Here is a 72089-nt window from a genome sequence, read left to right as displayed (position 1 = left end):
ATGTACTGAATGCTGGCAGAAGAACTCAGACTTCCCAAAAGGCAAGAAAATCCCCACGTACTTGGGTAGGGCAAAAGAAAAAAAAAAAAAAAAAAAAACAGAGATAATCAAGGTAGATGGAATTCAATCAGGGTAGATGGAATCCCTTGGGAGCCAGAAATCAAAATGTGATAAATGCTGTCCACTTCTCTTAAATGTCAGGACATTTCTGATGTCCTGACCACAGCAACTTGGTGTAACCATTTGCCTGAGGTCTGTTTCTTGCTATCCCATCACTGAAGGACAGTGGAGTTTAGCAGATTCACTAGGTGGAAGGAGGGTCTCCCAACAACGCTTGATTACTGGAAAGTTTCAGACCAGATAGTTTCAGGTTCATTGGTTAATATGTTATCATTATTATCCACATGGAAAATGGTGACATGATTCTAAATCTTTGAGCCAGAAGAACAAAATAATGTTCTCAGAGGGACAGTCAGAAGCCTAGGGCAGATGATTTAAAGTGGGAGAATAATGTGTTGCCATGAAGCCAGGCTTTACCCATTTGTCATCACAGAGGGGAAGAGCTTCTCTAAGACCATACCAGGCCCCTTAAACACCAGTTTCTTTCTCTTGTGTTGAAGCTGAAAGATTATACAGACTGATAGCACTCTTGTATGTTATTAATGAATCAATTGACTTATTCAATGACATAAAAACTATGTTTTAAAAAACCAAAATTCATCAAGCTCTAGGTGATAGGTATGCAAGTAAGACTAAAATAAATTCTTCACTCTGAAATAACACCATTTTTGTTGGGATATTGATATGTTATATAAAACTATACTTTCCCTTATAATGTATGAACAAATTAAAAGAATATAAATTTTGAGATTATTAATATTAAATATAAAATTTAAAGAGAAATCCCCATATGAATAATAAAATATTAAATATTAAGGAAGATGATTAGTGCATCTGGTGGTGCTGGTGCTAGCAAGATTTTAAATTAATCCAGCAGGGAACACATGAGGTCAATGTTACATGCAAATCTGGTGCATAGTTGAGCTTGTTTCTTTTCTTCTTTTTTTTTTTTTTTTTTGCGGTACGCGGGCCCCTCACTGTTGTGTCCTCTCCCGTTGCGGAGCACAGCTCCAGACGCGCAGGCTCAGCAGCCATGGCTCACGGGCCTAGCCGCTCCACGGCATGTGGGATCTTCCCGGACCAGGGCACGAACCCGTGTCCCCTGCATCGGCAGGCAGACTCTCAACCACTGCGCCACCAGGGAAGCCCTCTTCTTTTTCAGTGAAGTCAAAGTGTACATGTCTACACTGTAGCTAATGTAAATATTTTGTGTGAATAGTAATAATAGCAACCCATTTCAATACTTGCTATTATATTGTACTCATTCTATTCCATTATCTTCTATTCTATGATATTCTATTTCATTTTTAAAAATTCTGGTCATGGCACACAGTCAATTTAATAACCCAGTAGCATGTCACAATTTGTACAACTTTAGAATGTATTATCTGTATCTTCTATTTGACAAAACATTATTCTTCTGTCACAGCTTCATTTACACAATTCCAAGAAATCTCTGGAAAATGTCATTGATTTTACAGGAAATGTAACAGATTGGAGAGGATCAGATGCTGACATCCCCTTTAAGATCTTCTTCTCTTAGAGTGCTAACCATAAACTAAAACTCCCTAAGGGTCATGAGCAGAGGTTATAGTGGAGACAGTGAAGGGAGGTGGCAACCTAGAAGCAAAAGCTGAGTTTTATCAACTAGCAAGCAAACACACACTACTGTAAACAGTGTCATGTCATTATGAGGATTTATCTAATAATCATTCAGCTCTGAGAAGGTGCTCTGCATTTTTATTATATAATATGTTTTTATTGAACACCTATACACCTAAAGTGTAGCATAGCCCTGCCTCAGATGATCTATTAGAACCTAACTTATCTACTCCTAGTAGGCTACAGTAGACTTCCCTATAACTCCAAACAATTACAAAAACATTATGTCATAATATTTACGGAATTGTGCTTTATTATTTGTTTCTTAACATTTAATGTCCTTACCTATGCTATCCTAATTACATGTTAATTTCTTTAAGGGTAAGAAATTTACCTATAACTCCTCTCCTACTACACTGCTGTTCACACAGTAGATGCTCCAAACATATTTAATGGCTTATCGAGCAACATCAAATCATGCTCTTCCACCAAACTGATAACATATCTAAGTAACAAGCTGCAATTAATAAGATGCAGGATTCTCTATCTTTATTCGTATTATTCTCACTTTTCCAGAAAGATATAATCAATTAGTCACTTAGTATCTCCTTTTGGATATATTAATGTTATCCTAAATTCATTATTTATGAAATGAAATGCATCATCTTCCTTTCTGTCTCATCTCTATTCCTGTTCCCAATCTCAGAAAAGAGATTTATCATATATCCAGTTGTGCAAACCAAAAAACCTGGGAACCATCCCTGTCATTTCCCTTCCTTTCAAAGTCATCTCTTCTCTTCATCTCTACAAATGTCACTCTATTCCAGGCTAATGTTATTTTTGCTTAGATTGCTCTTTAAACATCTATCTTGCCCACTAGCCTTTACTTTAGTCCTCTTCTAAACTGTTTCTAACTCCACAGTCAGTGCCATTATCAAAACACACACCTGACCATGATTATCTCATGCTTAAAACCCTTTCCACAGTTCTTGGGATGAAAGCCACAAGTCCTTAACATTATCTGTGTGGTGATTTTTAATCATGGCCACTAAATCTTTCACTCTCCTCCTACCAAGATTTGGAGTCAATATTTCCTCCACTTGTACCTGGGAATCTTCACCCAATAAAGTACATTAGAAGTGACATTATATGGCTTCCAAGACTAGATCATATAAGGTCATGCAGCATTCTCTCTGGTAGAACACTTATTTCTAGAGTACTAAGCTGGACAACCCTAAGACTGACATGCTGGAGAGGCCACATGTAGACACCATTTGTCAGCCCCAGCCATGTCAGTCTTCAGGTATCCAAGTTCAGATGCTAGATATGGGGATAAAAAAACAATCTTGGAAGTGGATCTTTCAGACAGAACCATTTCAGCCTCCATCCATTCAGGTCACCCCAGAAACCAGGTAAGAGAAGAGGGCCATTCTCACTGTGCTCTCTCCCTGTTACTGATAGACACTATCTTTGAGCATAATAATATGGTTATTGATTTATGCTACTAAGTTATGGAGTTGTTTGTTATGCTGTAGTAAGTAACTGAAACAAAATGAAAGTCCCTGCAAGGTCTCTTTTATCAAGCTATCCTCTCTCATCTAACACCATGTTCCTCTTCATTCTCTCCTCTCTAGACATAAACATAATCTCTCTGGCTCTTCAACTTGGAATGCTCCCTTTCACTATATGGCCATTGAACAGGCTGCTGCCTCTGTTTTATTCTTTTCCCATTCACATTGCCAAACCTTCACAACATTCAAGTCTCAAGTGAAAAAGAGCACATCTTCATCAAAACGTTTCCTTACCTCTCTCACTAGGTCATATCTCAAAATTATAGTCTTTAATAGGCCTTGAACCTCTTTTCCGAATTAAAATTTTATATTTGTGTGTATGGTTTCTGGATTAATGTTTATTTCCCTCTTCAATACTTAGCTTCAAAAAGAAAGAAATTGTGTCTGTGCTAAACATTGGATACTCATTGTTCAAAATCATAACCCCTGCAACTATTACAGAGCCAGGGACATGTTAGGTACTCAGTAAAGATTTAATGCCTGGTATGAAAAGTGTTAAGCAATTTTCAGAGAAAACTATATATTTGTCACTTCTAAGAGGGAAATCTGGAAAGGAAAAGAGAATAGAGCAAGTGTGAGTTTTTGCTCCTATTTATCAGATTTATTCTACCAGGCAAACAGGGTGTTTGGAAAGCAAACATCCTACAGTTGGAGAATAAAGGAACACTAATGATTATTCTTTTCCAATTCTAATCACTTTCACTTTTTAAGACAATGAGCTGTTTCTGATGTTCAAGGAATCAAAACTGAAAATTATAGTCATTGGATTCTCACTTGCTGCCATCTCAAGCAATACCTTAATCAGCCTCCCAAAGGGATTATACTTATCTTACAGACGAGTAAACAGACTCAAAAAAATAGATAGCCTGACCATTGTAATCTGACCAAGTGGTAGAGCTAAAATCTTTTCAACAGCCAGTTTCTTTCTGTTACAGTATATTAGCTCCAAATCAACAGGCTGGCAAAGAAGAGGAGAGGAAGAGTGTTTTCCTGAAATTTGGAGAAATGTGCATGGGACATTTGTCCCAGAACTAGTGAGCTATTCTCTTATCCCATAGCTCTGTAACAAAGTCAGCAAAAGATTGTTGGGAAACAATGAAGCTAATAATGGTATTCACTGATTATAAAATGAACAAAATACTGAAAACTGATATTTATACAACACCGGATACTTCCTTAAGTAAATCTACGAATACCACCATTTTATGAACACAGTTGCAGTAAAGAAAAAGTGGCCTTAAATTTGAGTGCTGTTAAATGAAAAATGGTGTCACTGATACATGTACATCACATAAGAAATTATCTACAAATAAGGTTAAAAGTTAATTCTAACTGCAATACAATTGCAAATAATCAAAACAAAAACAAAATCTGATCAATAAGGGTTAATTAATTCATTGTTTTGGTATAAAGTGGCTTGTAGATACCAGTGAATAATTTCTTAACTTTCAACTAAAATGCTTAGAAACAGAGACAAAGAAGAAGATTCAAATTTAAGGTGAAAACTAGAAATAACAGTGAACGTGATTTCAGAGCCCAAGAAGAGCATCATTAACCAGAAGGTCAAAGGAACTGATTGGACAACTCAGTCTGTGGCCACCTCATCAGAGAGGAAGGAAAGCCAGCAATTAGATGGCACATGGCAAGAATTTGGATGATTTCCCATATGTATGAACACTGGTTGAGAAACCCCAAATATCCAACAATAATATTACTACTCTATCCCATGGCATTGCTGTTGATTTTTGAGGCAAAAATTATGTTCTTTACTCCATTAATATCTCTTTTTATAAACAAGTGGACAGAAAATAAAGGAGAAGATTGACAATGGTAGAGTCCCAACAATTAAAAGTCTGCAGGCACTAAAGAACAGCAACAACAAAAAAAGAGTAAGAGTGAAACTAAGTTTTTGTTTTGTTTTGTTTTGTTTTGGGGGAGGTGTTTGCTTTTATTAATGTACTTTAACTGCTAAGAGTGCCATATAAATGAGAAAGTGATAAAGAGACGATTTCATCTTGGGTCACTAAGACTACACTAGATGAAAGTCTGACAGACTCTGCTTTTTCCTGGAAACTGGGAACTGGCAGAGACATGTGCCTACATCTAGCTTTTTCTGGCTTAATTCTGGGAAGAGGATGAGAATATCATCAAATGCAAAGATAGAGAAGCTACGAGCAAGCCACAAAATTTATTTTGGCGACTATAGTGTCTACATAGATTTCTCATTCTCTCTCTCTCATCTCTATCTCTCTCCCTTGCAGAAAGACTACATTACAAGAGAAAGAAGATTAATTCTGAAGGTTAAGAGAAAGAGTAGCTCTAAATATGATTATAAAGAACTTTAGAGAACACTTTAATATTGTCCACAGAATGCAAGAACATACAGTCTTAATGATACGGGAACAAGAGTAAATTTTTAAAAATTGTATTAAAATAAAACAAAACAAGAAAGCTGGGTAAAGATTTTTCATTTATTTATTGACCATTTGTATTCCTCTTATGGTGAATTATCAAAGCAAAACAACTTTTCATTTTCTTCTATAATAGTATTTTAATTGTTTTCTTTCCTTGTTATTAATAATATTTATTTATTTTTGTTGCTAAACTCTTTTTATATTACTCTAATATAGAGTACAAAAATAAAAATGGGAATCTATTATAAACCCATTTAGTAAAGAAAACCACTGTTAATTTTTGTGGCTGTATTTTCAGGGCTTGTATAATGATGATGTTTAGGGGAGTACTAGTGAGACAGATTTTAATTGTGTGACCTTTGGCAAGTCATTGAACTGTGAGGCATTGGTTTCATTGCTTGAAAAATAAGGAAAACAATATAACCCAATTAGAAAATGTTGCATGTATTAAATGAAATAATGCATTTAACATTCTCTGATAGCTAGCAAGATTCAGTAGCAGGAGCTATTACAACAACCAAAATATTTCTTACATAAATACTTATATTTTTTCCAGCTTTACTGAGATACAATAGACATAATATTGCATAAGTTTAAGGTATACAACATGATGACAACATACATATATGTGGTAAAATGATTACTACAGTAGGATTAGTTAACACATTCATCACCTCACAAAATTACAGTTTTTTGTGTGTAGTGAAAACATTTAAGATCTACTGTCTTAGCAATTTTCATGTATTCAATATTGTATTAAATATTAAAATAAGTATTTGAATATTTCAAGTATTGAAATAAATTTAAAGTATAGTATTGTTAACTATAGTCACTATTGCTGTACCCTAGATCCCCAGAACTTATTTATTGTATCACTGGAAGTTTGTACCCTGTGATCAATTCCCCATTCCCCCTAACCTCAGCCCCTTGTAACCACCATTCTAGCTAACATTGCTATGGGGTTTTTGTTTGTTTGTTTGTTTGTTTTTGTTTTTCTAGATCTTACATATAGGCAAGATCCTATGGTATTATTTTTCTCTGTCTGACTTATTTCACTTAGCATAATACCCTCAAGGTCCATCCATGTTGCCACAAATAGTAGGATTTCCATCTTTTTATCTTTTTATGATATTCCATTGTATAATGTATAACACGTTCTTTATCCAAGTGTCAATGAACACTTAAGTTATTTCCATGTCTTGCTTGTTGTGAATAATGCTGCAAAGAACATGGGGATACAGATATCTCTTGGAGATAGTGACTTCATCTCCTTTGGATATATACCCAGAAGTGGAATTGCTGGATCATATGGTAGTTCTACTTTTACTTTTTTGAGGAAATTTCATACTGTTTTCCATAGTGGCTACACCAATCCACATTCCCACCAACAGTGCACTAGAGTTCCCTTTTCTGTACATCCTGGCCAACACTTGTTATCTTTGCCCTTTTGGCAATAGCCATTTTAACATGTAAGAGGTGATATCTCATTGTGGTTTATATTTGCATTTCCTTGATGATTATTGATGTTGAACATCTTTATGGGTACCTGTTGGCCATTTTTATGTCTTCTTCAGAAAAAAGTCTATTCAGGAAATTTCCCCATTTTAAAAATAATATTATTGAACATTTTTTTTCTTTTTTGTTATTGAGTTCTATGAATTCCTTATATATTTTGAATATTAACCCTTTATCTGATTTACAGCTTGCAAATATTTTACCCTATTCTGTGGGTTTCCTCCTCATTCTGTTGATTGTTTCTTTTCCTGTGCAGAAGATTTAGATTGATGTAGTCTCATTCATTTATTTTTGCTTTTGTTGCCTGTTCTTATGATATCATATCCAAAATATCATTGCCGAGACCAATGTCAAGAAGCTTTTCCCTGTTTCCTTTAGGAGATTTATGTTTTCAATCTTTCACTTAAGCTTTTAATTCATTTCAAGTTAATTTTATGAGTGGTGAATGGCAGTGGATATACACATACAAAAATTTAAAATTTTTGTATGTGTATATATATTTTCTCCACCAATTATAAGAAATGCTATCTTCTATCCATTGAGTATTCTTGACTCCCTTGTCAAATATTAGTCAACTATTTAAACATGAGTTTATTTATGGGCTTGTTATTTTATCCTATTGGTGTGTGTGTCTGATTTTATGCCAGTATCATACTCTTTTCATTACTATAGCTTTGTAGTATAGTTTGAAGTCAGAAGTGTGATGTCTCCAGCTTTGTTCTTCTTTCTCATGATTGCTTTGGCCATTTAGTTTTTTTCAGTTCCATACAAACTTTAGAATTGCTTTTCCTATTACAGTGAAAAATGCCATTGGGATTTTGATAGGGATTACATGAACTGTATAGATGGTTTGGGGTAATATGGGTATTTTAACAATATTAATTCTTTTGATCCACAAACATGGAATATCTGTCCATTTATTTGTGACTTCAATTTATTTCATTAATATCTTCTAGTTTTCAATGTATAGAACTTCACTTCCTTGGTTAAGTTTATTCTAAGTATTTTATTAATGTTGATGCTATTGTAAGTGGTATTGTTTTCTTTATTTCTTTTTCAGATATTTCACTGTTAGTGTGTAGATGTGCAACTGATTTTTGTATGGTGACTTGACTTTATATCCTGCAACTGTACTGAATTCATTTATAATTCTTACAATTGTGTGGTAGAGTCTTTATGATTTTCTATATATAAGATCCTGCTATCACAGAGGTAATTTTAGTTCTTCCTTTCCAATGTGGATGCCTTTTATTTATTTCTTTGCCTAATTGCTCTGGCTAGAATTTCCAGTATTATGAAGGCGAGAAGTGGTGAGAGTGGGTGACCTTGTTTTGTTTCTGATATTAGAGGAAAAAATTTTATCTTTCACTGTTGACTATAATTTTAGCAAAAGTTGTCTTGCCACATATGGCATTTATTATGTTGAGATGTGTCCCTTCTGTAACTAATAAATTGAGAGCTTTCATCATGAACAAATGTTGAATTTTGTCAAATACTTTTATTCATTAATTGAGAGGATTATAAGATTTATATCTTTAATTCTATTATTGTGATGTATCACATTTATTGATTTGCTTATGTTAAACCATCCTTGCATCCCTGGAATAAATCCCAGCTTATCACAGTGTATGATCCTTTTAATGTGCCCTTGAATTCAGTTTGTTAGAATTTTTCTGAGAATTTTTGCCTCTATATTTATCAGGGATATTGTCTTGTCATTTTCTCTCTCTTTTTTTTTTTAAAGTTCCTTTTCTGAATTTAGTACCAGGGTAATGCTGGCCTCAAAAAGTGAGTTTTGGAGTGTTTCCTCCGTTTAAATTTTTGGAAGAGCTTGAGAAGAATTGGTATTAATACTTTTTTAAAGGTATGATAGAATTCACCAGCTGCAGTTATCTGTTTCTTGACTTTTCTTTTTTGGAAGTTTTTCATTATACTTTCAATCTCCTTGCTTGTTATTGGTCTGTTCAGATTTTCTACTTTTTCATGATTCACTCTTCATAAGTGGTATGTTTTTAGGTCATCCAATTTGTTGATGTATAAATGTTTGTAGTAGCCTCCCATAATCCTTTGTATTTCTGTGGTGTCAGATGTAATGTCCCTTCCTTCATTTATAATTTTGTTTGAATCCTCTCTCTTTTTTTTTTCTTAGTTAGTCTAGATAAAGATTTGTCAATTTTGTTTGTCTTTTCAAAACCAACTACTAGGTGCATTGATTTTTTTCTATTTTCTTTCTAGTCTTTATTTTATTTATTTCCCCTCTAATATTTAATTTCCTTTCTTTTGTTAACTTTGGGCTTAGTTTATTTTTATTTTTCTAATTTCTTGAGGTGTAAAGTTAGGTTGTTTATTTTAGATCTTTCTTGTTTCTTAATGGAGACATTTATCCATATAAACTTTCCTCAGAACTTTTTGCTGTATCCCATGCATTTTGGTATGTTGGGTTTTCATTTTAATTTGTCTCAAGATATTTTCTAATTTTCCTTTTGATTTCTTCTTTGACCCATTGGTTATTCAGGCATGTGTAGTTTAATTTTCATGTAGTTGTAAATTATTTAGATTTCCTTCTGTTATATGTTTTAATTTTCATACAATTGTGGTCAGAAAAGATATCAGATATGATTTCATTCTTCTTGAATTTTCTAAAGCTCACTTGTGATCCAATATACAACCTCTTCTGGACAATCCTTCATTCGTTTTGAGAAGTGTGTGTATTCTGGTGCTGTTTGGATAGAACTTTCTGTATAAGTCTGCTAGGTACATTTGATCTATAGTATTGTTCAGATTGGCTGTTTCCTTATTAATTTTCTATCTGGATGAGATATTCAATATTGAATGTGGCGTATTAAAATCTTTCACTATTATTGTATTGTTGTCTTTTTTTCCAATCACTTCTGTTAATATTTGCTTTGAATATTTAGGTGCTCCCAAGTTAGGTGCATATATTTTTACAACTGTTATATGCTGTTGAAGAAATGACCTCATTATCACTACATAGTGACCTTCGTCACTATTCTTGTGATCGATTCTGACTATTTTATTATATCTAAGTATAGCCACTCCTGCTCTTGTTTGGTTACCATTTTCATGGATTTTTTTTTTCTTTCCCTTCATTTTTAACCTATGTGTGTCCAAAAAGCTAAAGTGAATCTCCTATAGGCAAAATATTGTTGGATCTTATCTTTTAATGAATTCAGCCACTGTGTATCTTTTGACTGGGGAATTTAGTCCATTTACATTTAATGTAATTATTGATTGGCAAGGACTTAATATTGTCAATTTATTAATTGTTTTCTGACTTTCTGTATTTTTTCTTTTTCTATGATTGTCTTCTTTGGATTTTTTTTTTTTTTTTTTTTTTTTTTTGGTGGTATGCTTTAATTCTCTTCTCTCTTTCCTTTGTATAACTGCAATAGGTTTTTTCTTTGAGATTACCATGAGGCTTACATGAAGAAACTTGTAGACATAACAGTCTGTTTTAAGCTGATAACAACTTACCTTCAATCTCATACAAAAACTCTACACTTTTACTTCTTGTCCACATTTTATGTTATTGATGTCATACATGTTTTTATATTGTGCATCCATCAACAAACTGTTATAGGTATTTCTACTTTTTTAAACCAGGGTTTGCAATTTTTTTTAGTTTTGGAGGATTGTTTAAAAATATTAAATAAAACATACATATATTTTTAAAATTTAGATTATCTGTAGGGTATAGTACCAGGATGTGTTGACTTGCCATCAAAGTGGGAAACTACTCTTTATTGTATTTAAATTTTAGTACTTCAAAGATTTCTTTTGTAGTACAGAGAGTATTGACAGATAGAGATGTACAAATGCCATTTAAGAACACTTGCCTCCTTCCACAATTGATATAAATCTAGCGATTTTCTTTGTTTGTTTTTTTCAATGAATTCAACAAGCTTTATTTATTTTTTGGAGAACAGTTTTGCAGTCACTTTATTTTTTAAAATTTTTTTATTAGCGTATAATTGATTTACTATGTTTTGTTAGTTTAAGGTGTACAGAAAAGAGAAGCAGTTATACATATAGCCACTCTTTTCTTTTTACATTATGTGGTATACAGCAGGTTCTTATTAATTATCTATTTTATATATAGTAGTGTGTATATGTCAGTCCCAATCTTCCAATTTATCTCTCCCCCCTTTATCTCCTGGTAACCATAAGTTTGTTTTCTATACCCATGACTCTACTTCTGTTTTGTAAATAAGTTCATTTTTATATATTTTTGTAGATTTCACATAAAAGCGATATCATATGCTATTTGTTTTTCTGTGTCTGACTTACAAAACCAGAAATATAGATCAATGTAACAGGATAGAAATCCCAGAGATAAACCCATGCACTAATCTATGACAAAGGAGGCAAGAATATACAATGGAGAAAAGACACTCTCTTCAATAAATGGTGCTGGGAAAATTGGACAGTGACATGTAAAAGAATGAAATTAGACACTCCCTAAGGCCATACACAAAAATAAACTCAAAATGGATTAAAGATCTAAATGTAAGGTGGACACTGTAAAACTCTTAGAGAAAAACATAGGCAGAACACTCTTTGACATATATCACAAGATCTTTTTTGACCCCCTCCTACAGTAATGAAAATAGAAACAATAATAAACAAATGTGATCTAATTAAACTTAAAAGCTTTTGCACAGCAAAAGAAGCCATAAACAAAATGAAAAGACAACCCTAAGAATGAGAAAATATTTGCAAATGAAGCAACTGACAAGGGATTAATCTCCAAAATATGTCAATACAGAAAGCTCATGCAGCTCAGTATCAAAAAAAACCAAACAACCCAATCCAAAAATGGGCAGAAGACCTAAATAGACATTTCTCCAAAGAAGATATACAGATTGCCAACAAACACATGAAAGGATGCTCAACATCACTAATCATTAGAGAAATGCAAACCAATACTACAATGAGGTGTCACTTCACATTTTTCAGAATGGCCATCATCAAAAATTCTACAAATAATAAATGCTGGCAAAGGTGAGGAGAAAAGAGAACCCTCCTACACTGTTGGTGGGACTGTAACTTGGTACAGCCACTCAGGAGAACGTATGGAGATTCCTTAAAAAAACAAAAGTAGAAGTACCATATGATCCTGTAGAGTTTATTTAAAGTTATTGTTTTTGAACTTTTATACTAAAGACAAAAGTGATTTACACACCATTAGATGTTAGGAATACATATTCTGTACTTTTACTAGTTTCATACTTTTATATGTTTTCATGTTGTTACATAGTATCTTTTCATTCTAACTTGATGAAATCCCTTTAGCATCTCTTTTAAGGCAGGTCTGGGGGGTGGATTTTCTTAGCTTTTACCTTGAAATATCTAGAAACATCTGTCTTTCATTTTTGGAAATATCTCTATCTCTCATTTCTTTCTAATTTTTGTTATAAATTTATTTATTTTATTTATTTTTATTTTTGTCTGCATTGTGTTTCCATTGTCATGCATGGGCTTTTTCTAGTTGTGGCAAGTGGGGGCTCACGGTGCATGGCTTCTCATTGCAGTGGCTTCTCTTGTTGTGGAGCATGGGCTGTAGGCTCATGGGCTTCAGTAGTTGTGGCTCACAGGCTCCAAAGCACAGGCTCTGTAGTTGTGGCTCACTGGCTTAGTTGCTCCATGGCATGTGGGATCTTCCCAGACCAGGGCTCGAACCCGTGTCCCCTGCATTGGCAGGTGGATTGTTAACCACTGTGCTACCAGGGAAGCCCTATCTCTCATTTCTTGAGGAAAATTTTGCTGAGTATAATATTCTTGGTTAGCAGTGTTTTTTGTTTTTGTTTTTTTTCTTTTCTCTTTCTCAGCCCTTTGAATATATCATCCTATTCTCTCATAGCTTGTAAAACTTTGCAGAAAAATCTGTTGATAGGCTTGTGGGGGTTCCATTGTACATGATTAGTCATTTTACTCTTATTTCTTTCAAAATTCTCTCCTTGTCCTTGATTTTAACATTCTAATTATAGTATACTTTGGAGTAATCTTTGGTTTGATCATGTCCTGTACCTGATTGTTCATAACTCTCACTAAATTTAGGAAGATTTCAAATATTATTTCTTCAAATAATTTTTCTGCTCCTTTCTCTCTCTCTCTCTCTCTTCTCCATCTGTGAGTCCCATGGTGTGAATGTCCATTTGCTTGATTCACATAAACCTTTTTCATTCTTTTTCATTCTTTTTTTTCTTTGATTCTCTCTAACTGGCTCATTTCAAATGATCTTTCTTCAGGTTTGCTGATCCTTTCTTTTGTATGATCAAGTTGGTTGTTGAAGCTCTGTATTGAATTTCCTAGTTCTGTCATTGTATCCTTCAGTTCCAGGATTTCTGGTGTTTTGTTTTTTTTTTTTTTTTTTTTTTTTTTTTTTTTTTTACAGTTTCTATGTCTTTATTAAACTTCTCATTTTGTTTATGCATTGTTTTTCTAATTTTGTTTAGCTGTTTATCTGTGTTCTCTTGCATTTCATTGAACTGCTTTAAGATGATTATTTGGAATTCTTTGTCAAGAAATTTGTAGCTCTCCATTCCTTTGGGGCAGTCACTGGAACTTAGTTTCCTTTGAAGGTGTCATTTTTGCCCAATTCTTCATAAACAATGTAGCTTTGCATTTATGTTTATGCATTTGAAGGAGTAAACTCTTATTCTAGTCTTAAGACTGGCCTTAGCAGGTAAAGAGCTCCTTCTGTCTGCTTCTTAGGATTTCATCCAGAATTGCATTTGTGCTAGGCTGAAGCTAGTTTGAGGCTGATATTGGGTTTGAAGCAGGGTTTATGGTTGGTCGGCTTCTTACCAGGGACATGGGAAGGTGTGAATTCTCTCAGGTCCCTGGGTGGATGGGACCATTTCCAGTACCTTGTTCAGTAGGGTGGTGCTGGGACAAGAGTCTGTTTCACTGTCCACTATTGAATACTTAGACAGCAAGGCTGTTAATAGGTGTATGGGAAGTGTGGCTTCTGCCACATATCTGTGAGGGCTGCTGCCTTATCACTGAAAGTGTTTCTGGGTGGGCAGGACTGGCCCTAGACTGACTGAGACAGTCAGACTAGAATTAAGCACCAGGGCAGTTTTGTGTTACACAGCCAAGTTGGCTCTGGAGGTGCAAATGGGCATGTCTCCCACTACCTCTCTGGTCAGGCTAGACTTGTCCCTGACCATGATTGGAAGGGTTGAAGTCAAGTATAGGACCATTTCAGAGTCTTCTTAGATGCCTCCCACTACTTCCCTGGTCCACCAGTATTCTTGTGGACTGTGGCTGGAAAGACCTGGAACCAATTATAGGGCCCTTTCAGGATCTCCAGTGTCATAGACAGGAGTGTGTCCTACTGGATCCTTGTGCTGGCAGGTCTATTGGCTGAATGTAGCTGTGAGGTGTTTGGAGCTGAGTTCCTGGTCCTTCAAGATCTATGGGAGTGCAGCTGCATGTAACTCCTTCCGTGTTCCTTTACCAATAGGACTGTTCATAGACTATGGTGTGGAGGAGCTCAGCACAATGTAGATCCTTTCAGAATTTCTATGGGGTTGTATATGGGAATGTCCCCCACTGATACCCTGTATACCCTTAGGGTTCCTGGTAGATTGTGGCTATGAGGTGCTTGGAGTCAAGTGTAGGGCTCTTTCACGATCTCCAGGGCCATCAATAGAGTATATCCCACTGGGACACCAGACCCTCTGTATTGCTGTCAGACTAGAAGACTGTGGCTGTTTGGAAGTCTGAGCTGCATATAGGGCCTTTTAGGATCTCTGTGGATGCATATGGGAGTTTCTCCTAGTGGGTCCCAGAGCCAGCCTAACTTATCAGATTGTGTCTGGGATAGGCTACAGACCAGTTAAAGGACCCTTTCAGAATCTACAGTCTGACTGAGTTTTATGGTCCAAGGGCTCTTGGACCACAGCCAAGAGGGGCTGGAGCTCATTCACAGCCACATCAGGATCCACAGCCAGGACAAGTCCTATATGTCTATTGCTCAATGCACAATTGGGAATGACTCTTCCCAGGTCCCTTGGGGTGCTGGTGACAGGATGGTTACAAACGGGGCTACAGCTAAGTGTTCAGGGGTACAGAGCTGTTTCCAAGTCTATAGCTGGGACCACAGTCAGTGAGTCAGTCACCTGGGTATGAGCCTGCCTTCTCAAAATAGCTCTTAGACTGTGTTAGATGCTCACAATCTCCTACCTGAACTCCAAAGCTTCCATGAAGTCACTTTTGTTCATGAATGGATGTAAAGTCATTGGGTTCTTTGGGGGTGATACATGCAAGGGACATATTATACAGCCATTTTTCATTTTTTTATCAAACTAATTTTACTTAAATATTATATTTTTAAATTAGCACTTTTTATTATTTTTAAGCAATCTAATTACTTTAAAAAAGTATTAGTGTATAGTTAATTTACAATGTTGTGTTAGTTTCTGCTGTACAGCAAAATGAATCAGTTACACACAAACATATATCCACTCTTTTTTAGATTATTTTCCTATATAAGTCACTACAGAGTGCTGAGAAGAGTTTCCTGTGCTGTACCGTAGACCCTTATTAGTTACCTATTTTATATATAGTAGCGTGTATATGTCAATCCCAATTTCCCAATTTATCCCCCCCCCCCGGCTTTCTTGGATTGTTTTTGTATAATTAGGTATTCTTCAGTAATATCATTTGTTATAGTTGTTTCATATCTTATTGAACATATGTTCATTATTACTTACTCAATTAATTTAAACCTTATTTATTGAGTGGCTACTATGATTCAGGCAATTTTATTGACATGAAATATAGCAGGAGACCAGGAATTCAAACAAAATAGCCTTGTCCTTATAGAGTTTACATATAACCATAAAGAGTTAACTCATTATAAGTAAAAAAGTGATATGTTATGGAGAAAAATAAAAGAGTAATGAAAATAAGTAGTAAGAGAAAATGGTGTGGAGTTGATATTTTGTAGGGAAGACCTCATTGATAAGATAATGTTTATGGTGAGATCTAAAGAAAGTAATGGAGTTAATTCAAAAAGATACATGCACCCTAATGTTCATTACAGCACTATTTACAATAGCCAAGACATGGAAACAACCTAAATGTCAATAAACAGATGAATGGATAAAGAAGATGTACCACACACACACACACACACACACACACACACACACACACACAATAAAATACTACTCAGCCATAAAAAAGAATGAAATAATGCATCTCTAGCAACATGGATAGACCTAGAGATTATCACATTAAGTGAAATAAGTCAGACAGAAAAAGACAAGTATCATATGATATGATTCCACTTACATGTGGAATCTAAAAAGTGATACAAATAAAGTTATTCAAAAAACAAAAACAGACTCACAGATATAAAAAACAAACTTATCATTACCAAAGGGGAAAGGTTAGGGAGGGAAGGGATAAATTAGGAATTTGGGAGTAACATATACACACTACTAAATATAAAATAGTTTAAAAAAACAAGGACCAACTGTATAGCACAGGGAACTATACTCAATATTTTGTAATAACCTATATGGGAATAGAATTTTTTTCAGTAAAAAATTTAAATTCATAAAATAAAGTAAAAAGTGATAGAGTGCACCATGTGGATATCTTTCATGAAACAATTTCAAACAAATGGAGGTTCTTAAGCTGGAAATGTCCTAAGCAAATTGGCCATAATCTGTAAAGACATGTGAGTAAGGAGTAGAGTGATAGAAAATGAGTTCACAGAGATAGAAGTAGGGTATACTATGTAGACTTTTGTAAAAATGTTGTAAAGTAAAACAACTGGAGGCAATTAAGCATGGGGGTGATATGATTTGATGTGTTTCAAAATAAATTGCTAGATTGAAAATAAATTTGAGGAAGACAGAAACAAAAATAAATAAATAAAAGGGCCGTTAAGATACGAATACCATAATCCAGGTAACATATCATGGTAATTTAGACAATGGGAGTAGGTATAGAATAGTAAAATTTGGAATCTATTTTGAAGGTAGACCCAACAGAATATGCTGAGTGCTTGAAGATGGGGTGTGAGAGGAATCAAGGATGAAGAAAAATGAGACAGGACTAGGTTTGGAGGGTATATAAATTTTATTACAGACTACAGTGTGAGAATAAAGACACCAAATAAACAGTAGTTTAAGAGAAAAGCTTATTTCTGTCTCACAAAACATACCAGCAGAAAGCCATACAAAGCTGGAAAGATGGTTCTGCTCAGGAGTCATTTTGAGACCCAGGCTCTTTCTAAGCTCATTGCTGCACAATTTTCCAGGGGGCTGTCTTTTTGCTCATAAATAGAGATGGCAAGCTTCCATATCTCAAATGCAGCTCAGTAAAGGGAAAAGTATATTCCAGGACATCATTAAGATGACTTAGAGGTTGAACACAGCACTTCCATTGACATTCTAGAGGCCTTAGTTTTGTCCTACAGCAACAATTAGCTGAAAGAAAATATGAGAATATAAATATATGTCCTAATCACAAGAAAACTCAGGTGTTTCTGTTACAAAAAGGCAGACAGGGAGAATGAACACCAGTAGACAAAGAGTAGTGTCTACCACAGAATTGAGAATAAGAAGTGATTTGGCACAATTAAGTCTGAGGTGCCTGTTAGCTATGTGGTGGATATATTGTACAGAAGATTGAGAGAGGCTAAGTTGAAGATGTAAAATCAGGAGTTATACACCTATAGGTGATATTTAAAGATAGAACATTGAAATTATCTTAAAAATGAGTGTAAGAAAAGCCTGAAGTCTGAGTTCCAGGGCACTACAATATTCACAAATCAGTAGCTTGAGAAGGTAAAGAAGGCAGAAAGTAAAACCAAACAAACAAGCAAACGAAAACCTAGTGAGGGTGAAAGAGAATAAAAAGAGTATATACTCAACAGAAATGCCTTCACTTTTTGTTTGGTTGTGTACAAATTCTACACTGTCTAAATTGTGGTGGCTTTGTAGTAACTTTTGCTAACTGGTAGAACAAGATTTCTTACCATGTTTGTATTGCAAAAGATTGTCACAGCTGTTCTTGGTCTCTTCATTTCTATGTGCAGGAAATTCCTATATTTTAAGTTGTAGAATTGAGCATATTCTTTTTACCACACTACAAATGTCACTACATCTTTAGCCGCCCAGTCTTGTTTACAGCTCCCCTGAACAAGATCATTGTTTCTGTAGCACAGCATTACCCTCTTGTAAGGATATTGGCTCCCTCTTCCTTTCCACACTGATCTGAATGAGAGTCAGCACAATTATTCCTTTAGAGAATCAAAGATACCAATTATCAGATCAACTAAAGATGTCATATTTCTTCATAACTAGTTTAATAACCTTATATCTGCTAAATAAAAAGGAAGGTCGGCCAAAACATTTAAATATAACACTGTTACTCATAGCAAAGAACTGGAACTGAACAGAGATTATTAATAATAAGCCTCTAAAGACATAATTAATTACTTAATTTAATGACCCACATTAATTATCAGACCATAAACATAGTTGAAATTACAACCCAAGTTTGAATCTCAAGAGACAACTTTGACTTCATCTTATTTTAGGATTCCAAAATTACTGATTTGAGCCTTTCTTGATTGGAAAATGGGCAAAATGAAAAGCTAGAAAAATTAGTTTCTAAGGTGTACCGTGGTAACAATTCAGGAGAATATGCGAAAGAATATATTTTTTGATTTTTTATTTTGAGATAATTATGTATTTACCTGCAGTGTAAGAAATGCTACAGAGAGAGTCTGTGTACCCTTCACTCATTTTTTCCAAGGGTAACATTTTGCAAAACTCTAGTACAAAGTCACAACCAGGATACCAACATTAATACAGTCAAGATTCTATCATTCCTAGGATCTCTGGTGTTGTCTTTTTACAGTCATACCCATCTACCTGACCTGGTCTGAACCCCTGGCAGTTACTAATATGTTCTTCATTTCTGTATTCTTCTTATTTGAAGAATGTTATATAGGTGAAATTGTAGAGTATGTAACTATACATACATATATTACATACAGCATATAACCTTTAGATTGACTTATTTTTTTCTGACTCAGCATAATTACCTCCCGATTCATCCAAGCTATTGCATGTAAGGATATTACATTACATTTTACCATTTTACTGTTACCAAAGTTATTATACTATTTTATATTATCATCAGCAATCTGTGAGTGATTCTCACCATATTTGATATTGCCACTATATATATTTTTTATTTTAGCCATTTTAATAATGTGTAGTAGTATATATAACATTGTGGATTTTTTTTTTTTTTTTTTTTTTTTTTTTTGGTATGCGGGCCCCTCACTGTTGTGGCCTCTCCTGTTGCGGAGCACAGGTTCCAGACACGCAGGCTCAGCAGCCATGGCTCACAGGCCCAGCTGCTCTGCAGCATGTGGGATCTTCCCATACCGGGGCACAAACCCATGTCCCCTGAATCATCAGGTGGACTCTCAACCACTGCACCACCAGGGAAGCCCTACCATTGTGGCTTTAATCCACATTTCCCTAATGGTTAATGATGCTGAACACTTTTTAATGTGCTTATTTGCCATCTATTTGTTGTTTTTAGTGAAATGTCTGCTCTTGTCTTTGCCCACTTTATAATTGGATTATTTTTGTTTGTTTGCTTTGCAGTTGATTTTTGAGAGTTCTTAACATATTTTAAATGCAAGTCCTTTGCTGAATATGTGGTTTTCAAATACTGTCATCCACTCTGTAACTTGTCATTTTATCCCCTTCACAGGGTCTTTCACAGAGCAAATATTTTCAATATGGATGAAGTATGCAATGCCCTTTTAAATGAGGAACATGACAAGATTCTATTTCTTGGAGATTTCCTGCAGTATTTTATCAGGTTTTATGAGGTTCAAGAGTATTCTTATTTCTTATGTTGGTGTCATTTCTAGTAAACCAAGTTTCCAAGCTGAAGGGCATGCAGTGGTTCCTATGGTTTATCTTTGAGAAAAATTACTGGCAACTGTTGATTATAAACTTCAGTATCCTGAATTACTCCCTTGCAGTGTTTGGCCATATCAGCCTATAAAAAGAGCCAAGTCATGGATAGGCCAAGTCATGGATTCCCATATGTATGGGGCATCTGGTGATCGGCTTTCCCATTTTTCATTGTGTGCTGGCATGGCATACATAATACACTTGAATCTGACAAAATAGGAGTTTATCTTTAAGATTATGGCAGAAAAGTAAGAGAGCACATCTCTCAAATCTTAAGAAATTAAGACACATATACTGTTGATTCCCCACTATGTTTGTAAGTAAATAGTACAAGTCTAGATGCATGGATCATTCTTTGAATGATGACCAGGATTGGGAACTTAATTTGTGAGGCCTGGTGCAAAGGAAAATGAAGAGCTCCTTGTTTAAACATCATTTAAAAATTGAAGATGGTGACAGCAGCTGGAAACCAAGCACAGGGTCCTTCTCAGCATGAGGCTTGTGCTATCGCACAGATTGAAAACTCATGAAGCTTGCTGTAATATTGAAAATATATCCTCTACTGTAAGATAAGCATCTTTCTTGAGAATTGACAAGAGGATGACATAAGAGTTGGTACCACTGGGAAGTAAAGAAGTACAAACCTATCAAGGTCTCATAAGCTTTGTACAGAGCAATATCCTTACCCATTTGCCTATTTGACAGACAGAAAGGAGTGTTACTATGGATAACAGAGGAAATAACGAGTCCTTGGAGGGATGGTCCACAGTTTTTTCAGTGAGTATGGGGCTAGTTTTCATAAAGGCACAGTCAGTTCAATTGAGACTTTTAAGGGTATGTGTATGTATCCCACATCTGGGTCACCTTTGTCTCAGAGACTATATGGGACAAACTTACATTCTAAAATACCAGTAGGGGAAGTATCAGAAAGTGGGTAGTCAATCTGTGTCATCAAATGGCTGGGGATTCTTCTTCTGGGTTTTCTAGAAGGAATCTATTCTATTCACATTTAAAGGCATCTCATAAAACAAATCTCATTCAACCAGATTAATGGGACCAAGAAGGCTTTCTGACAACTTGAGTGGCTTAAGGAGACTGAAAAAGTTTGTGATAAGATGGAGTTTGAAGAGTAACTAAAATTGCTTCCACTGAGACAGCATGATTACTCCAAGGAAGAGGTGACAGAATAGTGGTAGGATTAATGACCAAATTATTGCTTGTTTGTCTATTAGGAAAGGGATCCTTTGTCCCTATAATAGTAGAGATATTTTCCCTTTAGAAGATAGTGGTAATTGTGGACACAGAAGATGCACAACTTCCTTGGACAACCCTCACTTAGGAAAAGGGTGTCATCCCCTTTCCATTTTCTATGTCATTGAGCCAGTGTTGGGCAATTAATTTTCCAATGGTCCTTTCTCTTACAATATTGTCAAATGCTCTTATCTAGTTTTCAGTTAGATATTTTTACTTAGACTTTTATTTCATGAGTTATTTAATTGTTTAATTTGGAAGACCATTAGTTTTTCCTGGAGTTTTTCCCTTTCTTTGATCAATTCTATCCTCAAATATTCTTCTATATCCTGAAACTTACTTGAAGAAGCAGAAAGCCAGGCAATGTTCTGGTTTTTAGTAATTCCATTTACTGAAAGTTCTTGAACATCAGTAGAGAAATTGGAGAGGTCAGTGGAAATGTCTTCTCCCTCTTCTAGTCTTGAATATTCCTTACAAGTTTGGGATAGACCAGATCGTCCCTAAAATCCAGAATGGATTCTGTTTTTCTTTATTTATAAGACTAGATTTTGGACCAAGAAATATTAGCAGTTAAGACCTTAAGGACAACAGCGAAGAGGGATCATATCCTATTTCAATTTCCCTATATATACATATATATTTTTCAGTTAATGCTAAATCAAGTTGAACTAAATCTTCTTCTGCAACCTAAAATGCAGATATCATTTGTAAGTGTTCCGTGTGTGTTTGAGAAAAATGTATAGTCTCTGATTTTTGTTATATAAGGATTCCTGAATATATTAAATTAAGCCTAATTACACTGTGCACATTGTGTGTGTGTGTGTGTGTGTGTGTGTGTGTGTGTTTGTGTGTGTGTTCTTCTGCTTAACTTCTCAGTTACTGAAAGAGGAGTGTGGCTGGTTGTGAGTTTCATAAATTTTTGCAATATGTATTTCAACGTTACTTTTTAGATCCCCTAAATATAAAACTTTTCTTTTTTTTCTAGCTTTATTGAGGTATGATTGACAAATTAAAATTCTATGTATTTAAGTTGAAATGTGATTTTTAAATGTATAATGTAATGATGTAATATACAAATCCACTGTGAAATGACAGCCACAATCATCCAGCTTCTCACATAGTTAACATCTGATGGAAGATTATCTGCTTTTGTGCATTCTATCTCTCTGGGTTTTGTACACTTAATTTTTATTTCTATTTTACTGACTTTGTGTTAGATTGATTAAGTCCCTATTTCCTTATTCTAAGTTTTATTTCCATAGGTTTTACAGTTACATACTTCCATATTTAGTCTTTTAGTAGCTACTTTTGAAATTTATCATGTATACGTAAATTTATAAGGTTCTAATTAAATTAATACTTTGTACCCTTCTCTTGGAAAATAAAAGATTAGAATATTTAACTATGATTGGCCCACTCTCAGAATATATTCTAGACATAGCAGTAGACTTGTCCATATATATACCAGTTTTGTTACTCACTCTTGCATCTCAAAGCTTCCAGTCAATTGGAAATCACTTTTAGCTACTTGTAATAGTGGCCTGACTACAGTGACTTTAACAAATCAGGAATTTATTTTATCATGTCAAAGAAGTTTGGAACTAGGCAGTCCAGAGACGTGCCTGTGATTCTATAAAGTCATTAGAGATTGTTAAAGAAAAATAGTACTGGACAAGATGAGCAGATAGAAGTTGATTTATTCAGATAGTATTGTCAGCAATAAAAGAAAGAATATAGACCAGTCTGGATATTCAGGTCTGTTGAAACAAAGATCAGGAGAGATTTTAAGAGCTAGGGTTATCAGTGTTTGTTAATTAGCTTTACACATAGGAAAAGCAAACTTTCTCCTCTCTTTCTGGAGGGAGATAGTTTTAACTTGGAGCAAGGCGCCCACTGAAGTTAGGCTCCTATCTTTCCACAGAGACTGATAGATGGGGCTCCAGTTTCCTTTGATATTTACATTTCAAAGAGCTGGTTCCCAGGTCCTTGGGAAAGACATCTCTTGGGTCTTAAAACTTGACAGAGGCTTTCAAGGAGATTCATATACATTTCAAAAGGACAAGAAAGGATTTGCAATTACAAATTTTCTAAAATAAATGTGGTAAGAAAAGGGGGATCAAGGGCTTAGAGCCAGGAAGAAATTGTCCAAAGTTTAGTCATTCTGAAGGGAACATTAAGACGATCTTGGTCAGGATCCAGAACTTTCTCCGTTTTTGTCAACAATCTTTGGTGTGTTATTTCTAATTTCAAAGTCACAGGAGGGCTGCAGGACTCCAGCCACAGTGGTTGTATTCCAGGTTGGAAAAAAAGTGTGAAAAGTAAAATGGCAGTCCTCAGGTCTGGGCCAACCATGTTAAAGGAATCACTAAAAGCCCTACCCAGTAACTTATTTACATTTCCTTACCCATTTTAGCTTCCAAAGAAGCTAGAAAAATGCATACTTTAAGCAATGAATAAAAGCAGCCCAGAGTAAAATGAGAATTCTGTTTTAAAGATGAAGGTGAAATGAAATATTTGATAGCCAATACAGTCTCTGTGACAGCCCCTATTTAACTACCCACATCTTTACAGGTCCTCCTTCCACTAAAAAAAAGTACTTATTGCTCTGCCAAAAGGTAACCCCAGTTTCTACATGTGGTAAGTGCATCGAGCTCAAAACCCAAGTCATGTACAGCCCTCTTTGCCAGGTTTCCATGTAGCTTCCGTGGTCTGATCAATTGTAAATTAAATACATTTATCTGCTCCTCCACTCCAAGACACCTAATATAAGATGGGGAAAGTATAAGAAGGAAAGAGGTAGATGCAATAAAAACTTCCATCTGAAAAGAGAAAAAAATGGGAATTATACAACCGTTACTGGGCCAGAACAATTTGCTTAACCTGTTTGGAAGAAACAGTGAAAGTTCCTTGTCTTAACAATGGAGTATGTTCTATGATTAACTCATCTGGTGACCCCTGTTCTGCCTTCCATTTCCCTACATAACCTCTGGCTCTTCCATCTAAGAGATACATCTGTCCATTTTCTCTCATAGTCATACCACGTTGGGCATTGACAAGGTTGTCCTTCCTGGGATTCACATAGCTTTAGATGTTTCATTCCTATTGGTGGGGGTTTGGAGGCAGGAGACAGTTGTGGTAATTTGACAGGAAAGGCTATTTTAAGCCTGACTTAGCAATTCTTTAGAAATATTATTTTCAAAAATTGGTAGAACCTCAATGTATTTGCATCTGGCCAGGCCCATGCTCAAGTAAATACAGCCAAAGCCTTGACTAAACTTTGTTTATAAAGCTAAGAACTCATCTTTAACTTTCTGGCCTCTATGCTCTGCCTATTCCCTTAGCTCCTAATTTATGGTGGCTACCTTGAGACTATTTGAAATAAAAGCCTCTGTCAAAAAGCACTACTGTTAATCTGATCATTGCTCCTGTTCTGTATGTGGTTGTGCTTTCAACAATTTCCTCATTTGTTCCACTAGACTCTGTAGTATTTATATTTTAAATTATTCTTGTTATATTGTCAATGTTTTTGAGAAGTATTGTGGATCCTCAGGGTCTTCATCCATGAAATGCATATAATCCCAAAATGCCTTCTAGAATTTTGTATGCTTTGAGGTGACACACAAACAAAAGAGAGGATTTATTCTGAGATACTGGACTGTTGAGAAAGCAGTGATAAGAGAAAGAAGAACTGCAAACGTTTTCAATTTCTAAAAGCAAATGTTGTTTTGGAAATTTCTCTTTTATTTGTAGTCTTTCTTAGGTAATGAGCAAAAAGCACAAACTTGAATTTAGATGTTTTATAAAAAATGATCTCTAATATAATGGTGATGATGGCAGTGATAAATAAGAAAAGTCTCATAGCTGGGCACTGTGCTAAGATTTTACATGAACTATATTATTTCATTCTTATAACAATCTGCTGTCTCACGTTTTGGAAGGGGACTACTAGAACCTCTCATGTGGTTCAGGAATAAAGCATTTAGATTGTTTAATTTTGCCACAGTTCCTATGCATTTACATGAAAGCCAGGTCTATAGTAAAGAAACAAAAGGCCTGAAATTATACATTTGACATCCTGAAATGTTTACCATCTATATCCATTTTTATTGTTATTTTAATTTTAAGCATCTATGCCACATTTTGAGACCTCATGATTCTCTAAGGGCTTTTTATTAAAATCCATTGAATGTTGATCCTTTCATAATGGACAACTCTGCTTGCTCCAGCTGTCACTGTGGCAACAAGATGTATATTAACCATGACTTTAAAGCCAGAAATTTTCACATTTGTTTTGACAGCTTACAGTGAATTCTGTACCAAAAGCAATTTCTTATGAGAGTATTATGAACAAGTCCTTGCAAAGTGGAAAGTTTGGGGAACTTTTGACGTGAGAACTTGCCTTCTCTGTATAGAATAGCATTGTATTATTGATGAAGGCTGTTGTCTAACAAACGACCGAGTTTATAAATCCAGTTCGTTTTCAGGATGGTAGGTTTAGCTTTCAAAATGCCTTTATGTGGTTGATACAGCAAAAACGTTGCAGAAAATACAAACAGAATTCTGTTACTTGTAAAGCATAACCTGTGTCAATGATTCCCTTGTCACACAATATTTTGCTGCTATAGGAAAAACAATAAAGGCTGGTGAAAGAGGTATTCTCTTTGTAGAGAAATGCAGCATGATGATGCCAAATTAGAAAGCACACAAGAGAAAAACATGGAAATAATTTGCTACCTACAATGTAAAAGGGTGAGTTCCTGTGTGTGTGTGGGGGGGAGATAGAGGAATACAAACAATAAATAGGAAAAAATACCTGAAATATTTTGCATCAGGCAATTTTTCATCATTTATCATGTGTTAAACACCATATTGATTCTTCACGACAACACTGTGAATTAGGTGTTATTGGTTGTATTGTGTCCCCTGCAAATACATATGTTGAAGTCCTCGTCCCTAGTATGTCAGAATGTGAACTTATTTAGAAGTACGGTCATTACAGATATAATTAGTTAAGAGTTTAGTTAAAATGAGATCATACTGAAGTAGGATGAACCCTTAATCCAATATTACTGTGTTCTCATAAAAAGGAGAAATTTGGATACAGAGAGAAGCAGGGAGAAGGTCATGTGAAGATTTAAGTTATTCTGCCACAAGCCAAGGAATGCCGAAGATTGCTGGAAAACCACCAGAAGCTAGGATGAAGATACTGAAGAGATTATCCATTAGAGCCGTCAGAAGAAACCAACCCTGCCAACATCTTGATTTCAGACTTCCAGCTTCCAGAACCAAGAGAAAATATGTTTCTATTGTTTAAGCCACCCAGTTTATAGTAGTTTGTATGGCAGCCCTAGAAATCTAACACAGCAAGTATTATCATTATCCCCACTTTTAGATAAAGAAACACATGCTCAGAAATTTTAAATAATTGTTTTATGGTCATAAAATTAGTAAATGATTAAATGAGTATTAGAACTAGGCCCTTTTAATGCCAAACTAGCTGTTTTATATAATTTTAGAATAGGTAAAAGAATATTCTAGGTAGTAGTAGGAATAGCCAGTGAAAAATTATGGAGATAAGAAAAGCGAAACATTTTGTGGAATTGGAGAAAATTCTATATATAGAGAGATTAAGGTCAAGGGATTGAGTAAGCAAGTGGAGGAGAGAGACCAATGGTTCTACTTGGGATGACTCTTTTATACAGTATTCAAAGTTGGCTTATCCACCAAGGCTGGCAGTGATTTTATTGATATTACTTCATGTTCTAAGGAAATTTACTTGGTTTTAGTGATTTTCTTGGTGACACATTTAACAAACTGATCTGGGTGCTGCACGGGACTTGTTCAGATCACTTCTTGGCCATAACACATTGATCATGCAGCAAGCAATCTCATTGATCCACAGTGCAGGTATCAGAAGGAGATTGAGTTCAAGTACATTTACAATTCCTAGTCTTCGGACTCTTCATGAAAACTCTCCCCTCTTTTATTCTTTTTACTGTTCTCATTATTATGTATCTCATTATATTCTTGATTTCTAGACATAGATATTACACTGACATTCAGCTTTCAGTACCTGCCTAATTAATCCCACCATTAACTGAATTTCTATTTTTCTCCCCTGTGGCTTTTATATGGTCAGTCTAGGAGACATAGCATACCATTATTTGGCTTAGAATTTTTTTCACCTTGTTTCAAAAATAAATTTTGTATAATTTTACATGTGGTAAAGTCAATTACCCAAGTATGTTTTCTCTCTGAAAACCACCCTACATGCAGCTCAATGCTGCATTTCAGATATAAGCATCTCTTTGTATGTTTCTCCATTTTTCTTAAATCACAATATGTGCTTTATGTGCATATTATGCACCTAATAGAGTGGAGTGGCAACAGGAAAAACCAGAAAGCACTGTTTATACATATATAAAAGCAAATATTAGATTGTAGCTAAATTGTTTATGTAAAAAAGCATTGAAAACTAACCAAAGGAAGAGAATAATCCTACAAATAAAAATACATGGGAGAGGGACCTTCAAGATTGAAGGGGAATAAGATGTGATCACCTTCCTCCCCACAAATACAACAAAAATACACCTACATGTGGAAAAACTCCTACAGAACACATACTGAACACTGGCAGAAGACCTCAGACTTTCCCAAAGGCAAAAGGAGCTCCAGAAATGGACACGGAGCTGCTGAAGAGATAAGAGACTTTTTCTTGCCTCTTTGTTTCCTGGTGCAAGAGGAGAGGGGATCAAGCGCACAGCATAAAGGAGCTCAAGAAAAGGGTGCAAGCCACGGATGTCGGCGCGGACTCCAGAAATGGGCATGGGACACTAGGGCTGCTGCTGCAACCACCAAGAGGCCTGCGTGTGAGCACAGGTCACTTTCCACACCTCCTCTCCCGGGAGCCTGTGCAGCCCTCCACTGCCGGTGTCCTGGCATCCGAGGACAGCTTCCCCAGGAGAATGTGCGGCGTGCCTCGGGCTGGTGCAACATCACGCCGGCCTCTGCTTCTGCAGGCTCGCCCTGCATCCGTGCCCCTCCCTCCCCCCTGCCTGAGCCAGAGCCCCCGAATCAGCTGCTCCTTTAACCCTGTCCTGTCTGAGCAAAGACCAGACACCCTCGGACGACCTAAGTGCAGAGGCACGGCCAAGTCCAAAACTGAACCCCAGGAGCTGTGCGAACAAAGAGGAGAGGGAGAGGTCTCTCCCAGAAGCCTCAGAAGCAGTGGATGAAAGCTCCACAATCAACTTGAAGTGCGCTGCATCTGTGGAATACCTGAATAGACAGCGAATCCTCCCAAGTTGAGGGAGCAGACTTTGGGAGCAAGATATATTACCATTTTCCCCCTTTTCTCTTTTTGCGAGTGTGTATGTGTGTGCTGCTATGTGAGATTTTGTCTGTATAGCTTTGCTTTCACCATTTGTCCTAGGGTTCTGACTGAAACTTTTTTTAAATAAAATTTTTCTTCTTAATAACTATTTTTTATTTTAATAACTTTATTTTATCTTCTTCCTTTCTTTCTTCATTTCTTCCTTTCTTTCTTCCTTCCTTTGTTTCCTCCTTCCTCCCTTCCTTCCTCCCTTTCTTCCTCTCTTCCTTCCTTCTTTCCTTGCTTCCTTTCTTGCTTTTTCCTTCTTTTCTTCCTTCCTTCCTTAGTTCCCTCCTTTCTTCCTCCTTCCTTCCTTCCTTTCTATATTTTCTCCCTTTTATTTTGAGCAGTGTGGATTAATGGCTCTTGGTGATGCAGTCAGACATCAGGGCTGTGTCTCTGAGGTGGGAGAAGCAACTTCAGGACACTGGTCCACAAGAGACCTCGCAGCTCCACGCAGTATCAAATGGAGAAAATCTCCCAGAGATCTCCAACTCAACACCAAGACCCACCTTCACTCAACGACCAATGACGTACAGTGCTGGACACCCTATGCCCAACAAATAGCAAAACAGGACTACAGCCCCATCCATTAGCAGAGAGGCTGCTTAAAATCATAATAAGGCTACCAACATCCCAAAAACACACCACCAGACGTGGACCTGCCCATCAGAAAGACAAGATCCAGCCTCATCCACCAGAACATAGGCACTCGTTCCCCCAACCAGGAAACCTACTCAACCCACTGAACGAACCTTAGCCAATGGGGACAGTCACCAAAATCAACAGGAACTATGAAGCTGAAGCCTGCAAAAAGGAGACCCCAAACACAGTAAGCAAAATGAGAAGACAGAAAAACACACAGCAGATGAAGAAGCAAGGTAAAAACCCACCAAACCTAACAAATGAAGAGGAAATAGACAGTCTATCTGAAAAAGAATTCAGAATAATGATAGTAAAGTAGATCCAAAATCTTGGAAATAGAATAGACAAATTGCAAGAAACATTTAACAAGGACCTAGAAGAAATAAAGAGGAAACAAACAACAATGAACAACATAATAAATGAAATTAAAAATACTCTACATGGGATCAATAGCAGAATAACTGAGGCAGAAGAAAGGATAAGTGACCTGGAAGATAAAATAGTGGAAATAACGACCACAGAGCAGAATAAAGAAAAAATAATGAAAAGAACTGAGGACATTCTCAGAGACCTCTGAGCTAATATTAAATGCACCAACATTCGAATTATAGGGCTCCCGGAAGAAGAAGAGAAAAAGAAAGAGACTGCGAAAATATTTGAAGAGATTATAGTTGAGAACTTCCCTAATATAGGAAAGGAAATCAAGTACAGGAAGCACAGAGTCCCATACAGGATAAATCCAAGGAGAAACACACCAAGACACATATTAATCAAACTATCAAAAATTAAATACAAAGAAAACATATTAAAAGCAGAAAGGGAAAAACAACAAATAACACACAAGGAATCCCCATAAGGTTAACATCTGATCTTTCAGAAGAAACTCTGCAAGCCAGAAGGGAGTGGCAGGACATATTTAAAGTGATGAAGGAAAAAACCTACAACCAAGATTACTCTACCCAGCAAGGATCTCATTCAGATTTGATGGAGAAATTAAAACCTTTACTGACAAGCAAAAGCTGAGAGAGTTCAGCACCACAAAAACAGCTTTACAACAAATGCTAAAGGAACTTCTCTAGGCAAGAAACACAACAGAAGGAAAAGACCTACAAGAACAAACCCGAAACAATTAAGTAAATTGTAATAGGAACATACATATTGATAATTACCTTAAATATAAGTGGATTAAATGCTCCCACCAAAAGACACAGACTAGCTGAATGGATACAAAAACAAGACGCATATATATGCTGTCTACAAGAGACCCACTTTAGACCTAGGGACACATACAGACTGAAAGTGAGGGGATAGAAAAAGATACTCAATGCAAATGGAAATCAGAAGAAAGCTAGAGTAGCAATTCTCCTATCAGGCAAAATAGACTTTAAAATAAAAACTATTATAAGAGACAAAGAAGGTCACTACATAATGATCAAGCAATCAATCCATGAAGAACATATAACAATTGTAAATATTTATGCACCCAACATAGGAGCACCTCAATACATAAGGCAAGTACTAGCAGCCATAAAAGGGGAAATCGACAGTAACACAATCATAATAGGGGACTTTAACACCCTACTTTCACCAATGGACAGATCATCCAAAATGAAAACTAATAAGAAAACACAAGCTTTAAATGATATATTACACAACATGGACTTAACTGATATTTATAGGACATTCCATCCAAAAACAACAGAATAAACATTTTTCTCAAGTGCTCATGGAACATTCTCCAGGATAGATTATATCTTGGATCACAAATCTAGCCTTGGTAAATTTAAGAAAATTGAAATTGTATCAAATAACTTTTCTGATCACAATGCTGTGAGACTAGATATCAATCACAGGAAAAGTTCTGTAAAAAATACAAACACATGGAGGCTAAATAATACACTACTTAATAACGAAGTGATCACTGAAGAAATCAAAGAGGAAATCAAAAAATACTTAGAAACAAATGGCAATGGAGACACGACAACCCAAAACCTATGGGATACAGCAAAAGCAGTTCTAAGAGGGAAGGTTATAGCAATAAAATCCTACCTTAAGAAACAGGAAACATCTCCAATAAACAACCTAACCTTGCACCTAAAGCAATTAGAGAAAGAAGAACAAAAAATCCCCCAAATTTAGCAGAAGGAAAGAAATCATAAAGATCAGATCAGAAAAAAAATGAAAAAGAAATAAAGGAAATGATAGCAATGATCAATAAAACTAAAAGCTGATTCTTTGAGAAGATAAACAAAATTGATAAACCATTAACCAGACTCATCAAGAAAAAAAGAGAGAAGACTCAAATCAATGAAATTAGAAATGAAAAAGGAGAAGTAACAACAGACACTGCAGAAATACAAAAGATTATTAGAGATTACTACAAGCAACTGTATGCCAATAAAATGGACAACCTGGAAGAAATGGACAAATTCTTAGAAATGCACAACTTGCCGAGTCTGAACCAGGATGAAATAGAAAATATGAACAGACCAATCACAAGCACTGAAATTGAAACTGTGATTAAAAATCTTCCAACAAACAAAAGCCCAGGACCAGATGCCTTCACAGGCGAATTCTATCAAACATTTAGAGAAAAGCTAACACCTATCCTTCTCAAACTCTTCCAAAAGATAGCAGAGGGAGGAACACTCCCAAACTCATTCTATGAGGCCACCATCACCCTGATACCAAAACCAGAGAAAGACGTCACAAAGAAAGAAGATTACAGGCCAATATCACTGATGAACATAGATGCAAAAATCCTCATCAAAATACTAGCAAACAGAATCCAACAGCACATTAAAAGGGTCATACACCATGATCAAGTGGGGTTTATTCCAGGAATGCAAGGATTCTTCAATATATGCAAATGAATCAACGTGATACACCATATCAACAAACTGAAGGAGAAAAACCATATGATCATCTCAATAGATGCAGAGAAAGCTTTTGACAAAATTCAACACTCATTTATGATAAAAACCCTGCAGAAAGTAGGCACAGAGGCAACTTTCCTCAACATAATAAAGGCCATATATGACAAACCCACAGCCAGCATCGTTCTCAATGGTGAAAAACTGAAACCATTTCCACTAAGATCAGGAACAAGACAAGGTTGCCCACTCTCACCACTCTTATTCAAGATAGTTTTGGAAGTTCTAGCCACAGCAATCAGAGAAGAAAAAGAAATAAAAGGAATCCAAATTGGAAAAGAAGAAGTAAAGCTGTCACTGTTTCCAGATGACATGATACTATACATAAAGAATACTAAGGATGCTGCCGGAAAACTACTAGAGCTAATCAATGAATTTGGTAAAGTAGCAGCATACAAAATTAATGTACAGAAATCTCTGGTATTCTTATACACTAATGATGAAAAATCTGAGAGTGTAATTAAGAAAACACTCCCATTTACCATTTCAACAAAAGGAATAAAATATCTAGGAATAAACCTACCTAAGGAGATAAAAGACCTGTATGCAGAAAATTATAAGACACTGATGAAAGAAATTATAGATGATACAAATAGATGGAGAGATATACTATGTTCTTGGATTGTAAGAATAAACATTGTGAAAATGACTCCACTAACCAAAGCAATTTACAGATTCAATGCAATCCTTATCAAACTACCATTGGCATTTTTTACAGAACTAGAATAAAAAATTTCACAATTTGTATGGAAACACAAAAGACACCGAATAGCCAAAGCAATCTTGTGAACCAAAAATGGAGCTGGAGGAATCAGGCTCCCTGACTTCAGACTATACTACAAAGCTACAGTAATCAAGACAGTATGGTACTGGCATGAAAACAGAAATATAGATCAATGGAACAGCATAGAAAGCCCAGAGATAAACCCGTGCACATATGGTCACCTTATCTTTGATAAAGGAGGGAAGAATATACAGTGGAGAAAAGACAGCCTCTGCAATAAGTGGTGCTGGGAAAACTGGACAGGTACATGTAAAAGTATGAAATCAGAACACTCCCTAACACCACACACAAAAATAAACTAAAAATGGGTTAAAGACCTACATGTAAGGCCAGACACTATCAAACTCTTAGAGGAAAACATAGGCAGAACACTGTATGACATAAATCACAGCAAGATCCTTTTTGACCCACCTCCTAGAGAAATGGAATTAAAAAAAAAAAAAAAAAAACAAATGGGACCTAATGAAACTTAAAAGCTTTTGCACAGCAAAGGATACCATAAACAAGACCAAAGGACAACCCTCAGAATGGGAGAAAATATTTGCAAATAAAGCAACTTACAAAGGATTAATATCCAAAATTTATAAGCAACTCATGAAGCTCAATAAGAAAAAAACAAACAACCCAATCCAAAAATGGGCAGAAGACCTAAATAGACATTTCTCCAAAGAAGATATACAGATTGCCAACAAACACATGAAAGAATGCTCAACATCATTAATCATTAGAGAAATGCAAATCAAAACTACAATGAGATATCATCTCACACTGGTCAGAATGGCCATCATCAAAAAATCTAGAAACAATAAATGCTGGAGAGGGTGTGGAGAAAAGGGAACACTCTTACACTCTTGGTGGGAATGTAAATTGATACAGATACTGTGGAGAACAGTATGGAGGTTCCTTAAAAAACTACAAATAGAACTACCATGTGACCCTGCATTCCCACTACTGGGCATATACCCTGAGAAAACCATAATTCAAAAAGAATCATATACCAAAATGTTCATTGCAGCTCTACTTACGATTGCCAGGACATGGAAGCAACCTAAGTGTCCATCAACAGATGAATGGATAAAGAAGATGTGGCACATATATACAATGGAATATTATTCAGCCATAAAAAGAAATGAAACTGAGTTATTTGTAATGAGGTGGATAGACCTGGAGTCTGTCATACAGAGTGAAGTAAGTCAGAAGGAGAAAAACAAATACCGTATGCTAACACATATATATGGAATGTAAGAAAAAAAATGTCATGAAGAGACTAGGGGTAGGATGGGAATAAAACACAGAACTACTAGACCATGGACTTGAGGATATGGGGAGGGGGAAGGATAAGCTGTGATGAAGTGAGAGAGTGGCATGGACATATATACACTACCAAATCTAAAATCAATAGCTAGTGGGAAGTAGATGCATAGCACGGGGAGATCAGCTCGGTGCTTTGTGACCACCTAGAGGGGTGGGATAGGGAGGGTGGGAGGGTGGGACACACAAGAGGGAAGAGATATGGGAACATATGTATATGTATAACTGATTCACTTTTTTGTAAAGCAGAAACTAACACACCATTTTAAAACAGTTATGCTCCAATAAAGATGTTAAAAAAATAAAATAAAATGAAATAACAAACAAAAAAACAACAAACAACAAAAAAATATGTAATGATAAATACAACATTGTAAATTAACTATACTCCAATAAAAATTTTAAAAAATGATTGGAAATTAACACATGGAAAACCATTCACCTTGTTTCAATAGAAAAATGTTAGTTAAAATCACTAGATACACCTATGACAATAGTGAAATTAGAAAGCCTGAAAAAAAAAAAAATAGAAAGAAAAAAGAGAGCAACCAAACAAAAAAATAAATCCATCAATGATAGCAAGTGCTAAAAGCTATACCATAAAAACAAAAAAGAAACAAACAAATAAAAAGGATAGACAGGACCCTAGGATAAATGGTAAAAGCAAAGCTATACAGACATAATCACACACACAACCATACACATACACACTCACAAAAAGAGAAAAAGGAAATATATATATATATATCGTTGCCCCCAAAGTCCACCACGTCAATATGGGATGAATTGTTGTCTATACAGGTATTCCACAGATGCAGAGTACATGAAGTTGATTGTGGAGATTTAATCTGCTGCTCCTGAAGCTGCTTGGAGATATTTCCCTTTCTCTTCTTTGTTCGTGCAGCTCCTGGGGGTCACCTTTGGAATTGGCCCCGCCTCTGCATATAGGTCGCCTGCGGCCTTCTGTTCTTTGCTCATACAGGATGGGGTTAAAGGAGCAGCTGCTTTGTGAGCTCTGGCTCACTCAGGCCAGGGGGAGGGAGGGGTATGGAATGTGGGGCGAGCCTGCAGCAGCAGAGGCCAGCAGGACATTGCAACAGCCTGAGGCATGCCGTGTGTTCTCCCAGGGAAGTTGTCCCTGGGTCACGGGACACTGACAGTGGCAGACTGCACAGGCTCCTTGGAGGGGAGGTGTGGATAGTGACCTGTGCTTGCACACAGACTTCTTGCTGCCTGCAGCAGCAGCCTTAACGTCTCATGCTTGTCTCTGGTGTCTGCGCTGATACCCGCAGCTTGCGCCTGTCTCTGGAGCTCATTTAGACTGTGCTCTGAATCCCCTTTCCTCATACACCATGAAACAAAAAGGCAAGAAAAAGTCTCCTGACTCTTTGGCAGTTCCAGACTTTTTCCCGGACTCCCTCCTTGCTAGCTGTGGTGCACTAGCCCCCTTCAGGCTGTGTTCAGGAAGCCAAAACAAGTCCTCTTCCTGGGTTCTGACCTCTGAAGCTGGAGCCTTAGCTCCCAGCCCCCACCTGTTCTGGCAGCTGAGCAGAGAAGCCTCTCAAGTTAGTGAGTGCTGGTTGGCACCATTCCTCTTTGTGGGAATCTCTCTGCTTTGCCCTCTGCACTCCTGTTGCTGTGGTCTCCTCCATGGCTCCAAAGATTCCCCCCCACCACCAGCCATCTCCACCAGGGAAGGTGCTTCCTACTGTGTGGAAACTTTTCCTCCTTCACAATGCCCTCCCACTGGTGGAGGTCCCATCCCTATTCTTTTCTCTGCGTTTTCTTTTTTATTTTGCCCTACCCAGGTATGTGGGGAGTTTCTTGCATTTTGGGTGGTCTGAGGTCTTCTGCCAGTGTTCAGTAGGTGTTCTGTAGGAGTTGTTCCACATGTAGATGTATTTCTGATGTATTTGTGGGGAGGAAGGTGATCTCCACATCTTACTCTTCTGCCATCTTGAAGGTCTCTCGAGATATGATCTTATAAATGCTAACTCGTAACTCATGCATGGACTTTGTGTTTAGGGCCTGCTATCAACCTGCTCCACTAATTCCTAGATTTTGTCAGTGTCAACACCTCCTGTCTCTCCTAAAACAGGAGCTCCAAAAACAACAGAATACACTTTCTTCTCAAGTGCTCATGGAACATTCTTCAAGATAGATCATAACTTGGGTCACAAATCAAGCCTTGGTGAAAGTAAGAAAATTGAATTCGTATCAAGTAACTTTTCTGACCACAATGCTATGAGACTAGATATCAACCACAGGAAAAAAATCTGTAAAAAATACAAACACATAGAGGCTAAGCAGTACAGTGCTAAATAACCAAGAGATCACTGAGGAAATCAAAGAGGAAATCCAAAAATCCCTAGGAACAAATGACAATGAAAAACCGTTGACCCAAAACTTATGGGAAGCAGCAAAAGCAGTTCTAAGAGGGAAGTTTATAGCAATACAATCCTACATTAAGAAGCAAGAAACATCTCAAATAAACAACCTAACCTTACACCGGAAGCAATTAGAGAAAGAAGAAAAAAAAAAAAAAAACCCAACAAAGTTAGCAAAAGGAAAGAAATCATAAAGATCAGGTCAGAAATAAATGAAAAAGAAATGAAGGAAACAATAGCAAAGTTCAAAAAAACTAAAAGCTGGTTCTTTGAGAAGATAAGCAAAATTGATAAATCACTAACCAGATTCATCAAGAAAAAAAGGGAGAAGACTCAAATCAATAGAATTAGAAATGAAAAAGGAAAAGTAACAACTGACACTACAGAAATACAAAGGATCATGAGAGATTACTAGAAGAAACTCTATGCCAATAAAATGGACAACCTGGAAGAAATGAACAAATTCTTAGAAAAGCACAACCTTCTGAGACTGAACCAGGAAAAAATAGAAAATATAAACAGACCAATCGCAAGCACTGATATTGAAACTGTGATTAAGATCTTCCAACAGGGGCTTCCCTGGTGGTGCAGTGGTTGAGAGTCTGCCTGCCAATGCAGGGGACACAGGTTCGTGCCCCAGTCTGGGAAGATCCCACATGCGACGGAGTGGCTAGGCCCGAGAGCCAAGGGTGCTAAGCCTGCGCATCCAGGGCCTGTACTCCACAATGGGAGAGGCCACAACAGTGAGAGGCCCATGTACCACCAAAAAAAAAAAAAAAAAAATCTTCCAACAAACTAAAAGCCAGGATCAGACTAAGATCAGGAACAAGACAAGGTTGCCCACTCTCACCACTATTATTCAACATTGTTTTGGAAGTTTTAGCCACAGTAATCAGAGAAGAAAAAGAAATAAAAGGAATCCAATTCAGAAAAGAAGAAGTAAAGCTGTCACTGATTGCAGATGACATGATACTATACATAGAAAAATCTTAAACTTGCTACCAGAAAACTACTAGAGCTAATCAATGAATTTGGTAAAGTAGCAGGGTACAAAATTATTGCACAGAAATCACTTGCATTCCTATACACTAATGATGACAAATCTGAAAGAGAAATTAAGGAAAAACTCCCATTTATCATTGCAAGCAAAAGAATAAAATACCTAGGAATTAACCTATCTAAGGAGCCAAATGACCTGTATGCAGAAAACTATAAGAGACTGATGAAAGAAATTAAAGATGATACATACAGATGGAGAGATATACCATGTTCTTGGATTGGAAGAATCATCACTGTGAAAATGACTATACTACCTAAAGCAATCTACAAATTTATTGAAATCCCTATCAAACTACCACTGGCATTTTTCACAGAACTAGAAGAAAAGCTTTCACAATTTGTATGGAAACACAAAATACCTCGAATTTCCAAAACAATATTGAGGAAGAAAAATAGAGCTGGAGAAGTCAGGCTTCTTGACTTCAGACTATACTACAAAGCTACAGTAATCAAGACAGTCTGGTACTGGCACAAAAACAGAAATATAGATCAACGGAACAGCATAGAAAGCCCAGAGATAAACCCATGCACATATGGTCACCTTATCTTTGATAAAGGAGGTAAGAATATACAATGGAGAAAAGACATCCTCTTCAATAAGTGGTGTTGGGAAAACTGGACAGCTACATGTAAAAGAATGAAGTTAAGACACTCCCTAACACCATACACAGAAATAAACTCAAAATGGATTAAAGATCTAAATGTAAGGCCGGACACTGTAAAACTGCTAGTGGAAAACGTAGGCAGAACACTCAATAACATAAATCCCAGCAAGTTCCTTTTTGACCCACCTCCTAGAGAAATGGAAATAAAAACTAAAATAAATAAATGGGACCTAATGAAACTTAAAAGCTTTTGCACAGCAAAGGAAACCATACGAAAAGACAACCCTCAGAATGGGAGAAAATATTTGCAAATGAAGCAACAGACAAAGGATTAATCTCCAAAATTTCAAGTAGCTCATGCAGCTCAATATCAAAAATCAAACAACCCAATCCAAAAATGGGCAGAAGACCTAAATAGACATTTCTCCAATGAAGATATACAGATTGCCAACAAACACATGAAAGAATACTCAACATCATTAAATATTAGAGAAATGCAAATCAAAACTACAATAAGGTATCACATCACACCAGTCAGAATGCCATCATTAAAAAATCTACAAACAATAAATGCTGGATAGGGTGTGGAGAAGAGGGAATCTTCCTGCACTGTTGGTGGGAATGTAAACTGATACGGCCAATATGGAGATCAGTATGGAGGTTCCTTAAAAAACTAAAAGTAGAACTACCATTTGACCCAGCAATCCCACTACTGAGCATATACCCTGAGAAAACCATAATTTAACAGGTGTCAGGTACCACAATGTTTATTGCAGCTCTATTTACAATAGCCAGGTCATGGAAGCAACCTACTTGTCCATTGACGGATGAATGGATAAAGAAGATGTGGCACATATATACAATGGAATATTACTCTGCCATAAAAAGAAACGAAATTGAGTTATTTATAGTGAGGTGGATGGACCTAGAGTCTGTCATACTGAGTGAAGTAAGTCAGAAGGAGAAAAACAAATACCGTATGCTAACACATATATATGGAATCTAAGAAAAAAAATGTCATGAAGAGATTAGTGGTAGGATGGGAATAAAACACAGACCTACTAGAGCATGGACTTGAGGATATGGGGAGGGGAAAGGGTGGGCTGTGACGAAGTGAGAGAGTGGCAGGGACATATATACACTACCAAATGTAAATTAAATAGCTAGTGGGAAGCTGCCGCATAGCACAGGGAGATCACCTCTGTGCTTTGTGACCACCTAGAGGGGTGGGATAGGGAGGGTAGGAGGGAGGGTGATATAAGAGGGAAGAGATATGGAAACATGTATATGTATAACTGATTCACTTTTTTGTAAAGGAGAAACTAACACACTATTGTAAAACAGTTATACTCAAATAAAGATGTTAAAAAATAAATAAATCGATAAATCATATGCTGAGCTCTAAAAAAAAAAAAAAAGAACTCCAATGACTAACTAATAATTTGTACTCCAAATGCTAAGTCCTTTATTTTTTCTCCTTCTTTGAATCCAAAGCCTTCTTAACTATAGCAAAATAGAAAGGAACCTCTGCTCCTTGTCTGTATTTGTAAGGCATTCTATAATGACTTTACTGTTAAAATGTATTTAAAGTTATGACTTGACATTTACAGGTTGTGTTATATTTTGCTGTGCTGTGCTTTCTAGGTTGGAGTTTATAATCTATCACATGGTCACTTAAATATCTCTACTACCAAAAAAGAAATATGGTAGAGAAAACTTATGAAATCAGTTCTCTCAATGCTGGGTGGGAGCTAGAGTGACTATGCATATAGAGTTCAATAAAAAATGGGAAAAGCCAGGTAGCACATTGGTTTTCTGGGCCTAATGCTCAGCACTTGGACATGACATGGTTAAAATGTGGCCACAGGCCAGGAGACATGTTTAATTATTCTCCACATGAGGTATCGCTATGTACAGTTTCTACCTTGAATTCAAGCTGGAAGTGACTCTTCCCACAAGCACAGAGAAAATATGACTTTCCCATCACTGCAATTGTGCAGAGAAGCTTAATAGCAGGTCAGAAAAACAAAAATCTCAGAGCAGGAACTCCAATCTCTTTCTCAGCATGTCACAAAGAGGAAGACCATCACAGAATGTTGCTTTTAACAGATATTAATCATTTTTATCATGAAACAGATGATTTGTGATCTGAAAGCTAATGTTAATATAAAACATTAAAATACCATATTTATATGTATTTTATGTATTTTTGTCAAATACATTTATTTACTCCTAAAATTCTCTAAAATGAGGACAGCCCATATCATAGTCTCTAGAACTGGGAAATTGCCTGGCCAGAGAGTAAAGACAGAAAAAACTAAATTTGAGAATTTATAGATCTATTACTGTGATAGCCTGAAGAAAAATTGCAAGCATTCTCACATTTCCCTAACTGAGATCACCCTAACTATCCCTGGATTCCAAAAAAGTAGAAAGAAGTGGAATGAGATTTGTTCCTTGGTCCACAACACATTCAGGAAAATGCTATGATAGGTCTATATAATACACAAATTACTGCTTAGTTTCCCTTTTCTCAGTAGTAGCTTATGGGCACTTCATGATCACCTTCCAGTTCAGGAAAATCTTCAGTAACTTTTGGATGAGTAAGTACAGGAACAAGGAGTAGAGTAAATGTGACTGTCAGACACTTGTGAATGAAGGAAATGAGGAAAAAGGAACCATAGTGAAGGAATTAAGTTGCCAAGGCAGCATTCTGTGAAAAGTTCTCAGCTCATTTGCTTACAGAGACATCCACTATCATAGTCCCACAGTTAGCTGAGGGTCCATTTAGCCTATCTTTTTGTCCAGAAATTATGGGAGCTCATGATAACATACAGAATGAAAAAAAAAAAAAATGGAGAGAAGAATTAATTTAGAATGATTGAGCCCACACTTTGCTGTGATTTATTCATAAAATAAATATCTATTAAGGTCCTAATATTTGCTCAGGTGGGGACAAGTGTTGCCAGTAATCATATAATAACAGGCAATGACTTTTTGGTCTAGAGCTCCTAAATTACAGCTCCTAAATCTAGGGGTGAAAAGAGAAACCTCATTTCTGAAAAAGTGGCTTACCGTAATTTTTCCTGCATGAAATGGGCATATTAACCAAAAGAGTCCTTGGACAATTCTTCCTAAGACCACTCAGTCTGAGAACAGAGAGATAGTCATCTCCCCAGTTCCTCAACAAAACACATCACTACAGCCACAAACCTATGCACCTTTCTTTCTTCTAGGCCAGTATTATGCAGCTGAGGTCCCTTGCCAGGTTCTGGAGTAAATGGACACAGGCCCCACACTGTAAACAGACATTTCTATGAATCTTCTGAATTAACAGCCTACAATTCAGCATTAGTTTTTGTTTTTGTTTTTCTCATAGCAATTAATAATGATAAAGTCTAGACCAGCCTTTGAACTACCTTTAAGTAAGGGTGAAGATTCTTGTCATTATCTGTTCCATGGTTGAGTTGTTGAAAATAGAAAGTAAGCCACTCTTCCCCCTCCACCAAATTAGATGGAATTGATTAGGGTTGCCTGTGCCACAACTATACTGGAGTCGCACGGCTAATCATAAATAAACTCACATATAACACAGCCAATAAAAGCACTAACTGAAGGTTTAAAAAGCCCTAGGAAAGTATTTTTTTAAATTGGGCAAATGGGTAGCAGCCCCCAAATTTATCCTCTTCCAATATCTCACAAAAACACCAAAACATAGAATAGCAGAAACTTGGAAAAATTGCAGGAAATACATCAGACAGAATTGGATTGTGAAAACCTATGCAATCTTCAATCTAGCTCTGGCTAAACTCCACAAAACACCAAGTACTTTTAAAAAGCAGGCCATTTATTTAGGTATGAATTTGCTATGAGTCTTTCTTGGATTCTTCATTTTTGATACATATACCTCCTCACAGTATACACCTCTTTATTTGAACTAACTTGAGTGAGTTTCTGTACTTCATAACCCAAATCCCTAACTAAAGCATATTCTTGCTCTCTTTTTCTTTTTCCGTTTTTACTAGCTTTCACTAAACAATATTAAAAAGAAATTCTAGTCTTCTAACTTTAAGTATGTTATGCATACACACTTACTTATAACATTTATAGCAGCAAAGCTGCATGAAATTCTAAAGGCCTGCCCTAGTGACTCACCATGAGTTCAACATTTAGGAGATAAGAAATTGTGTAAATCTTACTAGTATAAGTTGCATGGAAGAACTGAACACACTAGAATGCCCTTTCCCCCCAATTTTTTCCCTTGTCAGACAGTTTTCTATTCTTCATGACTCACCTCAAGTATCATATTTTCTGGGAAGACTGCATTGACAGCCTTTCAGCCACCCAACGAATGTGCCACACACTGGGTTAGCTGCCCTGTGTTTGCACCATGAAAATAACGATGGTGGTATGAAGATCAATAGCTAACAATTTTGAGTGCTTGACACGTGCTAAGCAATGTGCTAAATGCTTTACACACATTGCTCCACTTAGTCTTCACTCCAACTTCAGGAAGCGAGATTATTTCATAGATGAGAAAACCATTGCTTTACAGATGAAAGGATTCAGGTTTCAAGCACTGTACTCAGCACTTTATACTTATTGCTTCATTTTATCATCATAGTGATCATTTGGAGCAATTCTGAGAGCTACACGAAAGATGAAAAAATGAATGCTTATAGGACTTAATTGTCTAATTCTTTGCTTTTATCTCCATTATATCTATTATAGAATTTATTCAAATGCAAATGATCTATTTATGTAACCATCTCCCCTGACACAGTAGGCCCAAGGATAAAGGCTGTACCTTATCTGCTTTCAAATTCCAGATTTTGTGCTCAGTAAATATCCCCTTATCAATGGATGTAGTCCTAAGATGCTTAGGTTTTAAATATGTTTCAGTAGATAAATAAGCACAGCTGTACTTTCTCCGAAAATACTTGAGTATTTTTATGTTGCCACCACATTGCTGTCTCCTCTGCAAATGATCCCCAGGGGATCATACTTCTTGGGCACCCAGCCAAAGCCACTGCTGACTGCGGCTCATGCCCTTTCAGGCGTTAGGGCAGGAACTCTGCTCCTCTGGAGCCCAAACATTAGTGCTTATCGCTCTTAGGCCATTAAGGGACTCTAAAGTCATGGCTACTAATGCTGGTTGTCCCCAGCAATCCATGCACGGCCCTGCACCATTGCAAGCAAAGCTGTGTTATGGGGGAAGCAGCAAAAACCATGTGCTACAGACCATTCTAAACCTGCCTGTGAGAGGCTAGGGAAAACTCACCAGCACACTGGAACTCTTTAGGCCTCTGCAACCTTGGCCTCAGCCTCCTCCTTCAAGGACACAGAGAGAAAAAGACCTCCAAAAACATGCTTCACCCCTGTCCTCAGATTACTTCCTTCACAGCTGTGGTGAAAAGCAGGAACATCAAAAATTCCTCTTCAGGACAAAAGGATGTGTCACTGCCAATGACCCTCAAAAGGGAATCAAGTAAATATTAATACAGTCTCAAATTCTTCCTTTTTATCACCAGTCACCTTGTCAGAGTCATATAACAGTGGTGGGCATGAAGGTAAAATGGCCCTACCTAAAAGCATGAAAGTTAATATGAAGACTGTGTTGACAGTCTACTAACTACACAGTTGTAATGAAGAAAAGCCCTTTTCTTGTAAAGCAAAAATGTGGGTGATAAACCACAGAGGCACTCCTGTGCGGAGGAGTGATTAAATCCTGTCGCTGGTGCCAGGTAGCATTAATCCTACTGTTTCAGGGGCAGAAAACACGTCATCAAACTGTCGGAATGTCACTGAATTTTCCTGAAGTGCTTTTCCTCTCATCTCGATTGAACATCTAAATCTTTTCTTCTACATGATAAACAAAAAATAAAGAGATTAAAAATGGCTTTAAGTCTCTTTCCAGTAACTATGAGCATTATGATCTTATGAATGAAGCTGGGCCTCTTGTGCTCACAGAGTCTATAGGGACTGATTTGTAAATTAACTGCTAATGCATTGATCTCTGCTCATTACTTTTTCGATAAATCTCTTTTGGTGAGTTATCTGCACACTAATCTCAGAAAGGCACATTTCTGTGGTGTCTGGAGTCTGTCTCTCTCCATGGTGCAGCAGTCAACATGCCAGTACAATAGATTACTCTAGACCTTTCTGCCCTTCAAATAAATAATCCTAAAATCCCTTCACACATTTATCTTATTATTTCTAGGTCACTGGTAAATAACTTAGATGGCATTAGAAAACTAATATGCTAAATATATTTTGTATATTTAGTCAAGTATATTTTACATTATAACAGATTATATGATATATAGGCATATATTACATTATATACTTTCAACAATTTGCGCTTTATTTATCTTTTTTTTTTGCGGTACGCGGGCCTCTCATTTTTGTGGCCTCTCCCTTTGCAGAACACAGGCTCCGGACGCGCAGGCTCAGTGGCCATGGCTCACGGGCCCAGCCGCTCCGCGGCATGTGGGACCTTCCCAGACCAGGGCACGAACCCGTGTTCCCTGCATCGGCAGGCGGACTCTCTACCACTGCGCCACCAGTGGTAGAGAAGCCCTGCATTTTTTATCTTAGCCACATCATCTCATTTCTGAAGTAAATTGTATAGGGATTTGTTAAACAGATTTAAACAAAGGAACTACTGCCTCACAGTTATCTAAGTGGAAGATTCAAGGAGATAGATGTTCAAACTGAGGCTGAATATGTTTCTTAAGGAGTTATATTTGCACTTTACGACACCACTAGGAAATCCTGGAAATGAACCCTTCCTTCTTCCTCCTATGGGAGAGAAGAAATTAGGGGTTTTCTTTGTTGTTTGTTCGTTTCTTTTCTTTTCTCTCACTTTTTTCTTTTCTTTGCATCAGGATGCTCTGATCTGACATTTGACATGAACACGAAGAGCTGGATTCCCTTGTTGACCTCCAGCGAGTCCGGCAAAAGAAATGGGGGAACACAGCAGTTCTCAGTAAAGTCCTTTATAATGGTTTGATTTTTTTCTCAAAGTATGCTTTTTTTCTTTTTACCCAGTGTCCTTCTTTTCTGTAGATGACTTATTTTTCTTTTATGCGGACTATTTGACAAGTCTATTTCATCTAATGAGCTGAAATTATTGCCTAATCAAAAAAAATTTTTGCAAGAAGAGCTCTAGTGATATAGGTTGCTTACTGTTGTCAGTGCTGTGTTTTATTTTTTAAATTCAGATGCCAGCAGAATTAGCCTCACCACGAGGCCCATTCTGCTTCATGAGGCTGTGAGTCAATCATTTTAGTCAGATAGATCAGGGGAGCATCAAGTTAATGTCAGCATATAATACACTCAGTTACACCTCCAAGAAAAGGTGGCAGCTTGAAAAATGGTATCTGTTCCCTCTCCTCCTTTTCTTCTCTCCATTTCTCTTCTTGCAGATAAATACAGCAGACATTACCTAGGAAATGAAAAGGTGATGAAACAATATATAGGGATGGAAGTTAAAAATACAAACTAAGAAAAATAATTACAAAATTTAAAGTAGTATATCAATATTCTCACTGAAACCTGGAGCCAGCTTAAGGTGACATAAAATTATAATGAAAGAAACCAAGAACTTTTGGAATTTTATCTTACTTCCATGGATGTACATTTACTCAGTGTCATCTCTCATCAAAGTGAGAAAGCCTGAGATGTGATTAGTGAACTTTCCAGGGTGGAGGAAAGAGAGAGAGGGGACAGGGAGAGGCATTTAATTGCACATAATATATAAGGGATAGGCATTGGTGTTTGGGGCAAAAATTCTACTTAGTAATATAATATCAGTTTATTTCTTTTTCCCTGTGTATTTGTCTCCCTTGTCAAACTTACCAGGGAAAAGATGACCATAGTCTGGGATAAAAAGGAGGATATTGGCCTCCAGTGCTTAAGGCCAAGATGCTCTAGGCCACACTTCCAGGCATAGGAAAAGATAAACAGATTGATTATATCCATTCATGCAGTCCACAGTTGGGGACTGTTCTGCACCCAATACTACTTTAGGTACTGGAGACACATGGAGAATCTAGAAAAGACATGGTCTCTCTTCTCATGTGTTGCTTAGCACTGACCGTTTTCTCTTGTGGAGAGAAGAAGCTCCAATCACTTTTCCCTAACTACACCAAAACTATCATGATTCATCACCCATAGACAGGAGGCCAAGATTGGACTCAGAAATGAAGAAGAAATCTAAAGGTTTTCTTCAGCAGCAACTAGACCCCTAAACTCCCAAAGGATTAGGGGGAGAAAGAGCAAAGAAGCCAAACATAGAATTAATGACAGCAAATGCAAATGGACTCAACTCCTTGCCTATTGTCAATAACTATAAATTGGATAAAAATATGGAATTAAATGATATGCTATCTAACATAATAAAAAAGTAAAAGATGAGGATTGGCAGAGAAATATTACATAAACGCAAAGGTGGAAATATTAATTTCAAATAAAGTTGAGTCCAAAGGAAATGCATATTTGAGAAAATAAGGATCATAAATACATTAACAAAAGAAACAGTATAAAAATAAATTCAAACATGGAATTGCATATTTTTTTAGATAAATAAAAGAAAAAATTGATGAAAATGTCAATGGGAAATGACAAAAATACTATTTTAAAAGGTACTTTCATCATTCATTGCTCAGCCATTAGATCATCTAGTTAGTCACTAAGCAAATATCTCCTGACAACATGATCTATACAAGTCCTCTGTTAGGCACTGGAGATACAGGGATGAGCAAGACATTGGTGGCTCCTGCCTCATGGAGTTAGAGCATGTGGTCAAGACATATATTGATTAAGCAATTAATAAGTAAAAAGGGGGGGTAAATAGGAAAAGCAGGGACAGGATATGAGAGAGAGTATGAGACAGGCAGACATCAAAGTCCTCTCTAGGGACATAAAATTTAAGTGGGACCTGCAGGGTGATTAGGAATCACATAGGCAAAGAGCCAAGGTACAATCATTCTGGGAATAGAAAAAGGATGACCAAAGGCTAGAAAATGCCATGGGGCTACATTGTAGTAGAGAGTAGAAAAGTGAGATTGGAGAGTTAAACCAGAATCAGATAACGAATGCCTTATTAGGGAAGAGGTTATAATTCTAACCCTAGTGCAACTGGAAGCCATTAGATGATTGAGCAGTTGGTTGAATTTATACACTATATATTTTAGTATCATGCTGGATACTGCATGGGGAATGGACGAAAGTGGAGCAAGAGTAGGGGTTGGGGTACAAGACGAGGCTTTTCTATAGTCTAAGTAAGAGATATGAATGGGCACAGTTTATAAATTGATATGACATTAACAGGACCTAGTTATATTTTAGATGTACCAAGTGAGGGGGAAAAGATGTATCACATCTTCCTTTTGAACAATGCGGTAGTTGGTGATGCCAGTGGTGAGATGGGAATTACTGGGAGAGAAACATATTGGAGCTGGAAAATCAAGGATTCACTTCTGAACATATTAATTTTGTGATGCCTAACAAATAGAAAACTGAAATATATTGATAGATTTCAAACACAAGGGGAAGGTATGGAATATAGATTAAAATATCTAAGTCATTAGGATATATTTGGTTTTTAAAACCATGGAAACTAATTATTAAGGAGAGAATGAAAGTAATACAAGGATGCAATCCAGGATGGAGATTGAGATGCTCCAACATTTAGAATTTAAGTAAAAGTGGAGACTGCAAGGGAGATTAAGAAATACATCCAGGAAAGTGAAAGGAAAACTGAGAAGGAAGAGTATTCTAAGGAGGAGCGTCAACTCTATAGAATGTTTTGAGAATTAAATAAATTAATCATAGAAAGTGACTTGCTACACAGAAGACTTGAAAAGAAATATTGCAGATGAATTCTGGAGATAATAATGTTTTCAGTAGGTGAAAAATTATGATGAATCCCTTAAAGAGTGAAGGTGTATGGGAATAAGTTGAAAGAGGAAAAATTAAACTCTAAAACTTGCAGGGAAAGGACAACTAAAAACAGTGGGAGAGTCCTTTGAAGGTCTCCAAGCTTAGAGGTAAGAAAAACAGTAGTGAGCCTTGGAGCAACCTAAAATCTATCTCTAAGATTATCATATTAATACAACTGGGTGAGGACTCATGTCCCATCCTCTATCTTGTTCCAAGAAGCAGGAAGCAGTGGCTTCTGCCTCAGGAAGCAATAAAGAATATGGGTGCTTGGGATGAAGTGATAGGGCTCTGTCCTTGTTGCTAGAAATTCTAAAAATTCCACCCCCCCAGTATTCCTTTTCTTATCACCAGAAACTGAGTATGATGAAATATCACTACTGTGACTGTTAATATGTGGCATAGCAAAGTTGAATTTAAAATAGTGAGATTATTCCAGGGACTTCCTTGGTGGTGCAGTGGTTAAGAATCCACCTGCCAATGCAGGGGACATGGGTATAAGCCCTGCTCCAGGAATATCCCACATGCCACAGAGCAACTAAGCCCATGTGCCACAACTACTGAGCCCGCACTCTAGAGCCCATGAGCTACAACTACTGAGCCCATGTGCCACAACTACTGAAGCCAGTGTGCCTAGAGCCTGTGCTCCACAACAAGAGAAGCCACCACAATGAGAAGTGACCCCCGCTCACCGCAACTGGAGAAAGCCCGCGTGCAGTGACGATAACCCAAAGTGGCCATAAATAAATAAATAAATAAAATAGGGAGGTTATTCTGGATTACCCAGAGGTGACCCAGTGTAGTCACAAAAACCCTTAAAAACCAACCCCATTCCCTAGGTGGAGGGATAAGTGCAGGCTGGAGAGATGCTGAGGGTGCAAAAGACTTCACACAACTTTCTTGGTTTGACCATAGAGAAGGAAAAGGAATGGGAGCAGCCTCTATGCTGTGAATTGACAGCTAGCAAGGAAACAGAAACCTCAGACCTATAACCACAAAGAAGTCGATGATTTGCAACAACCTGAATGAGGGTTGAAGCAGTTTCTTCCCCAGAGCCAGCAGATAAATAGCCCAGATCAGATGACTTTTATCTCAGCCTTGTGAGACCCTGAGCTGAAAAGACAGCCAAGTCCATCTGAATTTCTGACCTACAGACTATGAGATAATAAATGGCTATTGTTGTAGGCCGCTTATTTGTGGTGATTTGTTACACAGCAATAAGAAAGTAATGCAGCTCAAAGGCCCCCAACCACACCTATGAGCAGTACATCCTTTCCGTCCTTTCTGGAGGCAGACCGCTGGAAACAAATAACAGAAGTCAAGGTAGGCTCACTGGGAGCCCTAAATATAAGATGAGCATGCAATCAAGAAATATTAAATATCTTAGACAAGTCAGCAAGAAAGAATAGCATCTAGACTGAAAATCAATAACAATAACAGCAGCTGATTAAAGAGAGCAAGCAAAAGGAGACTCAAAAATAAGCATAATTTTTAAAAATATTCAGAAGTACAAGAAAGGACTGTGAAACACAAGAAGAGATTAGTTTAGGAAATATAAATTACAAATCTTGGCAATGAAAATATACGATTATTGAAGTATTTATGAAATAAACTCAGAAGTTGGACTAAAGAGTTGAATGTGTACATTTGATAACAAATTAATGAACTGAAAGATAGGGTCAAAGAATTCTCCTAGAATGCTGTGAAAGAGGAGAAAAGCATGGAAAATAAGAGTTAAGGGGCACGGAGGAAAGCTTCAGAAGTTCCAGCAGAGGAAATAGATAATGACAGGCAAGGAAATAGAGAAAGACTTTATGAAATAAAATTTCTTAGAGTAAACAAATGCATGATATTTTCTATCATGGAAACAGCCACTCAGTTTCATTTTAAAAAGAAATTATATATTTATATATATATATGTAAACATCATGGACAATTTTCGAAATAAAAAGATAATGAAAAAATACTAAAAGTTTTCACAGCCTATAAAATCAGATTAGAATCAGACTTCATGCCATAATACTAATGGCAAGAAAATATTGAATGAATCAATATCTTTAATAATGTGCATGAAGTGATTTTGAAACTAGAATTATTTTATACCTATTTAAGAAATTGTTCTAATAAGGATCCTAAATAAAAATATATTTGGATCTGCAGTATCTCAAACATTGCACTACAGGACATTTTGTGCTGGACTAGGACTGCAACTGTTCACAAGAAGCTCCTGGTAACAAATGTCTCAAAATATTGTCTAAAACAAATTAATCTCTCTCTTTCTCTCTTTCTCTGTATATAGAGAGATGTCTATCCCCTACTCTCCTTCCCTTTCTTTCCCTCTCCTCTCCTCTCCTCTCCCTTCCTCTTCTCTTTTCTCCTTTTCTCCCCTATTATCACCCCCTCCCAAAGCATCTTCTCTTATAGAAAAGAAATCTGGAAATAATTCTAGCTTCCCAACATGCTATCCTTAGGTTGTGACCGCAATCCTCTTTATGTTCTCAAGATGCCTGAAAAAAGCCCAGGACCAAAAGGTACACAGCAGCTGAATCAACCCTTATAGTTTTCCCAAAGCCCTCCAAGTAGCTTCCGTATTTTTTTCTCATTGCTGTGTCCCTCGTAACATCAAGGAAACTGAGAAGTGCTCCTGTTTAGCTTGGAACATTGCCAATCCAAATAAAATTGGGATTCTCTTGGTGAGGAATATGAGAGGATGGGGATTGGGTACCCCAAACTAGTAGTAAAGTTGTTTTGACTGCTGTTGATCTTCAGGATTAAAAAAAGCAAGAAACCCACAGGTCTATGCTTTTTCTGCCTGGAGCACATTTCACTCCACAAGGGCTGTCAAGACCACTGAGTTGGGGAAGGCCTGTGTGAGGCATAAAGGAGAAAATGGGGTGCTGCATCTATAGGCTTAGATTCTTAACTCATTTGTATTCTTTGCACTGCCTGTTTGCTGCTTCAGGGTAAAACAAAGTGAAAACAAGCCTGAACTCTCCCAGTCATCCTTCTCCTTCAGCCTTGTGCCAAAACTCCATTTTCTAACTTAGTTCTTCCTCTGTAAAAGAATTTCCTAAGGATAAAAGAATTTCCTAAGGATAAATAAGAACAATGGATACAAGAAGCATTATACCAAAAACAAAAAAGAAACTAAAAAAGCCCTAGTGAAACAGACGTATGTCTAACTACATAGTCATTGCTTAAAATCTAATGTTCAAAAATCAAAACAAAACAAAAAACACCTGGAACTAAAAACATAAACTAGAATGATACATAACAAGTTTATGATATATGCTTGCTTCTGGAGATGAGTGTAGAGAAATGGGATTTAGGAGGAGAATAAGGGGAAATTCAACATTACATGTAAGATTTTATTTCATACACACACAGCTGTAACTGTATACTCTAACGAAAATAATAAATTATTAACATTTGTACATTCTCATTTCATGGATATTGTCATAGTAATCTCTATGCATTTTGACGTTTTACAATATTTCAGTAACAAAGAAAAATGTAAAGCCTTGTGGACTAAGAATGTTGCCTGCCATATCAGCAAACAAAGGATGTTGGGGCCATCAAGCCAGCAGCCACTGCAGCAGGCCCTGACTATGCACCCAGAGGGGATTCAGGATGGAGAAAAGCGGGATACCCTAGATAGTTACGGTGCATAACAAAGGAATGATTTCAATGAGCCTAGATTCTTGCATCTTCCTGTATGTAGAACACTAAATTCATTAACTTGAGATGTCCCATTTTCTTTAAATTACAGTAACCTTTTAATGTTTTGACTACCTGGTTTTTGTTGCAAAATTCCTATATATCCTTGCTTCTCCCTTACCTCTTCAGAGCAATCCCTCAGAGCTTTCTGAGAGGCTGCCTTCCAGGCTTGAGTCATCAGAAAGTCTGCCGAATAAACATAATTCTCAATTTTTAGATTGCGCCTTTTTTTTCAGGCAACAGCCTCATAAGTAATTTAAAATTCAAAATAAACATTATGATTCCCTTCCTTTTTTTCCTAGCAGGTTGGCAGAAGATGTGAATAGTTATTCAGAATTTTAGAGTCATGGAGCAGAAGAGTACGTCTCTGGTACATTTGATACAGCTGTTTTAGAGGTTAATACAAAAAATGTTTATCCAAAGATTTAGTAATACAAGCATTTTAATCTAGAAAATCCCACTTCTGGGAATTTATCCTAAGCAAATAATGAGAAAGGTGTGCAAATGAACAAGTATAAGATTGTTTATCAAAATGTTATTAATTCTAGCAAAGAAAAAAAAAAAAAAAGGAAACTTCCTAAATGCCCCCAAAAAGGAAACATTTAACCATGATTTATGGACTCAGTAAAATACAATAAAGTAAAATATATTGTCTTTAATAATGAAGTGGTAGAAGTTTATGTTCTCACTGAAACTTTAATAGTACAAAAATAATTTTTTTAGCAAAAATTTACTAATTAAAATTAAACTCAGTTTGAAATAATACAATTATTTCAATGTAACTTGTGTAAAAATTCACTGTCTAGAAAAGTGAATTTGAATGTAAATCCTTTATTAAATAATTCCTTTATTGAAACAATTCCATGTTTTAATTTGCTGAACACTTATATAAATTTTGATTATTATACATTATTTTGGGGTCCATGTCATAAAAATAGCCTTGATCCAATGATACTTTATTAGCTCTGTTACATTGTCAGAAAAAAAGTATAATTATATCCCATCTTTTTAAATAAAATGTAATCTATCAAATTTAAGAGCTTGTATACTCCATTATTAAAGCTCATAAGGCCCAAATTAAACAAGGCTTACATATATCAGTTATTCATTCTTTTCCTAGAATATAACTAAGAAGTATTTGACAGCGAGTATTAAATTATATTTCTTAAGGATTCCAGAGAGCTACATAAATGTGTGCAAATTCCCCATATGTATATTTTAAATGCAAATTTCTGTGACAATTTTATGAACAGCTGTAGAGTTCAAAAAAAGTGCATTTCCTAATTTGTACTATCTATATGCAAAGTCACGGAAAATATCAGATGTGATATGCTATAGCTTGTTTCAGTAGAATATATCCATTTATATTTATAGTGCACAGCACCCCTCTTTCCCAAGCACTTCCTAAACTCAAAGAGAAAATTTAGTTAGCCTGCCATTACAAAAGAACCCTCTTCAGGATGAAATAATGGCTTCCTCTCAAACATGAAGCAATAAGCTGCTTCAAATTGAAGGAAAGAAATTATGACTGATCAAGGATTTTTTAAAGGCTAAAATGAGCTTAAATTTCACTGAGAAACCAAAGGCAGTGTAATTAAATGAGTATCACACAGGAAATTGGAACTGTGTGTATGTCCCAGCTCTGAAAGTAGGAAGCCAAGTGGCCATGAGCAAACCACTCAAATTTGTAAGGTCTCTCCAAAAAAAAAAAATAAAGGGAAGAACCTAATCAGTCTCTAAAAATTCTATCCAGTTCTGCATTCCTCAGGGCAAACAAAACTCTTCTAGCATCTAAACTGGCCTTGGTCCCAGGCATGAGCACATCCTCATCCCAAGGGAACAAAATAAAGGGACAATGATGGAGAGGGGATAAAGTCCCTTTCTCTTTCAAATCAGTGGAGCAACAGGGAAAAATACTAGAAAGATGAAAGACTCATTACTGCAAAGAAAAATGTACTGACTACACACATCCTAGATCTTCTATTACTAGATACTTTACACTTAATTAAAAATTATTTAACAAATAAATATTTACCTAAAAGTATTTATCGACTCTGTGCTGTGCTGGGTGCTACCATTGTAGGTTTCTTCTGAAACAGGACCTGCTACCAGGTGTAGAGTTAACAGGGGCACCTGGACAGCATGGACCCAAAATGACACCCCCAAACTTACCATGCTCTGGAGACTTACCCTTGTACAAAGCTTTCCTGCTAGAACTCTGGGAAAGACTAAAGCTACACAAGTTCACACTTTCAAAAGTGTATAGTGTAAATCAGGTTGATAGTGTGATGCAGATATCCCCAGTATTTCTTGCTTCACGGTGCCCTTAGTGTCTCAGTAATTGCTTCTTGGAAGCCCTGGTACAAAAATACACTTAACAGTTGTATGTATTAAGTGAGGTCCAAACAACTTAATAAGTATTTATGTCTTAAGAACTCAATAGCTGTTTGAAAAAATATTATACACAAATGAAAGAGAAACCAATACACATAAATTAAAAGAAACGTAATATTTTTATTTCATCCTTATATAACCATAGTTAGTTATGGACAGGAAGTGTGTACCTACTGAGCATTGCACAACTTCTCATATCTTGGAATCAGATTGGACACTACCACCTTCATTTCCCATTCCATATTGATTTTCACACAGGGCTTGCTTTTTGTTGTTGAATCCACAAAAGCAAACAAACAAAAAACAGCTTCACAAGGACAGGATGCCATTGAAAGAAATGTAGCACAATCGAATATTGAAATTAATAATTACAATAGAGTAGTTCCTGTGCTGTTTAACATATAGCAAGTATTGTTGTGTTTCAATTGAATTTTAAAATACCTTGTATTGCCCTGGGAATTTTTGAGGGACCTGGGGTGCCTCAGTGCACATTTTAGGAACTGCTGTTTTAGTGGGGTTTTACTGCTAAATATGTCTAGTATATAATCCCCCTTGCCCCTCTGGAGTTATCAAATTCTCTCTTGCACCTCAATGGCTTTTTCCACTCCAGCCTACACTAATAGACAGAATTCACCTACCTTATAAGTGCCAAAAAAGACTGTAAGTCTTAAAAAAGAAGCCACTGGTCAGAGTGTTACAAATTCTCAGATAGGAGCTTGCAAAAGTTTTCTGTTGATCAGAAACTGAACCAGATTAACAAGGAAAGAGGAGAAAGAAAGCAAAAAGATGACAAAGACAGAATAGGAAGAGGTAGGGAAAACTTGGCCGTGGGTAAAGATGAGGGGATGAAGGTCTTCTAGCCCCTAGCATCCTTTCTCACCCAGGAAGGAACGTACCCACACCAGTAAGCAGTCTCCTGAGGGACTGAATGGTGGGATAAAAAAAAAAAAAAAATTTTACCACCTAACCAAGTTGGGACTCTACAGAATAACCAGAGATTGTTCTCTGAGCCAGGAGAGCAGTGACTATAACACCACCTTGATTACATTCATTCCTTAATTTTGGTAAGTGGAGTATGTGGGTGATTAATTCATTCTGGAGAACAGAATTCTCATATCCCTTTTCTGGAATATAATTTCTCCAAGTAACTTGGTATCTGAGAAGCCAAAATTAGTCATCACACTGTTAGTTGTAGAGTTAAGAAAAAAAAAAAAAAAAGTGGCAGGGACTGAGGTTAGTCATAAGAGACACATATATCCTGAAACGTGGAAATTCTCTTTGACCCACTGCAAATTTTACCTCCATGGAAATTTGGCAAATTCATGGTTCACATGCCACCCTTCCCCCAACAAACCCTGGCAGTGTCATTAATCAATTAGGGCATGCTTCCTCAGTGACCCTGGGAGGATCCTGACAATCATTCCCAATATACTATGCCAGACACTGTTTCTCAACAGGTTACTCAGAAATGAAATGTTTTTCCAGCACAGGACTATAATGATAGTATTTCTCATTTTCCATGAAATCAACATCTCTCCCTCAGTACAATTCTGGATACAAACTACTATGTTTTGTTTTTGTTTTTGTTTTTGTTTTTCCAAATCCCATTTTTCTATTCTTCCCATCCCCTTTTGTAGCTACAAACTTTATTTATATGAATTAAAATCACCGATTATGGTAAAAGTAAGTTGGCATTGCTAGCGGTTTCTGATGAGTACTGGAAACTTCCACCTATGAGATGTTGAACTAATGATTCAACTCTGATAAGGTCCTTAATTTTACACTCTGGAATGACAACAGATTGTCACCACTCTGCATGAGTGCATCTTAATAATCAGGAGATCTGGAGATGCAGACCTACTAGAGAATGGACTTGAGGATGTGGGGAAGGGGAAGGGTAGGCTGTGACAAAGTGAGAGAGTGGCATGGAGATATATACACTACCAAACGTAGAATAGATAGCTAGTGGCAAGCAGCCGCATAGCAAAGGGAGATCAGCTCTGTGCTTTGTGACCACCTAGAAGAGTGGGATAGGGAGGGTAAGAGGGAGGGAGATGCAAGAGGGAAGAGATATGGGAACATGTGTATATGTATAACTGATTCACTTTGTTATAAAGCAGAAACTAACACACCATTGTAAAGCAATTATACTCCAATAAAGATGTTAAAAACAAAACCAAAAAATCAGGAGAGACATATAACATTGTGGTTAACTCTGAATCCAGTAACTATTCCTTCACTGCTCAATTCTGTAAACTCAGTACCCTGAGAAAAAAATGGATTCACTGTGTCAAAACTCACATGAGATTGTCAGAATCTGACTGCAATTGTTCATAATAAGAAATATAATAACCATGTGGAACATTAGGTTGTCGGTCCATCTTCTTCCCACTGGAGATCCTCACTTAGGAATTTAAGGAATGACCATAAAACCACTTAGAAAGGATTTGGAACAAGAGCAATCAATGTAACTAACAAGCATAATCTAGCCCAAGTCAACCAGATGCTATCTTTGGCTAGTCTCTGTTTTCTGTTGCCAAGCAGTGCTATCATATAACACTCTTCAAGTTGCCATCTCAAATCTTTCGGTTTCTGGGTAGACTCCTAATCTCTTCAAAAAGAGAGCTTCTATAGATAGTAATCTCAAACACATCTTGACTTGAGAGGAATCTGCCTATGACAAGCATTAGGACAATCCAAATAGGACACTTTGAAAGCAAAAATATTTTAAATAGACCTGGGATGACATATCTTCTACTCCTCAAAAACTCAACATTGTCATGAGTTAGTTGCAAATACTACTTACATTAAATACATTTATCTGGAATTACAAGGTTTGGTTGTTTTTGATGATAATTACATGACACATTTAGTTGTACAATTCCAAGACACATGTACATTAGTATATGCACAAAACCAAGTACAAATTTTTTCAGTTTCACAAAAATTGAATTTTAGCAAAGTATTTTCCATTTTAAATATATAGAATTTAGCTAGTTAATTGTCTCTGTTTAAAAATATTTAGCAGTGGAAATCATCCACATATGTAATTGTCTTACACATAGCAAAAATAAAAATATGTTAATCATCTGAAATTCCATCACCATAGCAAGTCACAACGTTTTGGTTTTTTTTACCAGACATTGGCAAACATTTTTTGCAAAGGGTTGAATAGCAAATATTTTAGGCTTTGCAGGTCATACAGTCCTAATCTCAACAATTTAACTATGCCATTGCAGCACAATGACAGCCAAAGATAATGAATAAACAAATGGACATGGCTGTGTTCCAATACAGTTTTATTAGCAAAAACAGATAGTGGGCTTGATTTGGGCTGAAGGCTGTAGTTTCCCTACCTGTTGTATACACACTCACAGAATTATTTTCCTTGTAAATACACACATGTGCACACACCCACATGCCTACATATTTATGTATATGTTTACAAATATATTTGTATATTCATATATATACATATATGTATGCATGTGTGTGTTTATATATACCTATATGTGTGCATGTGTATGTGTGTATTCACAAAAAAATATTTAGGAAAATCTACTATCCATGGGTTTTGCAAGATCAGATTTTCCCTTGAAAAAATACTATTTATGAACAGAGTATAATATTTAAAAACTGCAAAATTTTAATTGAATAACTATATAACAATTCATTTTCCTAATTCTATGTCATGTTTTTATTCAGTTTATTGTTTTACTGTTTATATGATGCCTTGGCAAATATCATTGCTTAGCCCTTTTGAGCATCTGACCCCTAGGGTGATCCCCCACAAGTAGAATTATGTGGGGTGAAAACAGTATATGAATGGGTCAATTTCCCAGTCTCCTAATCAACATAAGTATTATGCTCAACATTGTTTTCCAATTTGATACTTGAAAAGTAAAATGTCATTTAAATGTTTCATTGCTTTGATTGAATATCATTACAATATCATTAATTGAATAATGATACTGAATATCATTAATCTATATATTGTCCTTCCTTTGCTGTGCATGTGCATTTAGGATGGAAGGGAGGACTCTTTTTTAAAATCGACTTGTATATTTGCCAGGCATTCTCCATTGTAAGAACTAGAAGCCTAATCAATGTGGCTCAAAGAGGTGTTTTGTGAATAGTGGGAAAAGGGGGAGAAGTTGATATTTTATAGAGAAACATTCCACATAAAATCCTATTGTCTCACGGGCCACCCAGCAAAATGAACAAGAGTTCAAGAAGTTCTCTCATATCATATGGGTCCCTCACTTTGTCTTCTCAATTTTTCTCTCTGCATATAAGTTTCCTTGGCAGGTTTTTGTTCCTCCACCTACAATGGTAATAAGAGCAAAATAACAGAAGAAGTATTTTTACAATAGTTATAAGTTTGCTAGGCACAGTTCTAAGTTCTTATTTAAACCTTACAACTGTCCAGTGAGGTAGGAACTCTTATGATCCCCACTTCAAGTAATTTATTCAAGGTTACACTTATTATAAATGTTAGAGGTTAAATTAAAAACTAGGCAGTGCAGCTCTAGATTCTTGTGCTTTTCCACCAAATTACAATAACTCTTCAGCTCATTTACCTCTGGGGTTGCCAAGGCATCAATTTTGTCTCCAACTCCACATGGTCATACAGATTGTGAGCACTTGAAAATTATTGTTTGCTTTAAAATCTAATTCTTAATTCCAAATTTTCCAAAAAGGTGATTGGCTCATCTTGATTCAGAAGTTGACACAGGCTCCATCATCTCAAGACAAGGGAACAAAATAAAAAGTATAAACATGTAAAGTGTACATTAAGATGATTTGATATGCATACACATAGTGAAAGGTTTATGACAATCAAACTAAAATAGCATTTCCCCACATTGTTAGCATTTTTTGTGGTGAGAGCACCTGAAATATATTCTCAGCATATCTCTAGTATTCAATACATTATTATTAACTATAGCCATCATGTAGTACATTAGATCTCTAGACTTATTAATCCTAAATAACTGAAACATTGTACTCTTTGACCAACATCTCCCCATTTTCCCCCCTACCCACAGCACCAAAAAACCAAAATTCTACTTTCTGCTTCTATGAGTTTGATTTTTTTTTAGATGCCTCTTATAAGTAGAACGTTCAGTATTTGTCTTCCTCCAGATAGCTTATTTCACTTAGTATAAATCTGCTAGGTTCATCCATGTTTCAAGAGATGGCAGGATTTCCTTGTTATTGTGGCTGAATAATATTTCATTGTAAATATGTTGTATATAAATATATATATTATATATATACATTGTATATATATATATGTATAACATATATATATATATATATATATATATATATATATATATATAATATTTGTTTTATCCATTCATCCTTAGAGGGCACTTAAGAAGTTGATTCTATAACTTGGCCATTATAAATAATGCTGAAATGAACATGGGAGTGAAGATTTCACTTCAAAATTTGGGGTTATTTTGGATACAAGAAGAATTTTTGAGAAACCTCCATGTTGTTTTTCATAGTGGCTGTACAAATTTTCATTCCCAGTAACAGTGTACAAAGGTTTTCTTTCTCCACATCCTTGTGAACATTTGTTATCTGTTGTTTTTTGATAAAATATTCTAACATGTGTGAGATGATATCTCTTTGTGGTTTTGATATGCATTTACCTGATGATTAATGATGTTGAGCATTGGTATGTTTTCTTTTGAGGAACATCTGTTCAGGGGCATTGCCCATTTTTAATCAGGTTATTTATTTTCTTGCTATTAAGTTGTTTGATTTCCTTATTAATTTTGGATGTTAACCTCTTATCAGATATATAGTTTATAAATAATTTCTCCATTTACATAGGTTGTCTCATTTCTCTGTTGATTATTCCCTTTGCTGTGCAGAAACTTTTCAGTGTGATGAATCCCCATGTGTCTAATTTTGTTTTTCTTGCCTGTGCTTTTGGCATTATACACAAATATTACTGACCAATATCAAGAAGTTTTTTCTTATGTTTTCTTCCAGGAGTTTTACAGTTTCTGGTCTACATTTAAGTCTGTAATCCATTTTGAGTTCATACTTGTATATGGAGTAAGATAAGGTCCAGTTTCACTCTTTGCATGTTGATGTAAACAGTTTTCCCAGTACAATTTATTCAAGTGACTTTGCTTTCCCCATTATGCATTTTTGATACCTTTGTTAAAGATGATTATAAATGTGTAGATTTATTTCTGGGCTCTCTATTCTGTTCCATTTGTCTATATGTCTGTTTTTATTCCAGAACCACACGTTTTGATTACTATAACATTACAGTATATTTTGAAATTAGGTTGTGTTATGCCAGCTTTCTTCTTTTGCTCAAGATTGCTTTGGTTATTCATGCTCATTTTTAGTTTCATTTTAACTTTAATTATTTTCTCTATTTCTGGGACATTCAAGATTTCCCCCCCTTCCCTCAGCTCTCTATATTTTTTCTTACTCTATTGATTTCTTTGTTTATATTATTGAAGAATGATAGACTCATAATATTATATTAATTTCAGGTGTATAACATAGTGATTTGATATTTTTATACTCTATGAAATGATCACTATGATATATCCAGTTACCATCTGCAACCATACAAATAATTACAATTACTGACTATTCCCTATGTTGTACATTACATTCTGTGACTTATTTATTTTATAACTGGAAGTTTATACCTCTTCATCCTCCCACTCTTCTTCACTCTGGTAACCAAAAGTTTGTTCTCTATATCTATTAGTCTGTTTCTGTTTTATTATATTTATTTATTTGTTTTGTGTTTCAGATTCCACATATAGGTGAAATCATACAGTATTTGTCTCTATCTCTGACTTATTTCACTTAGCATAATATCCTCTAGGTCCTTCCATGTTGTCACAAATGGCAAGATTGAATTTTTTTATGGCTGAGTAACATTCCATTGTGTGTATATCCATTCCTCTATCAATTGGACATTTAGGTTTCTTCCATATGTTGGCTATTGTAAACAATGGTGCAGTGGACAGAGGGGTGCATATGTTTTTTTGAATTAGTGTTTTTGTTTTCTTTGGATAAATATCCAGAGTGGAATTGCTGGATTGTATAGTAGTCTTATTCTTAATTTTTTGAAATCTCCATGCTATTTTCCATAATGGCTGTACCAATTTACATTCCCACCAACAGTGCATGAGGATTTCCTTTTTGCCACATCCTTGCCAACACTTGTTATTTGTCTTTTTGACAATAGCCATTCTGATAGATGTGAAGTAATAGCTCATCGTAGTTTTGATTTGCATTTCCCTGATGATTAGTGATGTTGGGCATCTTTCCATATGCCTGTGGGCTATCTGTATTTCTTGTTTGGAAAAATGTCTATTCAGGTCATCCACTCATTTTTTAATTGGGTTGTTTCTTTTTCTTTGGTTGATTTAGTTATATGAGTTCTTTATTTTGGATATTAATTCAAGGACATATTATTTGCAAATTTCTTCTCCCATTGATAGGCTGACTTTCCCTTTTGTTGCATGTTTTCTTCACAGTGCAAAACCTTTTTAGTTTGAAATAGTCACATTTTAATTTTGATTTTACTACCCTTGCCTAAGAAGACAGATCCAAAAAATATTGCTAGGACCAATGTAAGATTTTTCTACCTATGTCTTTTTCTAGGAGTTTTATGGTTTCCTGTCTTACATTTAAGTCTGTATTACATTTTGAGTTTATTTTTGTATATGCTGTGAGAAAGTGGTCTAGTTTCTTTCTTTTGCATATGCTGTTCAGTTTTCCCAACAACATATGTTGAAGAGACTGTCTTTTCCCATTGTATATTCTTGCTGTCTTTATTGTAGTTTAATAGATCATATATGTGGGGGCTTATTTCTGGGCTCTTTATTCTGCTTCATTGATCTATGTGTCAGTTTTTCTTCCATACAGTTTTGACTACTATAGCATTGTAGTATAGTTTCAAATCAGGGAGTGTGAGACCTGTAGCTTTGTTCTTCTTTCTCAAGGTTGCTTTGGCAATTCAAGGTCTTTTGTTATCCTGGACCTGGATATCTATTTCCTTCCCCAGGTTAGGGGAGTTTTCAGCCATTATTTTTTCAAATAACTTTTCTGTCCCTTCCTTGCTATCTTTTCCTTCTAGATCCCTATAATGCAAATGTTAATATGCTTGATGTTGTCTCAGAGGTCCCTTAAACTATCCTTATTATTTTTTTAGCTCTTTTTTCTTTTTGCTCTTCTGATTGTGATTTCCACTATTCTGTCTTCAAGATTGCTGATTCCTTTTTCTGTGTATCTAATCTGCTATTGATTCCCTATAGTGTATTTTTCATTTCAGTTATTACATTCTTCAGCTTTGTTTGGTTCTTTCTTATATTTTCTAACTCTTTGATGAAGTTCTGTGTTTTTCCATTCTTCTTCAAATTTGATCAGCATCTTTATGACCATTACTTTGAACTCTTTATGAAGTAAATTACTCATCTCATTTTTATTGTTTTTCTATCCCCCCCTTGAGATTTAATCTTGTTCTTTCATTTGGAACATATTTCTCTGTCTCCTCATTTTGTTTTACTTTCTGTTTTTCTTTATGTGAATTAGGCAAGACAGTCACCTCTTCAAGTTTTGAAGCTGTGGCTTTGTGGAGGAGCATCCCCTGCATAGACTACATGTATTAGATGGTTTAGACAGGCCAGCTGGAGATGGAGTTTGTGTGTGCTAGGGTATCCCAGGGCATGCCACACCAGGGCTGATTTGGGAGGATGGTTATAGCTAGTATGGGGTATGGGCCTAGTGTGTCTTGAGGCAGCATGTCAGGCTTCTAGAATGCCTGGACAGTGTTCCTGTCTATGCTTTCTAGGTGGAGGAATGCAATAAAAATACTGCTCTGTAATGCCTCTGATCCCAGAGAGTTCCAGCCATTTCAGTTCCAGCCAAGCAGTTGCTCTAGGTTAAGTAAATGAATTTCCTTCACATGTAGACTAGGAGCCTTATAAACTGCTGAGTTTTTGCTGTACCTTAGGGCAGATGAGTCTGTGTGAGGGTCTCTCAGTGATATCACTCCATACTGCAGGTTGCTGTGACAGGCATGGGGGTCCCGTCAAGTTCATGTCTCCATTTCTACCCATCTCTATATCTATGTGGTCCCTCTATGGTTTGTTGTACAGAAGATGTTCAATTAACACTCAATTTTTCTTCATGAGAAATTGCTTTATAAGTAGGTATAGATTAGGTATGTCCATGGGAAGAGGTGGGTTCAGCATCTTCCTACACCACCGTCTTGATCTGGAACTTCCACCATTGGAAACTTGACTGAAATTGCATTGAATTCATTTTAGCTAGTATGAACATTTTAACAATATTAATTCTTCCAATTTATGGACATGAGACATCTTTCCATTTATTTGTGTCTTCTTCAATTTGAGATCATACGTTTCTTAGAGCTACACATCCCAGGCTGTGATTAAAGTGTTGTATATAATCCTACAGTTTTCTGTAATCTTTTTTACATCATGGCACACAAAGAAATCACAACATTCATGGCACAATGAGGTAAAATATGAGGCCTATTGCAGTCATCTAGTCCATACTCTGCCCAGTGCCCAAGTTGATTAATATCTCAGGCTATCTATAAATCCATCATGAGTCATCAAAGCTCCACAGTGAACTGTTTAGGGAATTCTGCTCCAGGTATGTGGGGACATTTGGAGAGAAATTGTAGCAACTATTAGAATAAAATATGAATTACCTGATTATGAAATAAATAGCAAATTTTTAATAGGATTGTGATATGCCTTGTTTTTACCTTGTACATTATATATATTCCCCATGTGAAAATATTTATTTTAATATTGAAAACCTATTAATCTTTTCCTTTATAGATTAGAAGCTAAAGATTTTTAGTTATTCATCTACATATTTTTATATATTTACATTTTTATTTTATGTTTAAATCTATACTAAATTTCAAACATATTTAGAAATATAAATAATAGGGATCTACTTGTGTTTTCCAAAAAAATACCAAGCCAAAACTCTTGTCACTATTTATTGAATAATTCCTTTTTTAATCCCTAGTTTTAAATGCCATCTACTCTATGTAGCAAAGTTTACACAAATATAAATTTATTTTTCTATATTTTTATTTTCACTTCTGATTCACTGACCCACCTATTTACTTTGGCACCAATAGCATTCCTGTATGTTTATTGTGGTTATATATCATAATTTGATGCCTTGGAAAGCTAATCTTTTGGAAAGCTAGTCTTTACTCATTATAACTCTTTATTTCAAACATTTTCTGATAATTTTCATACATTTATAATTATAAATATTTCATAATGATTTGGGGAAAATTCCCTAATTGTTTTTATAATAAAACATAAGAAAAACTAACAACTTTTTTATAGTGGGCACTCCCATAGGAATGTGCTATTTATCTCTCACCATTTACACAATTCTTATTTTATATCCCTCAGTAAAATGTTGTGCTTTCAGTAAAGTACTGTGGTTGGGCTCATCAGTTAAGTTTAATCCTAGACATTTTATGTTAATGGATTATCCAGCTATAGGCACAGATGATATTGATTTTGTTTTATTATTTTTCTGGGCTTAGGCCTAAGTGCTATGCTAGCTCCTGTAAAAGAAATTGAGAAAATTTTTTCTTTCTGTATATTGTGTTTATTTTAAATAAAATATGAATTACTTTCCCCATTAAATTATGTTGGCCTGATACTTTGGGGAGTAGGAGATGAATTATTTGGCAACTTTCTTAATTACTTTCATAATTATTGGCTATTTCAGGATTTTTTCAAAAAATTATTTCTATATTGCTAGAAAATATTCCATGTCATTCAGATTTTGAAAAATGTTAGTCTAATTACAAAACATATGTCTATACAGTTATTTTAATTCTTCAGTATTTGTTATTATAATTGTTTTCTCACTTATAATTTTGTGGTTTTCTAATTTTGTGTATTTTACCCCACACACCTGCATTTTTTTGTCTTTAGTTAGAATATTTGGTAGCATATGTGCTTCATTTGTCTGTTCAAAAAATTTATTTTATAAATTAATTAATTTATTTGTAGTACTAATTTCTCTTTTCTTCCTCTTGTTTACACAGGCTTTGTTTTATCTTTTAATATAATCTCTTGAATCAATATTATAATTCATTTATATTCATTAGCTTTTAGTAGGAAAACTCTTATCCTTATAAATTTTTCTCTAAGTGCAGCTTGACCACAGTGTTTAAGCTTTGATAACTATTTTAAGCATTGCCATCAGTTTCTAAATATTCTGAAATTGCTGAGATGATTTAAGATTTGATTCAAGAATTATTTGGGAGGCTTTTCATTTAGTTGAAGTTTTTGTCTTTACTTTTAGTATTTAATTGAATTTGGGTCACAGAATATGACATATTCAATTTTTTTTCTTTTTAGAATTGACAATTTCTTTGTGAATTCTTGGTAATTTTTAAAATATAAATAGCTCATGGAAGCTGATAAACAAAGTTTATTTTCTGTTGTACAGTACAGAGTGCCTTCCCATTGAGAAGGGATTCTTGTGAGGTCAGAATATAATATTTCTTAGTAATTGAGAACCTGTTTCTCCTTCCCACAACACACACTAGCAAGTTGGACATCCCTTCATCAAAGCAGTGAAGAAAAGAAAACTCAAAAATAAAAAATGAAAAGAAAAATCTCAGCAAAGTGCTGGAAAGATTCCCATGCATGATCGCAGTTTGTTTCTCAGTTCCAGAGATGAGATAAGAATAGATCCATTTTGTATACTCAATTAATTTGTTTCAAAATGAAGCCCATCAATTTGCAAAATCCTCTCCTTAGATTACTAATTAGGCAATTTTTATTACCTTATAAAGAGAACCCTGATGAAAAACAGCCACCATCACACTTTCCTGTCTTGGATGCCGGATGAGGCATTCAGAAATTTGTTTCCATTTTATAAACCCCAGTCTATGAATGTGGGCAACATTAGCTGAAAAAGAGCTGATGCTATTATGCTAAATTCATATTAGGCCTGATTAATTGAACTGATTCATGGACAAATTTCCCTTTAATTTTTTTTTCCCTAGCAATCAATATTTATTTTAAATTAACCCAAGTTCTCAGGATCTCTTTTCGAGGTTATTGCAATCCCATCTTAATGAGTTTGCCTGCTTCTGCCCTTGCCTTCCCACAGTCTCTTCTTAAACAGAACTAGAATGATCCTTGCAACCAGAGAATTTGCATTTTAAAACATTTTAAGCCTGTCTTTCAGTCTTTGCACTATTTACTACCTCTGCCTAGAATGTTTTTTCCCTCATATGACCACAAGCCTGACTTCCTCACATTCCTCATGTCATTGCACAATTTTCCCTTTTCAAAAGCCCAAACTTGACCTTTTAATACTACACCCTGCTCCCTGATGCCAGTATTTCCAACCTTCCTTACTTTGCTCTCCTTTCTCATTTTTCTGTAGTACCTTCTGACATATTATATGTATTTACAACTTGTTGGTTTACTCTCACTGCTTAAATGTAAGCAGCAGGTCAGGTATCTTTACTTTCACCGATGCATCTCAAGTACGAAGCCAGTTACTTCCACACAGTATGAACTCAATACATATTTATTGAATGTTTGATTCAATATATGATTTTCAACAGTAATGATTTTCAACTCACTTGGAAAATGCCTTCTTCAAATACATTACAAAAAGAAGCAATCAAAATTTATTTTGATAATTTAGAAGTCTAAACACAAACACTTAAATTTGCAAAGAAAGAATTAAACTCTAGTCTTATGATGACATGATGAAACATACCATACATTTATCCAAAAAGAGATGACGGTATGAGTGGCAAGGGTGCCCCTGAGCCCATTCTGGTTTTGCACTGAGCACAGAGAAACCCTAGCACAGTATGATAACTCAAGTGTACAATTTTATAGGAATAGGCATTCATGAGCCTGCATTTAAAACAAACAAACATATAAAAACATAACAGAGCCACACATTTCCTAATCAAGGGCATGTTTCCATCAATTCAGATTTATACAGGGAGATTGCAAGAAAACTTCTGTTCTGAGGTTTTCCTAACACCAATTTCTCCCAGGCACATTGGTGAACAGATTGTTGAAGTCCAATGTGTCAAAATACAGAAAATGATGCATTTAAGTATGTTCATTTTAAAATTAGAGACTGTCAAAAATATTTAAAAGAAATGTGAATCAAATAATTACAAAACATTGTTTTTTCTAATTGCCTGAAAAAATAATAGACATTATGATGCTTGCTGTTACTACAACCAGATGAGACTTTAAAGAATTTCTTCAACACATACTCAAAAGCTGATTTTAAATCTTAGGAAGGGGCTTCCCTGGTGGCGCAGTGGTTGAGAATCCGCCTGCCGATGCAGGGGACACGGGTTCGTGCCCTGGTCCGGGAATATCCCACATAGCGTGGAGTGGCTGTGCCCGTGAGCCATGGCCGCTGAGCCTGTGCATCCAGAGCCTGTGCTCCGCAGCGGGAGAGGCCACAGCGGTGATAGGCCCGCGTACCACAAAACAAACAAACAAACAAACAAAAAACCCCAAAAAAAACCCCCACAAAACTTAGGAAGTATATGTTCAACTCTGTAACTGGTATTTGTGTACTTGTGTCATGTCAGCCAGAAGTAGCAAACATCCAGCTGTGCCCTACCCTTATCCTTCAAACTTTTTGTGCTCTGGCCAGCTTCCAATGGCCAGGGTCTACATCTTGCTGCCTGGAGATTTTTTTCCTATATCTTAGGAAGACCCCTTTGCCTTCACCAGCAGATCACAAACAGTGGCTCTCAGGGAGCTAAGTATCCTTCTCCTTCATCCTTGCAGTGATTCTAATGCATATATCTTAGGCATTTCTGTTTCCCCACAGGAGTAAGCTTCTGGGCTTAAAATAACACACCCTTTATCATTTGCCTTACTTTCCAAGTACCACTTGCTCATTCCTCTATAAGTATTTCCTGACCATCTAAAAAAGAAGTGCTTTAACACAAATCTTCAAGTCACCTACAGCCAGCATAAAAAAACACCAGGAGTTGACGATGATACTTGGATTTTTTCCAAAATTATTTTTCTGTACAAATATGACACATTATAATGACCTTGTACATATTTTGTTAATGTAAATGTACTAGATATCTTCATTTTTTCCCCTTTAGGTATATTTCCACCTTTTTACATCTTATTCTACTTTGCTCCCCAGATAGATCTCCATGGACTACTTGATGGGCTCCCTTGACCTCTGGCTTCTGATAGGTTAGCCAATGGGAAGAAGTTACAAGATATCAAGAGTAAAAGGTGAAAGGAGTCAGGGTATTTATTCTCTTGGTGTTTTTCCTCTTTTCTACATCATAATGGATTGGCTACATTTCTCTTCCACAGGCTACTCTCCTATCAGGCTGCTCTAACCAGCTAATCTTTCCCATTTGGGTGACAGCTCCCTCTCATTCACCTTTAGATTTAGGAAGTGTGATGGCTCCCTACTGTTACTAAGCGAGGGTGCAACACTTCTACTGTTGGTAGGAGTCAAGGAACCAAAATTATTTTAAGTGGTCCCTTTATTAAATGCTTCATTGATTACTCAGTTGGAGTGTGTCTTTGCTTCATGACAAGACTCTTTTACAAGAAATAAATACACATGATAAAAAAAAAATGATACCTCCAAATAAAACAGAAAAGTGCAAAATTCTTCTGTTCCTCTCCCCAATTTTTATTCCCTGAAGGTAAACATGTTCAACTGTTTCTCCCTATATAATATATTTTTGACAGATATTTTTGGTTAGTCAATACCTAATAATATTTATTGACTACTTGCTTTGACATATAAAAATGTAGCTCATCCACATTATTGATTCCTCTCTCCCCCGTGCTCCATCAGTCTTGGCAATTATATTTTTATGTTTGGATCTCCTTCTATCTTTAGGCTACTGAGTGATATAATTCAACTTCTCTTTGATGATCCATCAGCTTTAGAAAGTGCATCTTCTCTCCCTACCATAAAAGATGAGAAAATCAGTGGCTCTGTAATTATCTACCTCCCTTCATTTTCCCCTTCACTTGCCAATTTCTGTTAGCTCTACCATGGATGTTTACTGTTCAGTTTATAAAATTTATGTTTTTTTCAGATTTTTGGTCATCAATTACTCAAGTAGCTTTTGGGTTTCCCTGACGTTCTACAATGTCTTGTTTATTTTTCCTACTTAAAAAAATATATATACTATGCCTTTAGCTTATCACTAAGTTCATTCAGCTCTTAACCATATAATTTGTTAAAGCAAATACAATTTCACTTTTTGCATTACAAATTGCTATCTAAGCCTACTGAATATCTTACCTTCATTGCCCTCCTCTTGTACTTATATATCATTGTTCTTCCTTCTTGGATTCCATTTTAATATTCCTAAAGTATATCCTCAATTATTTTTTCAATCAATAAGTGCACGGGAAATAAACTTTCTGAAATCTTCTATGCAGAAAATGTCTTTATTTTGTCTTCATACTTAGTTGTTACTTAGTCCTGATATATAATGCTAGTTCAAAATAATTTTCTTTAAAAATTTTGAAGACAGTGCATTCTACTGTGCAGTGCTGCTGAAGTGAATATTTTATCTTTTTTTAATGTCTGGAAGATTTCTGGATTTTACTGAATTTGTTTATTTGTTTATTGAATTTGTTGATTTTTCTTCAATAGTCACATATTTTTAATTTCTAAGAATTTTCTCTTGTTCTCATATTGTCTCCTTCCCTCTAGTAGTCCAAGTTTCTTTAAAAATGAAATATTTTCTTGTATATCTCTGAAGATTCTAAGTAGTTTTTTTTTTAAGAGATATCTTCCAATGCATGATTTACTCATTTTCCCAGGATCTGTATTATGCTTGCTTATCTTGGATCTTCTCTGTTCTTCTATTTCTTTTTCTTGTTTAGTTACTGCTCATTCAACATCTGCATATCAAGGATTAGATTGATTAAACTATAGCAAGATTCCTCTTTTCTCTGTGAGAGTGCTTTCTAATACATTTTAGGAGAGCACAAAGATCTATTTCAATTTCCATGTCCATTGGTTAAGAATGTCATATGGAGTTTTCTATGTACGTTAGTTGAGTATGTCATGCAATAGGGCACTCGGTACTGCTTGGGCTTATTGTGTAGTAGGGTTATATGTACACTCACTGAGATGTCATATGGTATACTGCTAGGATATATTATATAGATATTTCCACTGTCTGTGAATGCCACATGGAAGCTTCTTTGTATGCTAGTTGGGCATGTCATATGTAGTTTATTTACAGATCACTAATGGGAATAATTAGATAGGCTGGCCAAAAAAAGGAGAGGTTTATTCTGTTGTATTCATGCCCAAATCTGAAGTGCTTGCCATTCATCTATAGATTATTAAATTTTTAAAAATTATCAGTGTCTAATTTTAGCCTGGGATTAAATAGTAATCACTCTATTAATCACTCTTTCTATGAAAATGATTGAAGGGAATAAGACATAGCTTCACTAACACATCTGAATATTAAGCTTTCAAATATCTATCAGGGTAAAGCTAGGCACCTCTTGGAGACACAGTTTCCATCTCTGCCACTGGTATCTTCTGAGACACTGTTTTTTTTATTTTATTCCCTCTGTCACTAAAATTTTACTCACATTTTGTTTTATTCAAAATGTCTGGTCTACTGATGGTCCTCCATTTAACTTTCAGCTTGATTATGGGTTTATTTCCTTTTCTTGGAGAGACACAGTGGCATGGTGGTTAAGACTATGGATTTAGATTTAAACTCAGACTCTGCCATTTATTCCTGTGTGATCTCAGGAAAGTTACTTGACTTTCATTTCCCTCAGTTTTCTAATTTGTATATGATAAAATATTTTATCAAAATAGGGATAATAGTATCAATAATACCTATCTCACAGGGATAATAGGCATAATTAGTAGTTTAATACTCATTAAATACTTAAAATATTCCCTGGCACATCATAGATACTGGATAAATATTAGCTATCTTTATTCTGCATTATTATTTTTTATTGTAAATAATTTTTCCACTCTTTTTTAGATTCCATTCCCATATAGGTCATTACTTACTATTGAGTAGAATTCCCGTGCTACATAGTAAGTTCATATTAGTTACCTATTTTGTATGTAGTAGTGTGCATATGTCAATACCAATCTCCCAACTTATCCACCCCCTCTTTCCCCCATTGGTAACCATGTTTGTTTTCTACATCTGTGACTCTATTTCTGTTTTGTAAATACATTCATTTGTACCATTTTTTTAGATTCCACATGTAAGCGATATCATATGATATTTGTCTTTCTCTGTCTGACTTAACTTCACTCAGAATGACAATTTCTAAGCCCATCCATGTCACTACAAATGGCATTGTTTCATTCTTTTTTGTGGCTGAGTAATATCTCCCTGTGTATATGTACCACATCTTCTTTATCAATTGA

The sequence above is a fragment of the Kogia breviceps genome, chromosome 11 (genome assembly GCF_026419965.1).
Source record: "Kogia breviceps isolate mKogBre1 chromosome 11, mKogBre1 haplotype 1, whole genome shotgun sequence".
NCBI lineage: Eukaryota > Metazoa > Chordata > Mammalia > Artiodactyla > Physeteridae > Kogia > Kogia breviceps.
Note: the sequence above shows the minus strand (reverse complement) of the source record.